Source organism: Cannabis sativa, chromosome 6 (genome assembly GCF_029168945.1).
Source record: "Cannabis sativa cultivar Pink pepper isolate KNU-18-1 chromosome 6, ASM2916894v1, whole genome shotgun sequence".
Classification (NCBI taxonomy): Eukaryota; Viridiplantae; Streptophyta; class Magnoliopsida; order Rosales; family Cannabaceae; genus Cannabis; species Cannabis sativa.
This window is the reverse complement of record NC_083606.1, coordinates 11,054,902-11,126,990: the sequence shown is the minus strand read 5'-3', so window position 1 is coordinate 11,126,990 and position 72,089 is coordinate 11,054,902. Positions and strand designations below refer to the sequence as shown.

Genomic DNA, 72,089 nt, shown 5'->3' with positions numbered 1-72,089 from the left:
TAGCATTTGCTTAGGGCATAGGAAGGCTTTTCTCTTTTCTTTTCCTTTTTGCAAAACCACTTTTCTGCGATTTTACTGCACCCGACACTTGTTCAGGGATTCTCTCTGAGTTTCCTGTGTGACACGTGTCCGGAGGGGGCCTCTTTCCGGCGGTTAGGGGACCCCCACTCCCTTTTTCCCGATTTAGGGTTTGGTATGGGGCCTAACTCGCTGGGTTTTTTCTTTTTGTTTTTCTCGTAACATAAAATGTACGCTTCGGCTCGAAATCTTCGAAGAAGAAAGGGAAAAACATAGCCACCTGGAGGAGGTTTCTCCGGGACCCGTTGCCCGGGAAGGGTACAAGTCCCGCGCCACCGGGTTGGGAAGCGGCCGAGCTTCGATCGACCCCGACTTGCCCTCACCACCGGAGAACATCATTAATGTGGCTGGGATCAAACCCTCTACCTCAGGGACCTTCCACCGGCCTCCTCGTGACTCGGAGACGCCTAATCACAACTATGACGGCTTCGGGGCTTGGAGTCAGACCCATTTGATGGCCGGTGCCATGCTCCCGCTCCAAGATTACTTTGTGAATTTTCTTGTATTTGTCGGCCTTGCGCCATACCAACTTATTCCTCGAAGCTTACCGCCCGCTCTCGGGCTTATTTATTTTTACACGCCCGCGGCTGGGGGTCTCCCGGCCGGCGGAAATTTTATATTTTTATGAACTTGTATCCGTCCCCAAGAAAGGGGACAAACTTAAGGATGGTTTTTATGGGTTCGGATCCACCACCGCTAACGAGGGGATGGTTCCATATAATAGGCGGACTCATGTTAAGGAGTACCGCCACCGATTTTTCTTCTCGTCCGGTTCGTGGCCGTGGACCACCGGAGCTTCTCACGGAGTGGGTGCGGATCCCACCTTACCAGCGGACGCTCCCCACTCAGGCTTTCCTTCGAAGGGCCCAAGCCTTCGCCTCCTACGACCATGCCGATCTTGATGTCGGGGGCCTGGTCACCACGGAGAATTGCAGGAAGGCTAAACTTATCCTTTCTCATTAATCCGTGGATGACTCCAACCTCTCAAAGGTCATCTGCCCCAATGTGAGGGCGCCGGTTGCGGAGAAGGCCTTCCGGGATGAGCTCATTGCTACGGCAGAGAAGAAGTACCAAGATTATCTCTACGGAAGGCCCAGGAGAAGGCGTATTCTAAGGCCCGGGCGCCTGCGGGAGAGGGCTTCGCGTGGGGAGTCGGTGGTGCGAAGGAGCCAAGCCATTGGCGGGAAGTCCGAAGCTAAATTTTTTGACAAGATACTTCAAGAAGAGATTGGGGGTCCTTCCGCCGGAGGCCCCTTCGTCTTGAAGGTTATTCGAGAACCGAGACTTCCCGGCCTCGGCCTTCGGCCCCCGAACCAAACTCGGGTGCTCCCGTGCTAGCACTTCGGTGCGGTGGTAAGTCTCCCTTGATAATTCGCTATGTTCCTTCCGTTGATGAATATACCAGTCATAGGCCCATAGGGTTTGACGAGCGTCTCCGTAGGTTTAAGATGCCGTCGACCGGTGGGGGGATCATTTGAAGGAATTTTATTTTACGAACTTAGGAGTTTACCTAGGTCGGTCCCGGATGGGCTCCGGCCCTCCGGAACCTATTCCCTTAGGCCCGGCGGCTTACATAGCGTCCGGTGGTTTCGGCCCTCGGACGGTTATCTTGGAGATGATGTCGCCGGCATTAAAGTTCGGGACTTTGCTAGGGCCGAATTAGGAAGTTCGGGTAGGAGTAGTTTATTTGCCGCACCTTTTATAAGCGAGTTTCTCACGAACTTCTAACACTTGCTTATTTTATTGGAACAGTACCTCCATGGATGCCATCCCGGAACGGCTTGCGGGGTTCATACTCCCGTGGCTCCTCCGGCCACCCCTCTCCCCCGGCTCCTTCCTTGAAGGTTCCTTCCGGGCGCTCCTCCCGAAACCATTGACTTAGTGGATGACGAGGAGGTGCTTCCGGGAGAAGGCCAAGGGAAAGGGTGGGACTTCTCGGAGGAAGCCGCCGAGGGTACTGGAGAGCCTCAAGCCCTTCCAGTGGTAGCAGAGGAGGACGAGGAGGAGCCTGAAGTGGCTCTGATTTGCAAGCGTAAGGGCAAGATGATTGCCCAGGACGAGCCGAAGAGGCCTCGGAGGGCCGACACTCCTGCTCATGGCCTAGACGGCGGGGTTTCCCCAATGGAGGAAAATCCTGCTCCTCCTCACATTGATCTTACCCCGATTCCGGGGGATGAGGTGAGGCAGGAGCTTCGCATAGCCAAACACAACTACGCTATGGACGAGTACTCCCGGGGGTATGCCGAGGTGGAGGCCCTTAGGAGGATTCTGCGAGCTGAGGTTGAGGCGAGCATCAACCATCCGGACTATCATGATCCGTGGAACCTCAACCTGGACCCCTTAACGGACTGGTTCCGTCCCCTCCTAGGGCCCACTTTGGCTCCCTTTGCCGCGGAAATGACCGGTGAGTTCGCTTCTCAGCTTACACGCTGCGCGTCCAAGCGGTTTGCCACTTGTGCCTCCTTGAACTCTATCTTCCAGGTCCAGGACCTCAGCCATTCCCTCACAGTAGTAAGTACTTTGCAATTTTTTGCGTTTCCTTTTTGTTGTTTGTATTTTGTTTTCTTCCTTTGAGAAATTTTTCCTTATACCCCGTTATGGTTCAGCTTGCTGCTGAGGCTGGTCGCCTCTCCAGGAACATCATAAACCATGGCTTCGCTCTGTCCAACTTTGGGGACATGAACGACGTCAGGAAGGTCCTCCAAGACCTCACAGCGGAGAGGCAGATCTACCAGGAGGCTGCCGAGCGCCAGGAAGCAGCGTCCAAGGCCAAAGAAGAGAAGGCCAAGGCCAAGGAAGAGGAGGCCACCCGGAGGGAGGCTCAGGCGGAGGCCATGATCCAGGCCGAGGCCCAGCGGAGAGGCAGGATGGAGGCCCATCATCAGGAGGAACTAAGGGCTCAAACCGAGGCTGCCGAGAAGGCCAGGCGAGATCTTCGGGAGGCCAGGGAGGCTTTGGATGAAATGGCCGCCAAGGTGAGGTCTCTAGAGGAGACTCACCAGTCGAATATCGAATCCAAGGCCGCTCTAGCTGCGGAGTTGAAGGAGCTTCGGGACTACAAAGATCAGTCTACCAGGAAGGCCAAGAGGGCCGAGCTCCTTTCTCCTGTCTCCTGCGCCCGGTGCCCGAAGCGCTTTGATGATGGTGTCTACATGGCTTGGGCCACCAATGATCAGAGTATCAAGCTTACTTTTTATCCCAAACCCGAGGACATGATTGCCAAATTTCGGGAAAAGAAGAAGAGGCTTGATGCTGAGCTTGAGGCACGGATTGGACCTCGTCTTCCACCGCGGCCGACCGAGCCGCCGTATTATTGACCCGCATTCTACCCGTTCTTCTTATAACTTTTTTTTTGTTTGTACATATTTGCTGCTGCCTTAGAACAATTTACATATAGGCGGCAGCTTTTATTTGAAGGGGAGACAATTATATCTTAAGGCCTGTCCCCGGGCCATTTACATGTGTATGACCTACCCTTCGGGCTAGGATATTTTTTTTATTTATATATATATGCGATCTTTTTTTTTTTCATACTTATATATTTCAACCTGTCCTTTGGCTCAGGGTTTTTATACTTACGCTCTTTATTTTTGCGCATATTTTTTGACCTGCCCTTTGGGTCAGGATATTTTACTTAGATTGACCTGCCCTTTGGGTCAGGATATTTTACTTAGATTGACCTGCCCTTTGGGTCAGGATATTTTACTTAGATTGTTTTTGTTTGTCCGTGCGGTATGCCCTAGTACCCCCCTGAGTGGCATAGAAACTTTGTTTTTAAGGCACTCGGTTTTATTTAATATAGAGGAGGCATACATTTGGACGGTACAAACCCTTTGAACAAAATCTAAGTTTAATTCGCTACTGGTAATATTTTACGAGGTGATCGGCATTCCAGGCTCTTGGGACAGTAGTTCCGTCCATTCTTTTCAGTTTGTAAGTGCCAGAACTGATTTCGTCCTCGATTTCATATGGTCCTTCCCAATTTGGTCCAAGTACCCCCACTCCGGGTTCTTGGGTGGCTGGGAAAACCCTTCTTAGGACCATATCCCCAATAGCGAATTTTTCTATTTTTAACCTTGGAGTTAAAATACTTGGTCACCTTCTTTTGATAAGCGGCCATCCGTATTTGGGACTCATCCCGGAGTTCTTCGACTTGATCCGCAGCTTCTTGGAGCGGGGCACGATTGGTGGCCGGATCGTAAGTCGTCCTCCTGTGGGATGGGAATAATGTTTCCACCGGGACCATTGCTTCACAACCGTACGCCATTGAGAACGGCGAGTGACCGGTTGTGGTTCTGGGGGTCGTCCGGTAGGCCCACAATACCCTTGGCAATTCTTCGAGCCGATTATTTTTACGGACGGCGGCTTCTTTTTCAAGGTGACCTTTAGGATTTTATCGATCGCTTCGCCCGGCCGTTTGTACGAGGCCGGCTACCGCGGAGAAGCTTTTTACCACTCCGTGTTGGTTGCAAAAGTCGGTAAATTCCTCGCAATCAAATTGCTTTCCATTGTCTGAGACTATCTTGTGAGGCAAGCCGTATCGACACACTATGTTTTTGATAACAAAGTCCAACGCCTTCTTAGCAGTTATTGTCTTCATAGGCTCAGCCTCTGTCCACTTGGTGAAGTAGTCCACTGCTACTATTGCATACTTTACCCCTCCTTTTCCCGTAGGTAGAGACCCGATAAGATCTATGCCCCAGACCGCGAAGGGTCAGGGGCTGGTCATCAAAGTGATCTCATTTGGAGGAGCTCTCGGTATGTTCGCGTACCTTTGGCACGAGTCACACTTTTGGACATAGTCTATACAATCTTTTTTCATTGTTGGCCAGAAGTATCCCTGCCTCAATATTTTCTTTGAGAGGCTGGGTCCTCCCGTATGATCTCCACAGAACCCTTCATAGACCTCCAGCATGATTTGTCTAGCTTCAGGGTCCGATACACACCTTAAATAAGGCATGCTGAGTCCTCTCCGGTAGAGAATTTGATCCATCATTACATAACGATGAGCCCGATATCGAATCTTTCGAGACGGTGCCCTCTCTTGGGGCAACTCACCCGTGGTTATGTATTTTATGATGGGGACCATCCGGTGGGTTCTTGCCCAACCGTTTGTGTGGTCTCTTTTATTTTGATGCTTGGCTCGCCAAGCGTTCCACTCGGTACTACCCCCGGCTCTTCGATTTCGCCGTCCGAGGCTAACTTAGCCGGACGGTCCGCGTGAGCGTTCTTTTCTCGGGGGATTCTTTCTATTTTATAGTCCGTGAACTCGTGGAGCAGTTCTCGGACTATTGTTACGTACGCGGCCATCCTTTCGCCGCGAGTTTGGTATTCTCCGGAAACTTGGTTTACGACCAGCTGAGAATCGCTGTAGACTTCCACCCTCTTGGCTCCTACAGCTTTGGCCAATTTTAGCCCTGCTATCAGGGCCTCATATTCGGCTTCATTATTCGAAGCTGTGAAGTTGAATCGGAGTCCGCTGGAGCCGCAACCCGCAGGTGATATCATAGCCACTCCGCTCCCGAACCATTCTCATTAGAAGCTCCATCCACAAATACTCTCCAAGTGGGGATGGGTGGCTCCGTGTATTGGTCGTTGCCTCGGCTTCATTACATTCGGTGATGAAGTCCGCCAAGGCTTGGCCCTTTATGGAAATCCGGGGCACATAATGTAAGTCGAACCGACTCGGCTCCATTGCCCACTTGAGGAGTCTTCGGATGCTTCGGGCTTACGGAGAACTTGCGGAGTGGATGATTGGTCAGAATTCTGATTGGATGGGCTTGGAAGTATGGTCTCAACTTCCTTGATGCCATCAGGAGGCAGAATACTAATTTTTCAATAACCGGGTACCTTGTCTCGGCCCCTACCATGCGTTTACTAACATAGTACACGGGGTGCTGAATTTTTCTTCCTCCGGACCGGTGCGACGCGACCGCATGCTCGGAGACGGCCAAGTAAAGGAACAAGTTTTCTCCAAGGACGGGTTTTGATAGGATAGGAGGTTTGGCCATGTGGTCTTTTAACCTTTTGAATGCTTCCTCGCATTCATCCGTCCATTCGAACTTTTGGCATTTCTTCAGTATGTTGAAGAAGGGTATGCACTTGTCCGTGGACCGTGAGATAAAGCGGCTCAGTGCGGCTACCTTTCGGTCAAACTCGCACGTCCTTATGTTTCTTGGGGGATGGCATGTCCGGGAGAGCTTGGATTTTCTCCGGTTCGCCTCGATCCCCCTTTGGTCGACTATGAAGCCCGGGAATTTTCCCGACTTGACCCCGAAGGTGCATTTTTCGGATTGAGTTTCATGCCGTATCTCCGGACGACTTCGAAACATTCCTCTAAGTCGCTTGCATGGCCGTTGCATGCTTTGGATTTGACGAGCATGTCGTCTACATATACTTCCATGTTTCGTCCCGGGAGGCTTTTAAACATCCGGTTAACCATTCTTTGATAGGTTGCTCGGCGTTTTTCGATCCGAAAGGCATGACTAGGTAACTTATACCCCCTTATCGGTCCTTAAGCTAGTGCACTCTGGTCCGCCGTATGCATTTTTATTTGGTTGTACCCGCATAGGCATCCATGAAAGACGAGCGGCTTAAATCCGGACGTGGCGTCCACCATCCGGTCGATCTGGGCGGCGGAAAGCGGTCCTTTGGGCGAGGCTTTGTTTAGATCCGTGAAATCTATACAAACCCGCCAAGTCCCGTTTGGCTTGGGCACCGGGACCGGATTGGCCAGCCATTCGGATAGTATACGTCGCGGATCATGCTATTGGACAAAAGTTTATCCACCTCTTTCTCTAAGGCCTCGGCTTTCACCGAGTCGAGCGGGCGTCTCTTTTCTTGTACGGGGGCATGTCCGGGTTGACATTGAGTACATGGGTGATGACATGAGGGGCTGATGCGGTCATGTCTTCTTGGCGCCATGCAAAAATGTCGATGGCGCCCTTCAGTGTTTTTATTATTTTATCTTTTTCCTCCGGATCTAGGCTTCTCCCTATCCGGAGTACTTTGGTGGAGTCGTCGTCGCACACTGGTATTTCTTCGACGTCCTCCATTGGTTCTACGACCCTTTCGGATCCTATGCGAGGATCCGGCTCGTCTTCTTCGGCCTTCTCTATCTCGGGGGCCCCGGACCATGAGTACCGGCAAGTGGGTGGCAACATTGTAACATTGCACGGCCTCTCCTTGATTTCCCCTCACCGTTCCGACTCCGGCTTCCTGGGTAGGGAATTTTAGGCATAGGTGTCGGATTGAAGTTATTGCACCAAAGTCGACGAGGGTCGGTCGGCCTAAGATTGCGTTGTAGGTCTGTTGGACGGTCTACTACCACGAAGGTGCAATACTTGAATGTGCTTTGGGGGTATCCGGCACGGGGTAGCCGGGAGCTCGACTTTTCCCATCGGGATTAGCGTTGTCCCGTTAAACCCCGTGAGCCGCGATCCACTAGGAGAGAGGTCCGGTCGGTCAACCCTATCGCAGTGAAGGCTTCTTTGAAGAGCAAGTTCACGGAACTTCCATTGTCAATCGGGACCCTAGCCACCACTTTATTTGCGATGGGGGTCTCTATGACCCGGCGGGTCGTGATGAGGAAAACGCACCGTCTTGGCGTCTTCTTCCGTGAACGTTATGGGTTGGTCCATTAGCCGAGGCCTTTGAGCTGGGAGTTGAGTGACCTCCCACACCTCACTGTGTCTTGCGGCCTCGGCATATCTCTTTCGCTCCTTTCGAGTGTTTCCTCCGATATGGGGACCTCCGGAGATCATGGCTACCCGCCCATTAGGCCGGGGCGGTAGTCCGGGTATATGCTGGGTGTCACCTGCGGGAGCTTGGAGGCAATACTCTGCCGTACCCCCGGTGTTCCGGAGGCATACCCCCTGCCACCGGCCCCGGGTTAAGGTGGGGCAACCTATTTTTGATCCACTCATAGAGGTGGCCCAAACGAATCAGATTCTCAATCTCATCTTTGAGATTTTTACACTCATTGGTGCTGTGGCCAATGTCGTTGTGGTACTCGCACCTTTTACTCGGATCTCTCCGGGAGCTGTCTCTGTACAATGGTTGGGGTCTCCGTAGTGCGTATTACCGCCTTGTGGCAAAATATACACGTTCCCGAGAGTCCGTGAGCTCGTGTCTTGGGTGTATTGGGGTGTGTACCCCTTCTTTTGGCGCTTCTCTCCCGTTCGGGTGTCGCCCTTGGAAGACCTTTGCTTCTCGACCCACAGGTAGGGCACTCGTTAAGCTAGCGGTCGGGGCAGCCTGTGAAGGGGTCCGTCCATTCATCCCGGACGGGTTGCCGTAATGGGAAGATGCCGGGGGCAAAGCTTGGCCCTGGCTGTATCCGGGAGTAGCAGAAAACTGTATGCCACTTACCGGAGGGGTCGCGGTCGGGACAGTACCCGAGGGCGATACTCCTGGCATGTATCCTGCTATCCCGGTGGGATAATAGCCTCCGTAAGCCACGATCTGGGCTTCTTCGAGGTTAATATATTTTTGGACTCGCTTCTGGAAGTCCTGAAGGCTAGCGGCGCCTTCTTGCCGTAATTCGTTCCGGAAGGGAGTCCCGGTGCGGATTCACCTTGGAGAAGCGCAAGCTGTTGTCCGTCGTCGACCTTCTTGGTCTTCGAGGATTCCTCTCGGAACCTCTTGATGTAATTCTTCAAGGTCTCGGTGGGCAGTTGCTTGATGTTGGTCAAGGCACTAACCTCCAAGTTGACCTTCCTGGCGGCGACAAATTGTCTCCGGAAGTTGGTTTGGAGTTTGTTCCAACATCCCACCGATCCTGGTTCCAATTTCTTGAACCATTCCTCTGCCGATCCGCTCAGAGTGAGGGGGAAGCATAAGCATTTGGCGTCATTGCTGACCCGCATGACTGTCATGACTCGGTTGAATCGTGACAAGTGATCACTGGGGTCGGAGTTCCCAGTATATGTCGCCATCTCGGGCATCTTGAAGTTTTTAGGGAGCTCCGCCTCCAGGATATGTTTGGCACAAGGCTCCCGATCCTCACTGTCCGAGTCGGAGTCATCTCCCTTCTGCCTCCGGGAGACTCGGGCAATATCTTTTCGAAGTATGGCAAGCTCTGCCATAATCCCTTAGTTTACAGTACCCGAGGAGACTACGGGTCTGTATCTTTTTTGGTCAAGGTGATCCCGGAGGTCACCTTGATTCCCATTAATTTGATTTCTCAGATCAATGGGTGGACATCTCTGTCCTCCTCTTCCTCTACCCCCTGGTTCCTGGTGCACGGAAACGCTTTTTCGGTCCCCTCGATCCTGAGGGCCAAGACTCCCTCTTAGGGGCTTGCCCCTCTGCGGACCTTTCCCTTTAGGGAAATCCGAGCGGACCTTTCGCGGATCCTGCGCCTTTTTCTTTCGACCAGGGGCAGAAGTAGGGTTTTTTGTTTGGTTTTCCTCAGCAGGGTGCCTTATAGGGCTAGGTTCCCTAGGCCTTTGCTGCTTGGAATTAGGCAAAGACGTCGCTGGTTCCCCGTCGAGTCCAGCGGCCATCGCCTTGGGATGCACGTGAATACCAGCTGCCTCCATGGCTTTCTGCATGGCTAGCATCACTTCATGCATTTTTTGATTTTGCACTTTCTGAGCTTCGATCTCAGCTTCATGATCGATAGCTTTTTGTCTGAGGAGCACCAGCTCTTGGTAGCTTCCATCATCATAAGCATACTCGTCGAGGTGTTCCTCGTGGTTTTCATCGGGAACTATTCCTTCTTCTTCTTCCTCGGACTCCTCTGCTGCCCTTGAGGCTACATCTTCCTCATTGGGATCTTGAGCGTCTTCTAGAGGGCGAGGATGACGTGTAGCTCTTGTCTCCACCATTATCGTGAAGTTAAATGCTTTTTGTGAAGCAGCTTTCCTCAGCTCTCAATGAAAGCACCAAAATGTTGACCGAGGTTTTCGGCAACTATTAAAATATAATTATAATAATGAGCTGAAAGAAAGTGAGATGAAGACTTTTTACGTGGTTGGGGCGTTAATGAGCCTTAGTCCACGAGCCACTGCTATTAATGGATGTATTTAATACAGATTCTACACTTGAGAGAATGTTTTTCTCTTAAATACAGAGAATGTTCTTGGTGAGTTTTTTCTCTTCTTGCTCTTTTGCAACCAAGATTCTCCGACCCCATTAAATGAGCTTTGAGGGGGTATTTATAGTGTTTTGGTGGGGTAATCCCTAGAATTGTTCTTACACATGTGTCTGTAAGTATCCATAAAGTTGGGCATTTCCGATGAATATACCATGGGTGATGCATGGTCAAATCCCTAGGTGCTGTAGGGTTTTTATGGAGAATGTCCTTTTTGTCTTATGATTGACGTGACTCTTCGCAGAGTAGCCGTCGCTAGACTTAAATGATCATTACTGTAGCGCTGCTGTTCGGGGGTTGTGCCGTCAGACTTTATTGCGTGTTACAGTCCCAACACGCTTCCTCCCATGCAGCATTAAATGCGACTTGATTTCTCGGGAGAGACCTGACACATCCCGGAGGGCCTTCACGCTATACTAGCTTCCAGGAGTAACTTGTACTCCGGGTGTCTCCTCCGGGACCCATGCTAATAGCGCTTCCTGGTGGCATAAAAAGACTTAGCAAATCTTTCCAAGTTATCTGATCCACGTGTCCCCTCTTGACTGGTCCACGTATTTTGGGCGAATTTCGGAGCAACACACCTGCCTTCATCTATTGCGACAATCAATCTGCAATACACATCGCCAACAATCTAATATTTCACGAAAGAACCAAGCACATTGAACTCGACAGCCACTTCATTCGCGAAAAGATTAAGCAATCTACAATTCGCCTCATTCATGTTAGCACCAACCTCCAATTGCCAGATGTCTTCACCAAGCCTCTACCCTCTACAACACTTCATTCACACATCAACAAGATGGCTGTTTATGACATATACATTCCACCTTGAGGGGGGTAACAGATTTTGTATATTGTTCAGTGTTGTCTATGTTGGTGTTAGTTAGGAATATTGTTTATACAGTTACAAGTTAGTTAGATTCTTTCTATTTCAGTAAAGTGTTAGTTACTCTAACACTAGTTGGTTCATATCTTGGTTCTTGATTGGCTAACTAACTATGGTTAGTTCTGTTTGATATGTATATATACATGGTCATTGTACTGATCTCATATCAACGAGATCTTTTTATTTTTCTTCAATAATGAAATCTTGTTCATTTCTACTTTCTCTGTTTGTCTCATTCTGCAATAATAAAAAAATCTAAAGTAATTATGAAAAAATTAAATGCAGTCATTACAAACAGAAAATAAGATGAAAAAAACAAGGTTACCACTGTTAGAGTGAAGAGAGAGCTTAATTTCTCGCCTTTTCTTGACACATAACTATCAAAGTTTGTCATAATGGAGTGTGTATAATGAGATTTTTTAGTTGTTAGTTTTTACTTTTTCAAGATTGAGAGCTAAGGACTAGGGGTGTTCATCAAACCGTTCAAACCGCTCGCACTACAAAAAAATGCGATTTGAAATTTTTTGCGTTAGCAGTTTGAATTTTTCTTAAATCGTGCGGTGCGGTGCGGTTTGCAATTTTGAATTGTTAATATGTGGTTCAAACCGCACCGCACCGCACATTATAAAAATACTAATTTTTCTATTTATTTGTTGCGATATTTTGCACACGCAAGTGTACGTATCGTTTCAAGTAGTAGACTCACTAAGAGTGAGGTCGATCCCACAGGGAGTGTAGTTAAGTACGTTAAAATTAAATTTTTACTTCTATTTGATTAAATAAAAGATAGGAAAAAAAAATAATGAAGTATAAGAAAAATAGTTGGAAGCAACGATTCAAGAAAATTGATAGTTAATAAACTAGGGTGTCGATTTCAATTGTTTTTATTGAATATGGCCTAATATGATTATTTTCCTAATATTAATTCCTATGCAATAGCAGGTTTACTAAGGTAATTTATAGTCTTCTCAGATATATAAACCTCAATTACATGCAAACTTTCTACTCTCGTGATAAATTTAACGTGCAACAGGCATTAAGCATAAAAATCCTATAAGCTATCTAAACCATATAGGTACTCTCGTCCTATATCGAAATTCAGTTCTATTTTACTATAGCATATTTGACACTCACTTCTCAGATCTCGCATCAAAATCATAGACAGATAATTGGTGATCAAGCAATTAAAAGTAATTAAGCACAAATAAAATAGAATACATAAAAATTAGGGGGAAAATAACTCATATTAAAACCATAAACAATGTCAAACAATATCCATCTAACCATAATAAAGTGTTTAGTTACTCATGTTCATTGAAGCACAATTACACATATTAACTTTAAGAAAAAAAGATGAAAATAGAGAAGAGAAGAAGAGAAGAATGCTGAAAACCCTGAGAAGTATGCCTCCAATTTTGTAGCAATTTTGTAGTTGATCTCTTCACTCTGTATCTGAACTCTCACTTTTTTTTCTCTCTGAGATTGCTTGCTGAAATAAACTCTATTCTTCCCTTTATATAGGCATTGAAGGCCTAAAAATATGGAAAAAAAACGCAATATTTAAATTCCCATTCGGATTTAAATTTTTGGGAAACCTCAAACGAGATATTTTTTTTTCTACTGCGTTGACTGATAGTATTTTGGCCATAACTCTCTCAATATTACTCGGAATTGGACGATTCAACATGTTCTGGAAAGATAAAAGAGAGATCTAGAACTGTCATGTTTTGACTTTTTCCAAAATCTGAACAGAACATTGTCGAATTAAGGCTTGAAGTTTCGGCTTCCACAATTTTCTCTATTTTAAATATCATGATATTTTTTATCTTTTTCCCATCTTTTTCTCTGATATTTTTCTAATCTTCTTCTATTTTAAATCTGTAAGAATAAAAGATAACAAGCGTAAAAATGCTCCAAACACGATTAAAACTTAATTAAAAATATACTAAACTTAATCTAAAATTAATACTAAAAATAACCTAACAAATTCCCCCAAACTAAGCTTTTACTCGTCCTCGAGTAAAACACTAAATAAACATTAAACAAGTCAATCTCCAAAACATGAGTAATTTTCAAGTAGCTTCAATAACATGATTATGAAAAAAAATTCACTTATGCATATAATCCAGAATTTCAGTTCAATTACACCCTTGACATTTATTTTCATTTAGCTCATGAAACCATAGAATGCAATTAACTAACAATTAAACCACTTTATGCATGCCAATTAAAATCATCAATCCACTAACCCAAAATTCCATATGCTTGTAATACTTACTATTCTCCACTAATATAGATTAATGCACAACCAAGAATCAGAAGGTCTTTCTAGGCTTGTATTGTTAGGCTTAGGTAAGGGTAGATGAGATGGTCATTTACGCTTGTCTATACCATAAGCTTCTCCAATCATGTCACCCACAATATTGTTCACACAATCTCAATACCCCTTTTTCTAATTGCATGAGAGATATATTTTTTTTTCTTTTTTCAATAAGAAAGCAACAACTTTGTATATCTTTTCTGAATTTGACACTGGTTGTCAGATTTTTCTATCTTTTTTTTTTTTCTAAAGTTGCTGTCAATCTAAATGTTTTTCACATTCTCTCAATTTTCACTTATTCCCACACATACAACAACTTCCCATCCAAATTCCCCCAAACTAAAGATCTACTTATGGTATGATTAGGTTTGAAATTTTGGATATTCATGGGGTTTATCTTTTTAGGCTTAATATGTGTAGAACAAAGAATAGATTAAGGCTCAAAAAAGGGTAACTAAGATAAAAATTACAAGGATGGCTTGAAAGGCATAATCGATCCAAAAATTACCTAAATCACTTTCCTAGTCATGCATAATTTATTATTTCGCCTCAAATAGCAAGCAAGCAAGTTCTAGAATTTATTTCAAACAATTTTCCACATTCCACAATCAGCATACATAAAATAATTCAATTAGTAGCAAATTACCTAATATGATTCCATGCTCAAAATTGAAATTAGTCAAGAATGTAATATCACCAAGCACACGGATTTTTCGAAAATAAGTGAACTTTTCAAATCATGCTATCTACCTACTTTTAAATTGGCTCACATTAAGAAAATTGACTCAAAACAATAAAAACTAAAAACTAAAAATTAAAAGACATAAAACTCTAAGAAAAAAATTGAAGTCACCCCCCCCCCCTAAACTAAAGTGACACATTGTCCCCAATGTGACATTAAAGAAAAAGGAAAGAAAACTTACCTGAGCGCCACATCAGTATGGCGGTGGAGGTGGTGGCGGGTAGAATCCACCTCTCGCATCCATGAGGGCCTTTGTGCCAAACGAAGAAAACTGACCTCCAATGTTGCAAATTTTAAAGCTTTCCTTAGATTGAGAGTCACCTTCATATTTCCCACACAACAGTCTTTTCATACGTCGTCGAACAGTTCGAAATCGTTCTTTAGACTTCCCTTTCGTCTTGTTGGTAGTGACTTCTCGACCATCCTTTACAACTTCCAGTCGACAACAAGTAGGAATTTCAGTTGCAGCAAATACTTTGAAAGTCTCTTCTTCTTTTTGAACACGCAACTTTAACTCCCCCTTCTGTACATCAATTAATGCTCTTCCCGTTGCTAGGAATGGTCTTCCCAAGATGATAGGAATATTCTCATCTTCTTCCATATCAAGTATTAAGAAATCAGCAGGGAAGATGAACTTACCAACCTTTACCAAGACATCTTCAATTATACCCCGAGGATGAGTCAAAGACCGATCTGCCATTTGTAAAGTAACTGTTGTGGGTTTGGCTTCCCCTAATTTTAATCTTTTGAACATTGATAGGGGCATTAAGTTGATACTGGCTCCCAGATCACATAAAGCTTTTGTTTGTATAGAACCCCCTATTGAGCATGGGATGTTGAAACTACCCGGATCTTTTAGCTTGGGTGGTAGTTTCTTTTGCAGGACCGCACTGCACTCTTCAGTAAGTGCCACCATCTCAAATTCTTCCAACTTTCTTTTCTTAGATAGGATATCTTTCATGAACTTTAGATAAGTTGGCATCTGTTCCAAAGCCTCTATGAATGGGATGTTGATATGCAGTTTCTTGAATATTTCAAGGAATTTTGAAAGCGCTTATCTATCTTATTCTTACGAAGTCTTTGAGGATAAGGAATTTTGATGTGATGGTCAATGCCGATGGGTGGTGGAGTTTCTTTTTGTTGAAGGCTTGTCGGTAGTCTTCTTCTTTGTTGTTGTTGGTCTTTGGATGTTCATCTTCTTCATTCTCTGGCTTAGCTTGGCTCGGGCCATCATAACTCTTTCCACTCCTCAAGGAGATTGCTTTACATTGCTCTTGTCCTTTTACCTCACTAGTGCTAGGTGAATTTTCTTGAGCTTGTTTTGCCACTTGAGTAGCCAATTGTTCCATCTGAGTTTCTAGAGTTTTAATAGAGGATCTAGTCTCCATCATGAATTGGAGCAATAAATCAGCTTGGATATTGGATCCTCCACTAGGACTTTGTTGTTGCAGCTGTTGTTGGTTTTGTTGGGGCTGATTTCTCTGCTGGTAGAACGCCTGCTGGTTGCGCCCATAATTATTATTTTGGGCATAGTTTCCAATGGCTTTTGCTTGATCCATTGGTAAACTATTCACATCCACCGGACATTCCTCATAGGGGTGAGGACCTCCACATAGCTCACAAACCACCTGAGCTTGTTTTACTTGAACAGTTATCAGTTTTGTTAGGGCCTCTACCTGAGCTGTCAACTTGGTAATAGCATCCACTTCATACATACATGCAACTTTTTTAGATGGACCTCTTTCTGTTGACCATTGTTGGTTAGTCATGGCCATCTCTTCAAGTAATTCAAAGGCCTCATTAGCACTTTTCCTCATGAAAACTCCACCAGCAGCGGCATCTATGAGTGTTCGGGTTTCATTCATCAACCCATTGTAAAAGTTGTGGACTTGCAGCCACTTCTCAATCCCATGATTAGGGCACTTTCTCAGTAAGTCCTTGAACCTCTCCCATGCTTCATAAAGAGATTCACTGTCCTGTTGGGTGAAGTTATTGATATCAACTCTCAGCTTGGCAATCTTTGCAGGAGGAAAGAACTTGGATAGGAATTTCAGGGCCAATTCCTCCCAAGTGTTGATAGAATGAGTTGGTAAAGAAATAAACCAACTTTTGGCCCGTTCCCTTAGTGAGAATGGGAACAGCCTTAGTCTGATGGCGTCATCGCTAACTCCGTTCATCTTGAATGTCTGGCACAATTCTTCGAAGTTGGCGAGGTGCATGTTTGGGTCTTTTGACGGCAGTCCCCCAAACTGGACTGAAGATTGGACCATCTGCAGTATGGCTGGCTTGATTTCAAAATTGTTTGCGTCAACAGCAGGTGGCCTTATGCAGGATCGGGCCCCTGTTAAGTTAGGAAGTAAGTAGTCCCTCAGGCTACGGTCATTATTGTTATGTCCATTAGCCTGGTCTTCTACACCTCCTCCGTTGTGTCCATTGTTGCCATTATTGGCGTTGTCAGCCATGACTTCTTCTTGTTCAATCTCTAGTGCCGCTCTTTCCAATTTCCTCCTCCTTCTGTTTCTTCTACAGGTCTTTTCTATCTCAGGATCAACAGGTAATCTGGCAATTGGACCTTGACTTCTCATAAACTATTGAACCTGAAAGCAGAATAAGATCTTGAGACAACAGAGTTAGTACTTAAATTAGAAAGAAAAATCAAATTAGAACAAAATTTAATTTTTAATAATATTAACTATCACTCCCCGGCAACGGCGCCAAAAACTTGTTGCGATATTTTGCACACGCAAGTGTACGTATCGTTTCAAGTAGTAGACTCACTAGGAGTGAGGTCGATCCCACAGGGAGTGTAGTTAAGTACGTTAAAATTAAATTTTTACTTCTATTTGATTAAATAAAAGATAGGAAAAAAAAATAATGAAGTATAAGAAAAATAGTTGGAAGCAACGATTCAAGAAAATTGATAGTTAATAAACTAGGGTGTCGATTTCAATTGTTTTTATTGAATATGGCCTAATATGATTATTTTCCTAATATTAATTCCTATGCAATAGCAGGTTTACTAAGGTAATTTATAGTCTTCTCAGATATATAAACCTCAATTACATGCAAACTTTCTACTCTCGTGATAAATTTAACATGCAACAGGCATTAAGCATAAAAATCCTATAAGCTATCTAAACCATATAGGTACTCTCGTCCTATATCGAAATTCAGTTCTATTTTACTATAGCATATTTGACACTCACTTCTCAGATCTCGCATCAAAATCATAGACAGATAATTGGTGATCAAGCAATTAAAAGTAATTAAGCACAAATAAAATAGAATACATAAAAATTAGGGGGAAAATAACTCATATTAAAACCATAAACAATGTCAAACAATATCCATCTAACCCTAATAAAGTGTTTAGTTACTCATGTTCATTGAAGCACAATTACACATATTAACTTTAAGAAAAAAAGATGAAAATAGAGAAGAGAAGAAGAGAAGAATGCTGAAAATCCTGAGAAGTATGCCTCCAATTTTGCAGTTGATCTCTCCACTCTGTATCTGAACTCTCACTTTTTTTTCTCTCTGAGATTGCTTGCTGAAATAAACTCTATTCTTCCCTTTATATAGGCATTGAAGGCCTAAAAATATGGAAAAAAACGCAATATTTAAATTCCCATTCGGATTTAAATTTTTGGGAAACCTCAAACGAGATATTTTTTTTTTCTACTGCGTTGACTGATAGTATTTTGGCCATAACTCTCTCAATATTACTCGGAATTGGACGATTCAACATGTTCTGGAAAGATAAAAGAGAGATCTAGAACTTTCATGTTTTGACTTTTTCCAAAATCTGAACAGAACATTGTCGAATTAAGGCTTGAAGTTTCGGCTTCCACAATTTTCTCTATTTTAAATATCATGATATTTTTTATCTTTTTCCCATCTTTTTCTCTGATATTTTTCTAATCTTCTTCTATTTTAAATCTGTAAGAATAAAAGATAACAAGCGTAAAAATGCTCCAAACACGATTAAAACTTAATTAAAAATATACTAAACTTAATCTAAAATTAATACTAAAAATAACCTAACATTATTTAGGTCCAATATGTGAATGTTCAACTTAAAGCCCACTAATTATTGTAATGTTGAAACTTAACTTTTTTTTTTAATATTTATTTTCAAGTCTTATGGTATTTTTGACAAGTGTGGCTCAAGTTTTGTTGTATTTGTGATAGTTTAATTAATTGGTGATAGTCCAAACTGTAGAAATTGCAAAAACTACGCGCACCATTTTTTGCGGTGCGGTTTCTGTAGTTTTTTAGTTTTGCAGTGCGGGTGTGGTTTGAGAAATTAGAAAAACTACATGTACAGGTTGGTTTGAAAAAATAGTCAAAAACTGCACCATCCGCACCGCGAACACACCTACTAAAGACAATAAAATGAGTGAAATTTCTAGTACATATAAACATACATTTATGTATGTATGTATGTATATATAACAAAAATAATTATCTAATTCAACAAATAATAGTAAAGATCAGTCGATATAGATTGAAAATTAGAATTAAATTCAATGTTATTACCAAGTGTAGTCTAGGAAAGGAAATTGATTTTGTTTTTAATAATTTTTATGGTATTTTCTATTAAATAATTAGTATTTTTGCCTCCTGAATTTTTGACACTACCTGATCTTGCTCTCTACAATATACGGTTTGTTAAAAATATCCTCTAAAATATAATAATTACATAATTATGCCCCTTATGTTAGGTTCTATTTCTTTTACCGTTAATTATTAGCATTTTTACCACCTTAACTTTGAGAAATATAAAATTTTACCCTTTTTTATTAAAAAAAATTAATTTTAAAAATTATAATGTTCTATTAATTTTTTCAAAATTAATAGAATTATTAAAAAAAACCTAATAAAAATATTAAGTTTACTTAAAAAATCTAAATTATTCTTAAAAAAATATTTTCAAACTTTATTTTATTAATAAACACGTATCTTAAAAAATTAAATCAAAATTATTGAAAATCCAATAAATAATTTAATCAAACTAAGATTTTTTGAAGAAAAACTCAAGTTTATTTATATTTATAAATAAAAAATAAATAAAATCATTAAAAATTCAATAAAAATATAAAAAAAAAATTAAAAAAAAAAGTTAGAAATTAAACTAAAAAATGTTGTGTTTATTTAAACATATCTAGAATTTTAGAGAAAAAAAATTACTAAAACTTGTTCTGGTAAAATTTAGTTTTTATAAATATTAGATTTTAATATATTTTTTTATATCTAAATAGATTTTGTAATAAAAAATAAATAATTTTTTAAATCGCTAAATAAGGTTTAAAATTTTAATTTCTTTTTTAATTTTCTTAATCATTCAAAATGACTTTTTTTAACATCTAAATTAATTTGTTAAGATTTATTGAAAAAATGTTTTTTCATTTTTATAAGGAGGGTACGATTTGATAGTTGTCAAAGTTTATAGAGAAAAGTTACAAATTTACAAAGACATCTCAGCATTTAAACGGAATAATGGACGGAACCTAACAGAAAGACTAAATTTCTGGAAATATAAAAATTCAAGAAAAATTTTTAACAAGTCGTATATTTTAAGGGGCGGAATCAGTATTACTGAAAGTTCAAGAAAAAAAATTAATAATTATTCTTTTCTATTTGTATATCCATATATTTAGTTTATTTTGTTAAGAAATGTCATATTTAGGGGCATTAAGTTTAATGTCATATTTATGTAAAAAAAAATTATAGTTTTTTAAATAGCCATTTTATAATTGTGTACTAAAGCACAATATCAAAAAGGAATAATTACATAAGGCACCAAATATTTATATTTTTATGTTCAAAGAATATTTTTTTACATTTTTACGATTTTTCAAAAAATAACACGAAAATAACATAAAATCAACAAGAAAACAACATAAAAATAACAACAAAATAACAACAAAAAATAACATACATATAACAAAAAACTAACAACAAATGAATAAAATTTCAACATAAAAAGACCGTATTTTATGTAAATAAAATAAAAAAAATCGTAAAAATATTTAAAATTCCGTAAAACCGTACTTTTATTGTTTTTTTGTTGTTTTTGTGCATTTGTGAAATTAACCCTATCAAAAATTGATGCAAATACATCACAAATTCTTTTTTTGTGCTAAATATACTAATCCAACACAATTTTTATTGGTCTAAGACGTGCTATCTTAAAATAATATCAAACACTCTTAGAATACTCTCAACTTGTGTTTTATAATAACTAAAATATAAAAATTTGGAGAAAGATACTAAATATTGGCTCCATGAGATGAGTTAAACTTATTTTTATTTTACCTCACAAGTTTTTGAGCTAAAATTTTCTCCATATTTAGTTAGATGAATATTCTTTAAAAGTTTTTTAATAGTAATTTGACTTTTCTAATCACATTACTTATTATATAATAATTTATTTAAATGAAATAGAGAAGAAAAATAAAAAAATTGTGTATGATGTAATGTAAAAATTGAAGGTAAAACATTAAAAATAAAATTTATTTAGTAATATATTTTAAATAATAGAATAAAAAAAGGTAACAATTAGATTCTAAAAACTTTTTGTGAATGTGACGTTAGGTGATATCATAGAGAACAAAGTAAGCTTATGTTGTTAATTACAAAACTAAAGTCTCTCATTCATTGAGAAATACGGTGTGTATTATATCATGCTCAATTGAAATGAATTTCATGTTGAAAAAATAAATAAAAATAAAATAAACAAGCCAGCTAGAATTGTGACTACATTGTATCACATTGCCTTAATTTCTTTAAATTAGAGCTAGCTGAGTAGGGTTAAAAAAAAATTACATTGTTAAATTTCTTAAATAATCAACTCTATGGAAGCATGAATCAAAAGTTGTCGTGTTGTGGTTAGAACAATGATGAGTGTTGAATCTTACAACATATAATAAATTATGAGTAGAACCTAACTTTGTGAGTCCTAACTCCTTACACCACCGATTATTTCTATGCAATTATATTTATATGTCTTTAAAAGGAAGAGTCTTTCATGAATTCATGTGTGTTACTCACAATTAAGACAAAATGTAGATTTAAAATCTTACAAGACAAAAGACTACAATTTATGTATATATAGATTAACTGAGAAAACAAGGAGAACTTTACTCTTTCTCCTTTGTGAAAGTAATAAAATATTATATAGAAGTGAGAGCCTAGTGATTTTCACACCAAAACAGAGTAGAAAAAAATCACAAGTTTATTTGTTTGTTTGTGTTTTTTTTTTTAATTTTATAATGTTGTCAAAAAGAGTAAAAAAAAACACTATTGTAATTTGTAAGTGAAATGTGGTTCATAAAGAAAATGTAGCACTTAAAATGAGAATTTACATAAAAATGATGAGAAGAATAAGAAGAAAATTGCTCAAATTTTTTTAATTGAGGTATCAAGAAGTGTAAAAGTGACAAGAGAAAGGAAAAAAAAAATGTTTCATAATTTCTAAACCTTTTTTCTTTTTCCTTTTACATAATTCATCATTACTAAGCCTCTTAACATGAAAAGATCAAAATAAAAATATTTACCTATCACATATCTACATGGCAATGTGCCATTCATTGATGTCTTCTGCAGTCATGGTTGACATGAAAGTTACTAATAAGACTAGAGTTTTGAGAAGAGAATTTGGAAGAAGAAGAAGAAGTTGATGACAATGTCAATAATGAAGAGTTGATGGATGGATTTCTCTTGGGGAAGGATATGTTCCGATGATGAGTACAAGCAACGGTGGAGCTATCCTTTGTGTTGTGTAGCGCACAGCCACAACTGCGGTGGTAGGGCCGTCTCTCGATCTCTATGTCATGCATTGAAAGGCTTCCTTCAAAGACAGGCCTATGCAATATCACCTCTATAGCTTCACAGGCCATACTTCTCTTCTCTTCTCTTCTCTTCCTATAGTGAAATGTTATGCTCTCTTCTCTTCTCTTCCTTTAGTGAAATATTATGCTCTCTTCTCTTCTCTTCCTATAGTGAAATGTTATGTGCTCTTTCGAAGTGTAAAGTGTTTGAATGTTGACATGTATGTAAAGACATTTATATAGAAGTAAGAATCAATATACGATGAAAAATGTTTGTGGAGAATTCTAAGGTTAAAGTGTTGAACTCGAGGGCTCTCTCATGGGTGATGGCAAGTTTTTTCATAGTTAGCATAGTTATGGGAGTAAAGAATAAGGACAAAACGTTCTGCTCTAGGAAAGTGCTCTTAATGTGAGATTTAGAGAGAGAGAGAGAGAGAGAGAGCTCTTGCTTATTTGTCTTGTAATCTAGCTTATTTGGTGTGCAATTTACAAGAGGGGCTATGATGCTTTTAGCATAAGTTATATCGGTGAGGTGTTATTTTATTCATTTCTACTTTAAGTAAATATGAAAGATTATGTGTTTTATGTGTTTGGTCAAATAGAATATCATAGAGAAACTGAAAACTTAATTGTAAGTTACAAGTATTTCTCTTGGATTCCTAGGAGATTTTTGTATTGTGAATTCTCAATGATCCATTAGGGGTTGACTTCACTAGTCCACTGTAACAACTTTTGAAGCTAATCGTGGGATAAATAATTTCAAGAAATGGAAGCAAACTAAACTTTGGTTAATAACTAGAATCATTTAACAAAGTATATGTAAAATCCATATTCTTAAATAATTTAAAATCAATAGAAAGAACATACATTTTATCCAAGTTACAATAAAAGGGTATCAATTTTTCTTTTACACTCTTTGAAAGAAATGGTATATCAAGGAATGTTCAAAAAATTCATTAACTTTTGAACCCCAAATAGTGAGCATTGGTGTTAATAAAACAAATTAGGCTAATTAGAATTTTTACTCGCTAAACTTTGACATGTACCAAATCATGCCCCTGAACTTTTTTGACCGTTAAAAATTCCCCCTAAACTATTGAAATTATCGAATTTAAGGACTTTTGTCCAATTACATTCAATTTTACTAATTTAGTGATTGTTTATGTACTAAATCATGCTCCTCGAACTTTAATATCTACTAAATCATATCCCTCGTACTTTGACATGTGTCAAATCATGCCCCCTGAACTTTCATTCATATTAGACTTTCCTTACTAAAATTGAACAAAAGTCCTTAAATCCAACAATTTCAATAGTTCAGGGAGAATATTTAACGACTAGAAAAGTTCAAGAGGCATAATTTGGTACACGTTAAAATTCGGAAGACAAAAATCCTAATGAAAATGAAAATGAAATCACATAAAATTTATGGGGTGAAAATGAAAATGTAACCATCACACAAACACAAGAATCCGGATGACATAAAATTTATGGGAAAACATAGATGCATAAAATATGAATGCTTCAATAACTACATGTGTTGGTATCTTTACCAATAAAATTATAGCTTTTAGTAAATTCATCAAGAGAATCAGATAAAAACATGGATCTCACATACTCATTAATCACATTACTTGCTCCTGTAGGATCCAATTAAGTACAGATATTGCTTTTGCTTTGGGTTTTCTAATTTTTCTATTATCATTTGGCAGCCCTATGATATTTTCTTTCTAGCCAGTTCCATCAATTTGTCCAAGAGAGAGAATGTGTGCCATGTATTGCTGCAAAAAGATAAATAGAAAAGAACAAGAAGGTCATGCAAACAGTAAAGACATCTTAAATGGTCAGCTTAATTAAAAAGAAAAGCCAGGCAATTTAGTCATTAAATTATTCTCACACATATGGTGAACATTTTCTAATGAAATGACTTGGGAAATGTTTTGGAAATGAATGACAGTGACTAATTTAAAGATGCATTTTTTCTTTTCAATTTCACAAATTATGTTAGGTCCATCATATTTTATTTCCTTTCCAATAAGAAAATGAAATAGTAACATCTTGTATGAAGACTGTTTTAAAAATTTTAACCTACACATGTTAAAATATTACAATCTACACAAAAGTGACAAAAATAAATAAATAAAAGAAGAATTTGGTTGGTGGGGTTGTTTGTAATGTTGGGTTATCTTGTTTCCTTGTCTCAGAGGCTTGGTCTGGTCCTTGAAGTTTTTTCTATCCTAATGCTTTTTCAATGCTTCAAAAGAAAAAGGCCTAGAAGAGTTACTACATCATGTAGCATACCAAGAAATTGCTTAGTAAACCACTCAAAACCAAACCTTGAGACTAAAAAATATGCTTAGAGTTAGACAACCAGAGCTATCTGATTTTCATGTTCTTACAGATATGCTGACAACCTATATTCACCGAACTCCTATTCCACAATCATGTACAGAAACTCTCTCAAAAAAAGGGCCATGGAATGGATTTCCCTGTAAAGAATTTGCTTTATAAAAACGTCTTATTACCTACCATCTTTATATGATGCATTCATCTCACAAGAGATAGTTACTTTACTAAGATATCCAAGGTTCAAACTTTGGTCTCATCCAATTCCCAGCCCCTCACCACTAGTCCAAACCTAGTGCCTTCACAGGAGAGAGTTACTTAATTTCCTATGAATGCCTTGCAATTAGTAAGGTGAAGGGAATGTCAATTTTGATAAACCAAACTACTTTAATTAATTTTCTTATACCCTAAAAGCCTTCCAACTTCATTTTAAGAATTCAAGTTCACAATTGACTTTCTTTGTTGAACCTCTATGAACCCTCCAAAAAAGTGCCCTGAACTTGTTGGTATACCAGCAAACCTACCTCTAGTACCTAATCCATTTTATAAACAAATGAAGGTTCACCATTCTCATGAAAGTAACAGAAATTTCCAGTATTGAAATACCGCTTAATTACAGTTCACAGCTATGAACGACCACATGTAAGTTCAAATGTCATCTTTTGTGGTTCTAAATCTTCTGGATAACTCTAGTAGTCACAACAAATCAACTACTATTAAGAAAGTACAACTTTTTCATGAAAATATATGCATGAGAAAATGGCTTATGTAGCCAAAGTGGAATTGAGTAACTTACAGAATGATACTCATATGCCGAATTGCCCTGACGATTAAAGTGTTTTGCCATGATGGAGTACTCAATAGGTCCCCATTCTTCTATCTCAAAGCAATTACCAAGCGCAGCCTTATACAACTAAAGAAAAACAAAATGCAGCAAAAATAAATAATGAATCAAAATACCCAATTCCCAGAAAATATATGAATTAATCAAATGCAAGAAGATTCGATCGATTTTCTCAAACCTTTGTGGTATCCACTAAAAGCTCAGTTCCCGCTGGGTAAGACGCATAGAATTGATCACCGCGAGAATACCCAGCTCTAGTTCTGAAACCCCAAAACCCCATCATCATGACAATCAAAAATGTTCAAAAAGTTTAATAAGATTATGAACAATTTTTAGGTTGGGAGAAGTGAAAAAAGGACTCACGTATTACTTGTGTAAGCGTAGGTCAATCCCGCTGTGAAGCAAAAGAATCCAGTATAGGAGACAAGTCTCCGAAGCATCTGAATGTGTAGAAGGTCGGCAAACACATGGTACAGCCTCATGGTGGATGAAGTGAGAAACAACGATTGAGTCAGGTGGACGTTTAATCAAACAGTTGGTGTGCTTACTTGTCTCCAAGAGGAGACAACTGATGAAGTTTGGAATTGGGATGGCAAAATGAGCAAAACTTTTCTAACCAACTATTTACAAGAGCACTCACATCACCTCTAAAATAGAGATTCTTTACTTAACATAAAAAAAAAAAAAAAAATCTTATAAATATTAATAATTATGTGGATGTCCAAATCTTTTATTTATTAGCATTAATTGTAATCAACTTTTTTCTTTTTCTTAGTTTCCCTTTTTCTTAGTTTCTTTACTATTTCACTCTTGTATTTGTATAAATAGGGGTTTACCCTATTGGAATAAACAACTCAGAAATTCTCACACTTTCTCTTTCTCTCTTCATCTTCTTCTTTCTTCTCATCTACTTTATATTATTTTATATTATTTTATAACACGTTATCAGCACGAGTCTCTGTCCAAGCTTCAAGCATGAGTCTCTGCCTAAGACCCAATGTAAGTATTTTGTTAAAGTTCTTGAATTGTTTCAAACTCACGATACACTAAATATATATTTATATATATACTCATCTGACTGAAACAATTTCAAGAATCATTTGGTTTCCTTTTTCTTTTTATCTATATATCTATATATTATATATGTATGTATATGTTTTTATATATTTATTATTAATTTCATATATATATATTATGTTCTTATCATTCATAATATTTACAATATATGTGTGCCTATGATATGATAGAGAAAATCTATATAAATTATACATATATCCAAAAGATTATGTATTATCGATAAAATATTGCATATATCCTAAAGATTATGCATCATCGATAAAATATTGCATATATCCTGAAGATTATGCATCATCGATAAAAAATTGTATATATCCTAAAGATTATGCATACTCGATAAAATATTGCATATATCCTGATGATTATGCGTCCTCAATAAAATCTTGCATATATCCTGAAGATTATGCAAACGTAATATACATTATATAGTTGATGGATATATAATGAAAGAGATGAATACATATTTATATATGTTCTTGTATTCTTTGAGGAGAATGAAAAGTAATCTAATATCGATATAGATTTTGACAAACATTTCCTGAAGTAAATGTTTTATATTTGTCAAAAAAAAAAATGATTGTATTTATGTGAATACAACTAAAGAATCATTAAAAATGATTATTATTGATGCAATTTTATAGTGGGTTTTGAATATCCAAAAAGAATGTTAAGAAAATTGCATTGAAACATCAAAGTATAAGAATAACAATGAGCATGACTAATGTTATTTAAATACATGAGGCATGTATTTATTGTTCATCATTCCTATGAGAGAATGATACGAATTGAAGTCAATTACTTTTAAAGATTCCTCGTATTAGTCATGTTATTATACATTGTTATTACTTGCAATGTTGGAAATTATTGAATCTGACATATATTAAAGATTAAATTTTGTATACATCTTGGAGACTATGCAAAAATTGCATTCATATATTCTTTGAAATATCGTAAAAGAAATTGTTGAATAATTTCTTATATTTTTATGGATGAATAAGTAATAAATTTTTAAGAAATTTATAATAATGTTCTACTTGTTCAACGTCATTCCCCGAAGTGAATGTAATGATTTTAAATAATCAATGACATTATTTACTACTCAAATATTTCCAGAAAAAAGTGGAAACAACCAAAAGATGAGATATCACACACAATCAAAGTGCATGCAATCTATATATCATGTGTGAAATTGAATAATAGTGGTCGCGTACCTGTAGTACGGACACACTTATAATCAAGATAAAAGTATACTTGATTATTTAATAGAATATGAATTGTACAAACTTATTGTACATTTAGAATATTTAAATATCATTACCTAAAGAGAATGAATAGGCATGAAATTCTATTTCAAAGAATATAGATTTCACATATATTGGTAATGCCAGAAGCAAATTAATATATACATATTTTATTATTTCTTGAAATCAATAGTTTCAAACTATTGTTGGTACATGATATGTAAATATAGTTACTATATAATTCAGTTTGTATATTCCCAAAAGTGGATATATAATTTACTAATATTTATTAGTGATCCAATATAATCAAAGTGATAAAGAATCACAAAATGATTAGTTGAAAAGCTTCCTGAAGAAGTCTTACATACAATTACTACTTTGAGTAGTAAAATGTCTTTGTATGTACCTAGATGTGTAACTTTTATCTAGTTATGAAAGTGATAATAAATAACTTATTATATGTACTTGTTGTACATTTAAATATATAATATATCAAGTCATGATAATTAGACTGATGAATAGTTTATTAATAAATTAGACGACTTGTTAAAAAGATATCAGTAAAAATGAATGATATGTTATGGTTAAATCTATTTGACCATTACAATAACATGATGAAGTTGTCATGTATCTTTTAAATTATACACATCATTGAATTGATGATAGTGATTCTTGAAGAGTGTATATGTTTTGGAGAATAATATAATTATATTATTCGTGTATATAAAAATGAAACTTGTAATGATTATGTTGTAATGAATTTACATTACATTTTGAAAGTTTCATTGAAATACAAATTATAGTGAACCTGAAGTTCATGAATTGAATTATTTTAACATGATCAATCATATGCAATAAATTGTCAAAGAATTTGATTAATTTTTGTTGAAGAACCAGAAGATTCTTCTCATTGTTAATTTATAAGGCTCAAAAGAAGAATGTGCATATATTTGTACATAGAAAATATTTAAATTATATTTCCTTAACAATCTTGAGCTATTGTTAGATTTTATTGCATAGTTTCTTATCGATGTGATAAGATTATATAATCATGCATTTACAAAATGTGTAAATTTATGTATTTCTAATTATACACGTATGACTCATTCTTAAAAATGAATTAAGTTCATAAGGATTGAACTTGAAACTGAAGTTTATTGAACCTGAAGTTCAATGTCATATAGTATATATGAGTTTAAACAAATATTGATTCATTGTGATATACTGAAATCCCTACAGGTATATTAATATTATTAGATATCACAATTTTTAAAAATTCTCTCGATCAGGGGGAGAGAAGCAGTTGGGATCGATGATAATTTTTGAAAAATGATCCTTGCACAAAGTATATAAGAACACTATAGTTCAAAATGATATATACCAACTGCAAATCAATATTATTCAAAGTTGAGATAGAATGAGTTGAAAACGCCTGAAGCGTAAATGAACAATGTAGAAATTATTAATAAATGTTCATTTGATTTGCCCTGAAGTTGTTAAATCTAGAGGTACTCATGGAGATACCTTAATGTTATAAAGTATTAAAATGATAACCGTGATGAAAACGGTACTCGAAAAGACTCCCAAGAGAAGTTAGACATAACACATTTGATCATAATTGAATCTCTGAAGTGATTCTATATAGGTACCTATAAATGATAAAGATATTTGAAAAATATGTAATTTAAAGAGATCTCTATAAGTTATGTCAATATGGGAGGAAATTATCATTTATTGAAATTTTTGTCGACAATAAATATTGAATGTTTGCATATGCAATAAACTAACATGAGATAGCAAGGATCATGGTATTAGATTTGTCGAGAATCATCGACATACATTTTGATTTTTGGCCAAAATATTATGAAGCAATCCAGGTAAATTTACTCACATAAAGTGAAGTAAGACCTGTAGGGTGTGCAAATAAATATTTCTAATGAGAAATTTGTATATATGTATTTGTACATAATGAATTGTTGTACAAAGTTTGCATAGACATGAGATTGATTGAAGTAAGGCTTAAATATTGAGAAAATATAATCATGATTTGATTATAGCCTGGAATATTTTTTATGAGGATTTATAAGTGTCACATAAATGTTGCAACAAAAGATTATTTATTTGGAGCTCCTAATATAGTGAGAATTTGAAATAAGCCTTATCTAAAAATTCTAGAAGAATTTAATACATGTCTTAAGTGATATAAATTCAAAGTCGCGCGCACTATATGACAAAGATCTTTGTATGAAATAAAGACATGTAAGTAAATTATTATTTGAAAAATACCTATGGTTGTCTATGCAATATAAATACGTAAATTATACGTTGTGATAGACTCTTGAAGAGTTTTTGATTAATTGAAGAACAAACTTTTATTTCTCTTGTATTTCGAGAAATATTAATGTATAAAGTTTGTTCATTAGTATTGAAGTCCTGAAGTACTTCATATGTATCAAGAATTATAGATATATGATCATTTGATATGGAAATTAAGATCATAAAACAAGATGGAATAAATATATGGTCTTGGAGTACCATCATTGTCACAAATGAAAATTTATAGTACCATTAATGTGTTATGTTCATATCTACTTGAAATTTTAAAATTTCGTATGAACAAAATTTTGTACACACATTAGTTGGATAAAGACTAATGTTCCACGAACCCCTCATCTATAATTTAGAAAGTCCATACATACTCTGGAAGAGTTATAGAAAATATATGATCAAAGATTATATATGATGATATTTTAAAAGTGATAACAATAATCTTATGAGATATATTATCACCAAAAGAATTATGGATCATATGTCCATGAGGGGGAGACATATTCATGTTGCACTCTTTTTTCCTTAGTTCAGGTTTTGTCCCAATGGGTTTTCCTGGCAAGGTTTTTAACGAGGCAACTTGCAAATAATTATGAATATGAAATATATATTGTACTCTTTTCCCTAGCTCAGATTTTGTCCCACTGAGTTTTTCTGGCAAGGTTTTTAACGAGGCAATTATAAATCATGTTAACATACTTGCATTTTATGAAGCAAGTAGAGAATGTGTGTGAGAAAGATCATTGACATAGCATATTCGGGAAACATATGGATTACACTCAATAAAGAAGTATCAACCCAAGCAATTCTCTATGGATAATACTGCTTGCATCGTTCAACTAAAAGGAGGTACATTGAAGGAGATAGAGTTAGAACACATTTCACGAAATTCTTCTTTATACGCTTCAAGAAAATGCATATTGGTGTTCAACATATTCAATCAAGTGTCAATCTTGCAAACTTATTCACAAAGTTATTACCAACATCAACATTTGAGAAGACGGCAGACAAGATCGAAATTCGTCGATTAGAAGATCTCCACAAATGCCTAAATGAGAGGGAGTTAGTTTACACTATACTCTTTTTCCTTTGATCAAGCTTTCAGTAAGATTTTTAATAAGACAGTTATTATGGACATCCAAGGGGGAGTGTTATAAATATTAATAATTATGTGGATGTCCAAATCTTTTATTTATTACCATTAATTGTAATCAACATTCCTCTTTTTCTTAGTTTCCCTTTTTCTTAGTTTCTTTACTATTTCACTCTTGTATTTGTATAAATAGGGGTTCACCCTATTGGAATAAACAACTCAGAAATTCTCACACTTTCTCTTTCTCTCTTCATCTTCTTCTTTCTTCTCATCTACTTTATATTATTTTATATTATTTTATAACAATTTTTATACTTTAAAATATTTTTTTTTCGCCTATTGTAACTAGTGTTGCAACCACCTTAGAAAAACAAACCGTAAATTTGAAAAAAAAAATAAAAAAACAGGAATAATTCTCCTAAAAAAATAGAGATTTTTTAAAATATTTATGGCATGTTTACTTAAAGGGAATGTGAATGAATGGTATGGTATTGATTCCCATACAATTGGTTACTAAATTTTGAAAAGGGAGAAAGTAGTAGGACCCACACAAATTTAGGAGAAAACAAAGGGAAAGGTTCTCCCCCCATTTTTATAGGGAATACCTTTCCCTTTCCTAGCTTAATTCATTCTAATTTTAATTTTATTAATTAAAAATAAAAAAGATAAATATGCCCTTTAAAAATCTATAAACAAAAAAAATAATTACATATTCTAATAATGGCAATTTTGTCAAATTAAAGCATTCCGATTACCTTTCCTAGTTATGTAAACAAAATAATATGATTCTGGTTTTCTTTCCGGACAGTTTAGTAAACAGCATAATAAAATATTGATTCCGATTATTTTCTATTTTAAACCGATACATTTCTCCCATTGATTATTCTGATTCCAATTACAGTTTAGTAAACGCGCCATTAAAGAAGTAAACTAAGAGTAGGATGTTATTCATGCTTTATATTATAGAACACTATTTATTACTCTAAATATATTTTATTAATTGTATAAAGTTTTAATTTTTTTTATATGAAGATATATGTAAATATTAATATTATATATTTAAAATGAATAAAATATATTAAAATTTGAAAAATTAGATTTTTGATCTAATGTATCATGTAAAGTAAAGTAAAAATTTGAGATAAAATAAAAAAGGGAAATTATCCCATATACTATTTTTTTAACCTTTTTTTTTTCAAATTTACGGTTTGGTTTCTAAAGTGGTTGCAGCGCTAGTTGCAATAGGAGTTTCTATACGATTTTTTGTTGCAATTCAGGTTGCAGAGCTAGTTGTAATATGAGTTTCTATGTAGAATTTAGTAAAAATACAAAAAAAAAAAAAAAAAAAAAAAAAAACTATTTTTAAGTGTAAAAATAAAAAGTCCCCTATAAAAAAAGTGTTATTTTAAGGGTAAATACTATTTTGGACCCTGTGTTTTGCAAAAGTTACAGATTGGACCCTGTGTTTTGTTAAATGACAAAATGGACCCTATATTTTCTAAAATGGTAAAAATAGGACACTGAGCTTAATTTTAGACAACTTTTTTTTAATACAACCAACTTGAAGATAATTTCTAATACGAACAGATACAAAAAATGTAAACAGTTTTGTCATAGCACTTTTACATCGAATTATAATTAAACTTTAAAAATCAATTCAGGGTCCTATTTGTATTATTTTAGAAAATACAGGGTCCATTTTGTCATTTAACAAAACACAGGGTCCAATTAGTAACTTTTGCGAAACACATGATCCAAAATGGTATTTATCCTTATTTTAATAATGTATTTTGAATTGATACAGTAGAGCTAATAAGAGTGCTCTGAGAGTTGTTGTTGTTTTTTTTTTTTTTTTTTTTTTTTTTTAACTTAAAAAGCCATTTTTTTTTGTAGTATTTAGATATTTTATTATTTATTTATTTATTTATTGTATAAGTGATATGAATTATTTTAAGAATTTTCAATGTAAATATTAACCAATGACAAAGAATCACCATTTGTTTAACTAAAGGACATGCTTATTCAAATAATAACCTACTCTCGAAAATTTACATAAACCTACTAAACTTCTACATATTTTCTAAAAATAAAATACCTACAAAATTAATAATGTTAACAAATAAATTAGTAAAATAATTAACAATATTAATAAAATATTAATATACATATATTTTGATATTTTTTTTTTTTAAAAAAAACATTTTTCAAAATGACTTATCTCTTTCGTGAATCAAAACTCAGCTAAAGAACCAAAACTTCCTCCAATCAAGATAATTGATCGTCGTTATCTTTTTTTAATTTTATTAGAAGATCTAAAATTTGTGTTAAATTTAACACAAAAAGTGAGTTTGTGCTATATTTGGCCTATTATTTATAATTGTGCTCTGAAATTCGATGTTTTGCAAAATATAATATACTTCTACAATAATAATAAATAAATCGTAACAGTAGCGACTTGTAGTAATAGGTTGAAAACTTGCTACTGCAAAATACGGACTTACAGTATCAAGTCAAAAACAAAATAAATTGTGCAGAATTTAAAACTTGACACAAGAGAATTATATGTGGTAGCAGTACTAGTCCACGGAGCCATACTCAGAGAATGAAATCAAGTAGTAAAGTATTAAAGATTACAAATGCAATTTACTTAAACATATTTAGACTCCCTCTAGTGATTTTTCGCAACTATTTGTAATTTACCTTACTAATCTGATCTCTGAAACACAACAAGTAGTGAACTCCCTTCAGCTAGTGATGCGTGATCACTTCCTCCCGAACTGAGACTTAGAAAAATCTTCTCTCAAAGATATGTATTCACTTCCTCCCAAAATGAGACTTACAAAATTCTTCTCCCAAAGACCCACACTTGTTCAAAGCTTATTTTAAACCTATTCTATCAACAACAAGAGAATAATAGCAAAGATACAAAAACCTAGCAAAACACTTTAGGATTTTACAAAAGAAACACTCTTTTAGTTGTTCTCTAGGTTCTATTTATAGATCATAGAAACACTAGAGACAACTACAAATACGTTTTTACAGTTGTAAGATACTTTCTTAAAATAAACTCCAATTTGTAATGACAGAATCACAATCTGCAATGATTGAATCGCAATCTACAATGACAGAATCACAATCTACAGTGACAAGTCAGATAGAATCTTCAAAACTTTCCATATAAAGCCAAGATCAAGATTTTTTTCCTTAATTCCTATCATAAAAAGATCACACAATCTGTTATACAAATAGTAATACCAAAAGTATCAACCAAGGAATCAATCAAATTCAATTTTACCATAAAAAAACATAATATTCAATATTTTTTATAAAGATAATTATTTCTCTTCTATGGAAAACATTTCTAATAAAAATCACTCAGCCATAAACATTGATTGACAAATTAAAATCAATATTTAATTTCCATTAAATATGCAAAATAAGTAAAATAATATTTTGGCAATTAAATTATCAAAAAAAAAAAACTTACAATCTCTCCATTTAGCAATTTAGATAATCAAAATATTTTTTAATTTAAAAAATAACCCCTAAACAAAGTTAGTAAGAACACAAATTCAAGAAGAGAACTCCTCCTAAGAAGCACATCAAAAACATAACAAAACATTGCTAACTTTTAATTAAATAATAACAACACAAAACAAATTCAACTCCCTAGAAAAAAAAGAGCCTAGAGTTGAACACACATACCAAAAATTAAAACTTTATACTCTCCCTTTTTATTTATCTCAAGGGCTAAATAACTCAAAGATGAAAGAAAATAAGACATGTTTGACCAACCTCTGTGATCGACCTAAGCTCTTTGTCTTAGCCACGGTGATTTAAAAACTCAAAGAACACAACACAAGTAGAAGAGTAGAGAGAAAGACATCTCGAGAAGAAGAAGAGAATTAGTCTTAGAAAGAAAGAAACAACTAAACAATGGATAGACTATCGGTAAAAGAGAAGGAAATAAAATAAATAACTAAATTAAAATGAAAAGTTAGCATTGTAGACCAAATAACCACCCAATATCATAACACAAAAAACCACTTCCCCCTTTTGAAATTCAAAATTGAACATAAGAAAACAAAGAGAAGGAAAGCAAAAATTGCAGTCAACACTCCAACAAATCATAATTAATATGGAATAATTTTTATAAGAAAATTTACCACAATTATTTCAAGATTTGCAATAATTAACACTTACCAAACAAAAAGACATTTATTATCCAAGCCACCGATTTTTTTTTATACATGTATATATATAAATTAAAATTTTATATAAAGTTAAAATTACTCTAAAATACATCTATCTATCTTACATAAAAAGTGACAAAAATCATGCTATGCTTTCAAAAAGTGATAAAAAAAAATGTATTTTTAGAATATATTTTATATTTAATAGATGTTGAGAAAAAAATAAACAAGTTTCAAGACATAATGTGTGTATTAGGATATTTTTTTTATTTTAAGAAGATGAAACTTACATACTTGTACACGTAAGATCATTGTCCTCGGCATGATTTTTATTTTTTACTTTTTTCAATTTGATCCAACAACTGAATGTTGTCACCCTATACTAATACGTTCGAAATTTAATAGAATTTAAATATCAAACATAGAATCACATCAAACAAAATGTGTGAACCAAGCAATTGACACAGTCATAAAAGATTTTATATTTTTATTGAATAAATAATGAGATTACATAGAAATATTTTCTTTTAGGCATAAAAATCAATAAACTCTCACTGGTACTAATATAAAACAAATAATGGATTTCTATTAATATCATGTTCTTGATATGTCACTCAAAATAAGTTCAAAAGAAGAAACACACAACTATTCAAACTGTTCTTGGGATTCAAAGTGAAATCCTACATGCATGTGAGAGCATTCAAAGTGTTGTCTACACAGTACAAAGTAATCACGATTTTGTGATTAAATTAAGTCCCACGATTTATCAGTACACAGGATTTCTACTGATATGATAATCAACAATGTAGTTTACTTACACCTTGGATAAGTGTTATGTTATTTTCAGGGCATTGGTAAAGTCATCTTGGATTGGATCTATTGTTATACATCAGACTGGACCGATATTAAACTTTGATAAGATATCATAAACTTACCGTAATATCTATCTAAGCCAATATCACTTAGTTGATTTTATATCAATGATCTCAATCCTGAGATGGTTAGGTTCTACTTCAATTGTATTATTTGTGTTCTTTGATTTGTTCGTTAAAGTGGACCAATTGGATCTTCCTGATACTTACAGATTGAGAACACAGTAGTTCAATTGAGTGGGAACGCTAATCATAGATACAGAATCTATAGCTTCTATAAATGCATAGAAGTGAAATGATGATTTCCTTCGAGCTTAGCTTAATAGAGATAAATAGTGGAGTACTCATTTCAGTAATTATATTAGTTTACTAAAATATTATTTATAGGTAGCTAAGTGTTTTAGGGATAAAATATATTGAATGGTAGAACGATAAATTTATCTTTACTCGATCTAGATCATCTATAGAGAATCAATGATTATTTGGATTATAACAATAGATAATTAATGATGTATCTATATCTTGGAACATATAGAGCATTCTATATAATTAAGAGTGCAATTATGAATTTATAGTGGACTCAGGAGAAATTAATAAGTTAGAAGGTTTAGTTGGTAAATTCTAAAACTACGTATTGGAAGCTTGATTATATAAGCTCATAGTCCCCACACTAGTTGAGATAATACTGCTTGTAGACTCAGTTAATTAGTTTTAATTAATCAATTATAATTCTAAATTAGACTATGTCTTATTTATGAATTTTCACAAAGCAATAGTTTAATTGTGAAGAAAAGTAGTTTTAGGATTTATTTATTAATTAAGAGACTTTGTAAGGTCTAATTAATAAATAAGTTAAATAAAAATTTATTTGATAATTAATTATAATTATTAGATAAATAATTTTGACATTTGTAGGATTGAAATTGAAAAATATAACATTAGTGAAATAAAAGATAAAATGTTGAATAAAATAGTAAAATTCTAACTAATGGGGTCCACTATGTATGGTCAGACACTTAAGCCCTTGCTGATTTCATTCTCAAATTTCCAAATGAACAGGTGGCTTTCATCACTGAAGACCGAGTTAATCTGAAGGTGCCACCAGACGCAGATTGGACCTCATACGTAGACGGGGCATCAAATAGTGAAGGCTCAGGTGGCGGGATTATATTGATAAGTCCATGCACTTTAAGGTTTGAATTTAGCGCCTCCAATAATAAAGCTGAATACGAAGCCCTAATCGTTGGATTAAAACTCGCTCTAGAGATGAAAGTTGAGTACCTTGAAGCTTTTAGCGATTCTCAAATCGTGGTTTATCAAGTCAATAGCGAATATTTGGCTCGAGGAGGACGATTGGCCAAATATTTCTCTTACACCGATGAGTTGTTGTCTAAATTTAAAAAAGTTATTGTCAGTAGAATAATTCGTGCTTATAACTCTCATGCAAATGCCTTGGTCCGACTGGCCTCAACCAGAGAAGCAAAATTACTCGATGTAATTCTTGTAGACCTATTAGCCCCTCCAATAATTGATCGCAAAGAAGTTATGCAAATTGATGTTATGGAGCAAACCACTTGGATGACCTAAATCGTTACTTACTTAAAAACTGGCAAACTCCCTGGTGATAAGCTCGAAGCCAAAAGATTACGTTATCGAGTTGCTCGATATGTGATCTATGATGATAAGCTATATCGCAGGAGTTTCAATCAGCCTCTTCTCAAGTGTATCAATGGGGATGAATGCAATTATATCCTTCGAGAAGTACATGGAGGCATATGCGGCAACCATACTGGTAAAAATTCCTTGAATCTAAAGATTATGTGACAAGGTTATTGTTGGCCAACTTTACGAGCAGATGCGATTAATTTTGCCAAAAAATACGACAAATGTCAGTGAATTGCCACGTATGTGAATAGGCCACTAAGCCATTAAAATTCTATCACTAGCTCGTGGCCATTCGCAGTCCGGGGCATAGATTTAATTGGTGATTTACTAAAGGAAAAAGGAAGAGTTAAATATGCAGTGGTCGCAGTAGACTACTTTACCAAGTGGGTTGAGGCTGAAGCCTTAGCCACAATAACACCAGTAAAACTACGTGAGTTTGTCTATCGAGCAATCATTTGTAGGTTTGGTATTCCTTACAAGTTAATTTTTGATAATGGAAAAAAAATTTGATTATAAAGATATGCGGAAATTGTGCAACGATTTGGGGATACAAAAGGCTTTTTCAGCAGTCACATATCCTCAAAGTAACGGGCAAACTAAAGCGGTCAACAAAATCATTAAGCATACCATAAAAGGAAAACTCGAGGAGTGGAAAGGTGTTTAGCGAGAAGAACTACCATATATTTTATGGTCATACAACACAACTCCTCGCTCCACGATTGGCGAAACCCCCTTTTCACTTTCTTATGGGTGTGAAGCCATGGTCCCAGTCGAGGTAGGAGTTAGATCCTTGAGAAGAGATGTTTTTAACATTGAGAGCAACGAGGAGAATCAGTTACTCCAACTTGATCTACTAGAAGAAAAGCGTGATCAGGCTCAGATGAAAAACGCGGCCTATCAACAGCACACAACACGTTATTTTAACTCTAAGGTTAAAGAAAAGAGTTTGCGAGTAGGAGATTTGGTGTTGCGAAAAGTCATGCCCAATACACGTAATTCTACGCATGGGATTTTTGGCGACAATTGGGAAGGTCCTTACCTAATCATTGAAAAGATTAGAAACACAATGTAGCGGTCATCCGATCTCAATGACTCAGTCTTCGATAGAGCCTAGAACGAAGAATATTTGAAGTATTATTATTAATAGTACCTATATGTATATACTTAGTCAATTTATCTATGCTCTAAATTATCTAAGTATAGGGGTATATGCATATCTTGCCATTGTACTATTGATTATCCAATGAATTGTTAATTTTTGAAACATTAAAATTTTTCATTTTCTTCGCAATTGTATACTTAGAAATTTTGTAAATTTTTTCACTTTAAATATGAACATCGAAATGTTCATATATCGTCACATCAAGCTGTGAAGGATGGTTACATAGATAAAACAACAACCATATGAATATGCGTTTAAAGGCATCAAGTTGTAATTATAAATGCATAAAAAATTCACAAGGAATATAAAAATACTTAGAAGCAAAAGAGTATTCCTGAAGAATACATTGTTCTTACAAAGCAACATAAAAAGATAAATATAAATGTCTTAAAAACCAAGTACAAAGCGTGAATACCCTTGTATTGCTCAAAAAAAGTTTGAAGAAAGGAAAAAAGATTAAGTAGCAGGGGCATTGAGTTCTTCTGCGACTTTATTAGTGACATCCGTGACTTCAGCAGTATTTGTGACCTCAGCCTCCTCAGGGAAAAGGCTCCCTCCTAGTCCTTGAGTCTTAGTAGGAGATATGGTGTGAAAAGCATTAGCCATCTAAACAGCCTCTGGACTAAAAAATACGAATCGAAGTCTGGCAACTTGGTCAGGGTGGTATAGATGTAATCAAAAACAGCCTGATCATAAGCTTTCTTCGCATTTTCCTTTTCAGCCTCAAGATTGTGAATAAGATTAACGATCTCTTCCTCTAACTTCTTAGTCTTCTCCTCTGACTTCTTGGCCTTCTCCTCTGCCTGATTTTTGGCCCTGTTGAGATCCTCGACTTCTTTGTCTTTGGCAACAATGTCTAGCTTTGCCTTCTTGAAGAGTTCGGTTTTATTTCTTCAGAAATTTAAAGTCCTTGAGACCCACAACGGAAGCCCGCGAGTATACATTCATGAACTGTGAGGCAAGTTTGATAGAGCGAGACATGAGATCTTTGAAAGGAGCCCCCTTAACTTTCGCGACAAAATTACCACTTGCGAACCTTTCCTACAAAGTAATGAAGTCGTGAGCTTTGGTTGTGGGCTCTATCATGACCTTTTTCCCTTTGTCCTGGGTGACTTTCTGGTGTTTCTTTGACAAATCAACCTCGAGAGTGGTGGTGACTTTGCTCTTCCTCTTTTGAGGTGTCGCGGCAGAGGGAGTCACAATGTTGACCTTCATTTGCAGTTAAAAGAGGGAGCTTGCTTCAGGAAAGTCATATCTACGAGGAGGTACAAAGAAGAGCAAGAATTTGAGGAGTTAAAAGAGCATTATCAATAATCATTAAGTTGCATTACCTGATACTTGTCTTGAAGTCTGTTTGGAAGGCACTTGTCTATCTTTTTCTTTTGTTTCTCAGAAGGCTCCTTGTATATTGGTTCTTGCTGGAGTTTAGCGTCGACTGGAATCAACTTGTGTTCTTGCAACTTTGCAGAAGTACACAGTAGACGCCAGTCATATTCTTGAACTGGAAGGCTGCTCAACACTTAGTGATTTCCACACTATTTTTGTCTAACACATATTGAGTTGTTCTATCTGCATACATAGATAAATGTTAGCATTTACAAAATAATAAAAATAATAGTCGTGTAAAAATACGCAACGTACGAGGTCAGCAATTGAAGTTTATCCTAACCCCTAGCATCTCAAATGTGCAAACCCACTTCGACTTCTAATCTCCCATAATAGAAACCGTGCCTTCTACCCCATTAACCTTAGAACTGTCCCTTTTTCTAAAGCAGTAGAAGCCATTATCATGACCAACATTTTTCATATCATAAAAATAACTAAAATCATTGACTGTGGGTTCTCCTTGTGTGTATTCCATATACATCGCGTAGAATCCAAGAATTATGCAATAGCTGTTGGGTGTAAGTTGGAAAGGAGAAACGTCGTAGTGCGTCAAGATAGCCTTTACAAAATGATGGAAAGGAAGTATCACACCACAACGAAGAATGGGAATTGAAACCACTACATTTTGAGTTGGGATAATCGCGGAATTAGTGAATGGAAGATGAGATCGCTGCATTGACATAGGTTTTGAGGTGGCGATATGAATTAAATCCAGTCTTTTAATTATTGTTAGATCAGACTTTTTAACCCGCGAGACTAGGTCCTCGCAAGAAAAAGGTTTTTCTAACGGAGCATTATCTACTGAATCTATTTCATTCCCTTCATCGCCCACACTGTCCTCGACCTCGCGATCGGGTAGTTTAAAATCCTCGCCCATCTCCTCAACTTCCACGTCTGGGGCAATTTGTAGATAAGCAAAACTACCTTGGGCGAACACTGTGGATTCACTATCTTGCACCTCTAAGGTGACTAATTCTACTAACTCATGTACCATGCGATCTATCTTGCTTGTAGATAGTGAGCCTTCTCGAGCCCTACCCACAGGAATCTCATCGTCTAACAATAAGGTGGGTATGAAGTTATCGCTTTTATAGGATTCATCGGCAAAGGCCCCCTCTCTAGAATCATACCTATGACTGTCCGATAGGTCGCTTATTTGAAAGATAAAAGATCTTTTCAACGTGGTGCAAGTGTAATTTGAACAAAAAGTGTTCTCACCCGAATAATAAGATTGCAAACCAAAGTGCAACAAAAAACTAACTGCTGTCTCAAGAAATGGTTGGGTGTTTCCCAGCATCCTAAGGGGCATGCAACTGCATGAACATTAAGTTAGAGGGAAACACCCACCATTTCGAGAACTCATGTAGTTTTCATATCAACCAAAATTCAATGAACTAAAACCCTGAAGTTAAGTAAAAGTGGTTACATGTGACCTAAGGGTTGTCAAGAAAAGTTAAAACTCTGAGATAAGGTCAACCTTTACCGATATTCAAACTCCGGGTTAAATGGGTTCAAAAATGCGAGTATGCAAAAGTGCATTATCATAGAGATGCGAGTATTCAAGAGTTCGCCATGAAAACTCGCTAGTATTCAAGTGTCAAGCAATCATTTTCAAGAGAAAATACCATATTCTGTCTAAATTTTTGATTATCTCTATAAACCTTATTCATTTCGTAAAATCCAGAATGCATGAGAACATTCAAAAAAAATTATTATAGAGAAGGAAAACACTAATCTTCAATGTAATTATTTCTGAGATTGCTCTTGCAGATGATCGAGTCTTAAAAATTATTTTCAATTAGCAGAAATTTGAAATTTTGAAGAAATTCTCAAAGTTATTTTGGGTAAAGAAGAGAAAGTAAGAAATGAGAGGGAAAATGAGTAAGGATCAGTTTATATCTGTGGTGATTAAATACAAATACTCCTCATTCATTGGGATACAGATACGTGGCAAGAGAATGCCTAAGGTCTCCCAATCCAACGGTCTCCAAAGAACAAGTCTGCACATACCCCAAAGGGTCTTGATAACGTGGCATCTTAGAGGAATAAAGTAATAATTACAATCTTCTTTCTGAGAACCTCGACAAGACAACCAAAAGTCACCATCTCATGACAACAACTCGCCTGCCTCTCTCGAATAGTTTCCCTAATGACACGGTTTTCAGTCGCGAAACTAGGGGCATGTGTTATAGTGCGAATTTCTTGCCTAGAAACTTGAGATCAATCCCCTATAAAATTGACACGTGGATCCAATCCTCAAGGATGGATGAGCTGTTAATTAATGACTCACCAAGATTTGATCTCGCTTGAACCAAACTCACGAGATGATGCGGCCTTGATAGGGTCTAGTCGCATACTATGCCTCACATAGAATAAGATAAGTAGGACCGAGAGAGATTTATATAAGTCCCGCATATACTGACACATATGCGATGACTATGCAGCCTTCTTTTGGGACTAAGTAAAGATCATTTATTTATGTAATGACTAGTCCAAATGACAAAGCGTGTTCAATAACTCGATAGGGACTCGTGTGTCTCATGTTGTCGACACATATGAGATGTCCATATATACAATTCTTAATAGAATGCAAACATCCTAGTACGAGGCTCGTTAGCCTTTTAGAACGCACCCAAAAATTGCGAGGTTGTGTAGGAATATGAACATGCAACTTGCACCCTACAGGTCACATAACACTTATTAGAATAGATTAAATTGTTCTCCATTTATTCTTTTACGTTTATTCTAATTTAATATTGTTATTAATTGTAAAACGATCTTATAATCGGTCAATTATGTGTAACTAAAATGACATTTACTTTGTATATAAAGGGGCGATCCAAGATGAATAAACTAAGCAGAAATTATTTTGCAATAATGGACTAAGTAGACCGTGATCTGACTGAACGAATATATTCTCTTGTGTTCATTTTACTTTTCTATTTGTTCTATCGTTTGGGCAGTCTCTTTTGAATACTCGCTATTCTAAGCAGGGTATTTGTTATTTTTCTTTTAATCATTTATTATTTATTTACTTTTTGGTGTTGTCCAAATTCCTCCGACAACAAAGACGTTATAGCTTTATTGTCTAAATTCGAGGAGCAGTTTTGTCCCATGTGGTTCACGTTGAGAATTTAGCAGCTCATTGTTAACATATTTTTTGGTTAGACAATGAGCTATCCTAGATCGAGAAAATATCCTGCGCTGATTGTGAATATCTGAATTGTAAATTCATGAGTGATTCTAATCATAATGTCAAAAAAGAAAAAATTGATACAATTTTATTACTTAGTTATCATCAAATAAAATACATAATTTATTTCATATAATATAATTATGAGTTTTTTTTTATTATTTTTACACATCAAAATAGTTTTTTTTTTTGTATTTTTATGGAATTCTACATAGAAAATCTTATTGCAACTAACGGAGCAACCTAAATTGCAACCAAAATCAACCCACATAGAAAGGGAAATTTGAATTTCTATGCTTACATTAGGGGATAATTTTTTCCCTAAACTTAAAATAGGGAATATTGGTAAAATGGGATAACATTTTCTTAATTCCCACAATACCCCCTCATTTGAAACTTGATGCCCTCTCTCTCTTTCGCCTTTCTTTCTCTCTCGCTCGGTGCCGCACCCACACACGCAGACCACCCACCCACGGCAGACCACCCACCCACGGCAGACCACCCACGGCCGACCGGACCATGTGACCCACGGCCGATGGCCTGATATTGGGGTCCGATGGCTCGGTCCGATTCCTTGGGCCCGATGAGGCCGATGGACCCGATGGCCCGATGGCCCTGTCCGATGGAGCCCGATTCCTTGGGCCCGATGGGCCCGACGGGTCCAATTCTTTGGGCCCGATGGGTCCGATTCTTTGGGCCCGATGGGTCCGATGGGTCCGATTCTTTGGGCCTGATGGGTTCATTTTACGTTTAGGGGAAAAGATGGGAAGAGAGGAGTTGATGTAATTGGGGGAGGGTATTTTGGGAAAAACAATAAAGTTGTCATATATTAAAAATATTGGTAAGTATAAGTTTAGGAAAAAATTTTAAGGTAATGTAAGCATAGAAATTCAAATTTCCCTATAGAAACCATTAGAGAAACTACTTTAGAAACTCAAATAGTAAATTTTTTTAAAAAAAGTTAAAAATAATATATGGTAATTTTTTTATAATTTAAAATTTTTTAAACATTCGCCTCAAAATACAGGTTATTTACTAGTAACAAAATGTGACGAAATAGGAAAATTTGTAGTTACTTTGATAATTTGAGATAATTTTTTTACTAAAAAAATAATTATGGATAAATATTCTATTTATTTTATAAAATATATACATCTAATTTTTTATTATCTAAGAGTGGCTAATTTTCAATTATTATATGAAATGGTTTCATAAAAAAATGGAAGAAAAATGTGGATTAGGTTTTAGTAGGGTTTATTAGGGTTTCAAATTCATTCGAAGTCGTAAGACAACTCCTTGTCTCTCTCTCTCCGTTACTCCATCTCTATCAGCGGTGCCCTAGATAGATTATCAAACTCCTTCACCAACTGATCGGAAGAGGAGGAATTCCGTTTGAGTATAGGCCATTGGGTTGTCGAACTCGGCTTCATTACCACAATTACCTCACTCTCAGACTCACAGGTACGGTTTCGACCAGCTTTGTTCAATGGCTGGAGTTGCTCTTCTTAATAAGAAAAAAGGTGGTAAGGCCAAGGCCAATGCCCAAAAAGCTTCTCTAAAAAAGAAGCAAAGTGATGATCTTTTCACTGCTAAGAAGTCCCAGAAAGAAGACCATTCTGATGTCTCCTCTGATGAAGAGGAAAACGAAGAAGAAATAAAGGGTTTTGAAGAGTCTGATGGAGATGATGAAGATGACTCTGATTTGGGTTCCAACATCTCTTCTGATGATGATAATCCTGAGACTGATGATTTCCTCCAAGGTACGTTGTATTATTGCTTATGTTGTTGTTGCTGATAAATTAAGAAAGACTCACTGCACTGGATTATTAACGATTTTTCTCATTTATTGTTATTGTAGAAGATGGTTCAGGGGCTGATTCAGGTTTGGATTCGGATTCTGATTCGGATGGAGATATTGAGGCCAAGTCAAGAGCTATCGATGAAGAAAAGCAAAGGGAAGAGGAAGAAGCAATGGAAGAAATGCAGTTGAATATTAAAGATGAATCCGACGAGTTTAGGTTACCTACTAGGAAGGTTAGTGTATTTTTGAATTTGTTGTATAATTTAATTATGTTGGTTTAATTAATTAACATTCAGTACCTTCATGCTGAGACTTTGTTACTAATGATTTAGGAACTTGAAGAAGAGTCTCAAGGACCTCCTGATCTTCAGAATCTCCAGAGGAGAATCAAAGAGAGTGAGTTCTTTCGTTGTTTAATACAATTTTGTATGACAAACTTGATAATTCTAACCAAGTTTAATTTTTTTATTAGTTGTTCGAGTGCTCTCAAATTTTAAGGCTTTGAGGCAAGAAGGGGCAACAAGGAAAGATTACGTTGATCAACTTAAGAAAGATTTAAGCACTTCCTATGGATATAATGAATTTTTAATTGGAGCTCTAGTTGAGGTATTAACTATATTTTTTTAACTATTGCTATTACTTTTGCTTACCCTAATGAGACTTGCTGCTGTGGGTGGGAATCAGCCATGAACCTTACTAATCATTAACTGAAAAATGAACAAAGAAATGTTTCTCTTTCTTAAGCATGTGTTACTTATCCATTTGACTGAGAAAATATGGCGAATTCCTTTGCACAATTAGTTTAAAATCAAGAAGGGCTGTCTCAATTTTGTTTCATGTCTCTATCCTCGTATCTTTTTGTTATTTTATAATGGACTAATAAGCATGCCTAGGGTGTAAATTGAGAGCCTTGTTTACTTGAGTCCCATTGATAGAAGTTTGTAGATATTAAGCCATTAGAGGAAGTATGTAGATATTTCTATTTATTTTTTTTCTGATTCTAATTAACAATTGTACTCTGTTTTTTTAGATGTTTCCTGTTGTTGAATTGATGGAACTTCTAGAAGCTTTTGAAAAGCCTCGACCAACTTGTCTCCGAACTAACACTTTGAAGGTGTGTGGAAGCATTATTATTATTATTATTATAATTTTGATTACTATATCTCTATTACTTATGCCTTGTTCTAAAATTGACAAATGTTGTCTTTGAATTTATTTTTAGACTCGAAGACGGGATTTGGCAGATGTTCTAATTAATAGAGGAGTAAATTTGGATCCCTTAAGCAAGTGGTCTAAAGTAAGTTACTTTTTATTTTGTTTTTTCCTTTCTCTGCTTTCATTTTTTGCCTTGTTATTTAGGATTTGAGAACCTTCACAGGTTGGACTGGTTGTGTATGATTCACAAGTTCCTATTGGTGCAACTCCAGAGTATATGGCAGGTTATTACATGGTATGTATTTTCTTCTCATTCAATTTTTTTTCGGCAATCTTGTTTTTTGAATACTTGGTCATTTATGTTTTATATATGTTTGTTTAGCTCCAAAGTGCAAGTTCCTTTTTGCCTGTCATGGCCCTAGCACCACAAGAAAAGGAAAGGATTGTTGATATGGCGTAAGTGCTGAACTTTTATTTACTTATTCATAATATATCTTTGCTTGTAGTTAATCAGAATACGCCTATTCTCTCTGTTCGGATGAGAACATGCTTGTTGTGCTGTAAATATTTGCGTATTTTTCATATTTCACTTGTACTTTTTACAAATTTACACAATGTTGTGATTATTGTCATTGGCTATACTATCTGATTACAATTCTATCTTGTTGCAGTGCTGCACCTGGTGGTAAAACAACTTACATTGCCGCTCTAATGAAAAATAGTGGTATTTTATTTGAACTTTTTTCCATTTTCATTTATTTACTCTGTATTTATAACGTTGTTTTGACCTAATTGCATTGTATAAAACTAAACTAGAATAGGTTGGTTACACAGCCAAAAAGTGATCATAAATATGCTATTAAGTTCTGAACTTTTTTTGCTTCTGTTTCTCTACTTAGTATCCTATATTTAGTTCTCTTTGCTTGAAGTGCTCTTTTTTTTTTATTTTTTATTATTATTTCTAAGTTGCGGAAGATTCCAATTATCGTGGTTCCTCTTTATCTCAAGTACTCTGTTATAAATTTATCAGGAATGATTTTTGCAAATGAGATGAAGGTGCCAAGGCTCAAGTCACTCACTGCAAATCTGAATCGCATGGGTGTGACCAATACTGTCGTCTGCAACTATGATGGAAAGGAGGTTAATTTTTGTCTTTGTATTTTTTTTAATTCACTTTCTATTTTATTCTGTCTAATTGTTGACATTGAGAACTGCTGGATTCTTTTCTATATTCTGCAGATTGTACTCATTTAATTCACAGAAATTAATGTTATTCTGAAAATCCTTTTTTTATTTCATGTCTAATCATCACAAAATCATGTTGTGCTGGAGTCAATGTGATTAAAATTCAATTATAACACCTTCTGTTTGCTTCGCCTCCTTTTCATTTTCTTCCAGCTACCTAAAGTTTTGGGTATCAACTCTGTTGATAGAGTGTTATTGGATGCTCCTTGTAGTGGGACAGGGGTAAGTAGCTGCATTATGTGACAATAGATTTCTCTGTTTAGCCAATTACCTTGTTTTTCTCTTGAGTAAACTAAATCAGTTGTATTTTGCAGGTTATATCAAAAGATGAGTCTGTTAAAATTACTAAAAGCTTAGATGAAATCCAGAAATGTGCACATTTGCAGAAGGTACAAGGAAATGCTTTGCTATAAATAGTGCTCTTATGAATACTAAAATCAATGCAAGTAGTGTGTATGAAATTCACCTAAAAGCTGTATTCAAGACCCACTAATCTTGACCAGAGTGTCACAGAACTCATTAATTTTTTTTTCCTTCCAACAGTTTATTTCTTGTTTGTTTTATTTATTTAAACCTGCGTTACAATTTTGTGTATCATTTTCCTGTAGCAATTGCTACTCGCCGCAATTGATATGGTTGATGCCAATTCAAAATCTGGAGGGTACATTGTTTACTCCACCTGCTCCATAATGGTTGCTGAGGTTTGTTAATGATGCATCTTGCAGATTTCTTGTCGTGCTGTTGCTGTCTTTCGTTTTCCTTCTCTAGTTTACTGCTAACTATTTTGCTGTCGTTGCAGAATGAGGCAGTTGTTGACTACGCACTCAAGAGAAGAAATGTTAAGCTCGTGCCATGTGGGCTTGACTTTGGGGTTCCAGGGTAAAAAGATGACTCTCTCCTTACTGCATACAAGAGGGTTACTGCTCAATTGGTTTATGTTTCTAATGTTTCTTCTTAACAGGTTTATTCGGTTTAGAGAACAGCGATTCCACACATCTTTAGAGAAGACAAGGCGTTTCTATCCTCATGTTCACAATATGGATGGATTTTTTGTTGCAAAGGTATATATATTTGATTTATAAACTCAACATTTTTTAGGTTTCAGTTGTCACCTGATTATGTCCCAAGGCCAAGTCCCTATAAATTTATGTTTAAGTTGCTGATGTTCTCTTTTGTGGTATCTTGCAGCTCCAAAAGATGGGCAATGTAAAACCAGCCAGTGAATCATCAGAAGCAACGGAAACAGTGGAGCAAGATGTTGAACCTAACGAAAATGGCGATGATGAAGAAGCAGCAACAGAAAAAGATGTTAAAGAGAATTCGAAGGATATCAAGATCGCCCGAAAAGAGAAAAAGGACAGTGTAAAAGAAAACAAGGTTATCAAGAAAGATATTACTGAAAATGGGAAGAAAGATGTCACTCAAAATGGGAAGAAAGAATACCCTCCCCGAGGCAGGAAAAGAAAATTTCCTTCAAGAGAGGAACTCTCGAGAATCAGGTGAAATATTACTCCTAATGCTTTCTATTAAAAACTCCATTGTTAGAATATTAACTCTGGAATCTTGTTGATGAAAAATTATTTATCTTATCATGGTGAGACTGACATAGATTTCTTTGGGTTGTCTTTTTAGGGAAGAGAAAAGAAGTGCTTTGAGGCATAAAAAGTCTACCCACTGACCACTCTTTGCTGTTGTTGGCCTTCTACAAAGTCCAAAAAGTTTTGTTTTATCTTTTTCCTTTTTTCTCTCAACCAAGAAAAAACTGTTACAAAAATTTATAATTTATTACAACAACGAACAACAGTAATGTAGTTTTTTTGGGTCTCTCTTTAGTGGCAGAAATGTACAAGATTTTGGTACCCGAGTTCGTTGTACTGTTATTAGGTTTGTATAATAATCATTATTATTTTTCTTTATTTGATATGCATTTTAGTTCAAAAACTTGTCTTTAGTTTATTAAAACAAGTGATTACGTGTATCCACTATCCACAGGTACACATAATTTATGTACTTGAAGTGGGTTTCGGGAAGAGGGGTGTTAGACACGCCTTCTTCGAGACAAGGCCAATCTCCAGCCGTTTCCAGCAATTTCATTCAACACATAAAAACCATACAAATTGTTCTAAGGGTTTATATACCCCTGCTACCGAAATTACAATTGAAAAAAAGAAAGCAAATAATTGTAACAGAATTCTCCAGCAGCTGCCTCTCATCTTTGCTCCATCCTAACAAACTCTTTGAGCCATCGGGGTCGTACACGCACCCGTGCTTCACGCGCTTGCACTCTCTGTCCATCAACTTCTGGCTGGTTCTCTATCTTCTTCGCGTTGTTCACCTCTTCACAGAACTGAGTTGGTTCTTCCTTGCCATTTGCTTGTTCAATCCACCCTTCTAGCCTTTCTCGTATTTCCTTTGGGTTAAGTGCTATTGGGCTCTCGAATTGGGCTGGGCTAACACTACTCCCCTGCTCGAAAATAACCTTGTCCTCAAGGTTGGAAAACCCGTATATCTGACAGAATTGCTGAAAGTCTTCCCAAGTGGCATCCTCCGGGGCACATGAAGACCACTGAACAAGCACTTGTCTTTGGCCAGCATTGAGTCTTGTGGCGAGAATGGCTTGTGGAATTACCACTGGTTTGTTGTTGACAGCATGCTCTGGTAGTGGAAAACAAGGAACGTTGGAGTTGCCATGGAACGGTTTCAGCTGAGAAACATGAAAAGTGGGGTGAATTCGACTGCCCGCGGGTAATCCCAGAGTGTACGCCACTGCTCCTACACGAGCTACAATGGGAAAAGGACCAAAATACCTTCTACACAGCTTGTTGTTAAGACGCTTGGCCACCGTTCCTTGCCTATATGGTTGTAACTTCACCAAAACTAGTTCACCCGGCTGAAATTCAATATCTCTTCTGTGCTTGTTTGCTTGCTGCCGCATACGGTTTTGAGCTTGGAGTAAGTTGTCTTTTAGTTGCTGCAAAATAGTGTCTCGGGTGAGCAGATCGTTTTCAACCGCCTGAATAGTAGTGGAGCCTCTAGTATAGGCCGGAATGGTTGGGGGACTTCGACCATAAACTGCCTGAAAAGGTGTCATACCAATAGCAGAATGGTGGCTTGTATTATAGTGATATTCTGCCCAGGAAAGGAACTTGCTCCATTGTTTTGGATTGTCTGCTGTGAACGCCCTCAGATATTGTTCCAAGTATCGGTTGGTGACTTCAGTTTGCCCATCGGTTTGTGGATGATATGCGGAACTCATTTTCAACTTTGTGCCCATAAACTCAAACAATTTCTTCCAGAAAGTACTAGTAAAAATGGGGTCTCTATCGGAAACAATAGATCTTGGCAAACCATGTAGACGAATGACCATATGGGAGAAGAGATCAGCTACCTTGGTGGCTGAATAATGAGTCGGTAATGCACCAAAATGAGCATATTTGGTGAAGCGATCAACCACAACCAAAATATTAGTGACCCCAAATGAATTAGGCAAACCAACAATGAAATCCATGGATAAATCCTCCCATACCCGTTCCGGCAATTCCAACGGCTGTAAAAGTCCATAAGGGGCAGCGGGTGAATATTTGACTGTTTGGCAAACAAGGCACGCTTGTATAAAGCTACGCACTTCCGACTTCATCCCGGGCCAAAAGAAATTCGCACTTAATCGTAAAAATGTGCGTTCGATACCTGCGTGTCCACCCATCTTCGTCTCATGAAATTCTCGAATAAGTTGCTGTTTAAAATTGGAGTGAGAGCTGACTCGTATTCGCTGCTTGTAGTACAGTAACCCTTCGCGAACTGAATAGTCGGTTGCCGGTAAGGAACCAGCAGCAAGTTGTTCGTGGATGTGCCGAAGTTCAGGACATGTGGTGTTTTCACGCCTCAGTTCATCCAGAAAATCAAAATTAACAGAGGAGATAGCAGCTGTAAGAAGTGATGGCGCAGTATCATAACGCCTAGAGAGTGCATCTGCCGCTGAGTTCGTTTTGCCAGCCTTATATTCGATGGAGAAACTGAACCCAATGAGTTTCCGTAGAAAATGCTGCTGTTCAGGTGTTTGTATCACTTGGGTGAGCAATTCTTTTAAGCTTCGATGATCTGTGCGGATGATAAAGTGGCGGCCTAGTAAGTATTGTCGCCACTTAGTTACAGCTTCGACAATTGCCCTTAGTTCCCGTAAATAAGCTGACGTACCCACAAATTTGGGACCTAATTTCTTGCTGAAAAAAGCAATTGGGTGATTTTCTTGCATTAGGACTGCTCCTATACCGACATTTGAAGCATCAGACTCAATGACAAACACTTTGGAGAAATCTGGTAAAATAAGAACGGGAGTTTCTGTCATGGCTGCCTTGAGCTGAGTAAAAGCTAACTCAGCGGGTGTCGTCCATACAAAATTATCTTTCTTCAAAAGCTCCGTTAAAGGGGCGGCTATGGTTGCATAATGTGCTACAAAGCGACGGTAGTAACCCGTTAAACCCAGAAATCCCCTCAACTGTTTGATAGTGCGCGGTTTAGGCCACTCTATCATGGCTGTGATTTTGGAAGGGTCGGCCCGCACTCCTTCAGCTGAAACTAAATGCCCCAAGTAATCGATTTCCGACTGGAAGAACTTGCACTTGCTGCCTTTAGCAAAAAACTGGTGTTCCCGTAACTTCTGTAAAACTAGGCGCAGATGGCAGCGATGTTCTTCGCCAGTCTTGCTGTAAACCAAAATATCGTCAAAGAAAACTATAACACAATGACGAAGTAGTGGTTTGAATACCTGATTCATGGTGGCCTGGAATGTCGAAGGGGCATTAGTAAGACCAAATGGCATAACCCGAAACTCGTAGTGGCCTTCATGAGTGCGAAATGCCGTTTTATGAATATCCCTTGAGTCCATACGGATTTGGTGATACCCAGCCCGCAAATCCAGCTTCGAAAATACAGTTGCTCCACCCAATTCATCCAACAATTCGTCAATGGTCGGAATAGGAAATCGATCCTTGATAGTAATGTCATTTAGTGCTCGATAATCAATGCAAAAGCGCCACGATCCGTCCTTTTTCTTTACTAATAAGACCGGTGAGGAATAAGGACTGTTGCTTGGTTGGACGAATCCATATTGTTCCATCTCGCGAACCAATTTTTCAATGATATCCTTCTGAAAGTAGGGGTAGCGATAAGGCCGTACATTCACTGGTTTTGACCCTGGTTGTAAGAAAATACGGTGATTCGTCAATCGGTGGGGCGGTAGCTGTGTAGGTTCAACAAACACATCTTGAAACTCAAAAAGAACACCACGTCCGTGCACAGGGAGTTGGGTTTCCATAGCTGTAATCTCCTTATTGATCACAGGTTCCTCTTGTGTAACTGTTGCTAGCATGAACACATCCTGTATATCCCCTTCTCTACACATAACTCGCAGTTGCGCGGATGATAGTTGGTGATCTCCCGAAGGCATCATACCAGCCAGTTTAATCACGTTGCCCTTCCACTGAAATTCCATCGTCAAAGCTCGGTGGTCATGTATACAAGGTCCCAAGGTTTGGAGCCATTGCATACCCAAAACAACATCCAATCCCCAAATAGGAAGCACATACAGGTCAACCAAAAACTTGTGCCCTTGGAGAATTAATTCCACACCCTTACACAGTTGAGAACACCACAGGGAGTTGCCATTTCCCATATACACCTTAAATTTCTTTGTATCTTCACATGCTAATCCCAATCGAGCCGCCAAGGCTTCCTGGATAAAGTTATTGTTGCTGCCCGTGTCAATTAACACTTCCAAAGTCTCAGTGCCCTGTTGCGCCGTAATACGAAAGATGCGCGGATTGGACGAATTGGCCAATGAATTCAGACTCACTTCCTCGGTGGACTCATCATCTACTTCTTCAAGACCATCAAGATCCTGAGGAAGCATTGTTGTATCTGAATCTTCATCACCGTGAGTGCAGAGAATAAGAACACGGTTTTTGCATTTATGTCCGAAACTGTACTTCTCATCACAAGTAAAACAAAGCCCCTTATCCTGTTTCTCCTTGATCTCAGTAGGTGACAACCGCTTAACTGGTAGTCCCGAAGAACTTGGTTTGTGTAATTTTGGTGGCACTGCAACAGTAGAGTTAGGAGAAGTTATAACAGATCCAGTCGGGCTCTGACCTGTTGGTGGTGAAATCGGAAACCTCGGAGACCACCCTGTACGATTGCTCGCCGTCTTACCGCGCCCCAGTAAATCGTCATGCCTATCTTCAAATAGTTGAGCCTTAGCCATGGCATCAGCTAAGTCCACCGGTTTTGATAACAACAGTTCCCTCCTAATCTCATTCTTCAGACCCCATACAAAGAAATTCAGGAAAAATTGCTCGGATACGCCAGAAATCCGAGTCATAAGCTCTTCAAATTCTGCTCGAAACTCAGCCACACGTCCCGTCTGAGTCAATTTTGCTATTCTGCCCAAAGGATCTTCATACACCGAGACACCAAATCGCAATCGCAATGCTCGTAAAAAAGAATCCCAATCAGAAAACCCACCTCCCTTCTCCATCCACTGAAACCAGGTAGATGGCGGTCCTTCCAGGTGAAAGGCAATCAAAGACAATCGAGTACTTGGGGGAACTCCATGTAAGTCGAAAAACTTACTGATCTTATACACCCAATCTTCAACGTTATTACCATCAAACCGATGCACTTTCACACGCATATTCTTCAAAATGTTGTTCATCTCTCTGTTTTCCGATACTCCCTCTGAATGTTGCTTCGATGGTGAATGTAGATCCTGAATTACGCTCTCATGCCCACCCTGAGATGTTCCCGACGGTGTTTGCAGCTGGTTGACACGGTCGTCCAGTCTGGTCACTTGTTCCTCCAATTTGGCATTAAACTGATCAAACTGTTCTTCAGAGTGTTTCTGAAAGTTAAGTTCCAACGCATGAATCATAGCAGCGAGTTCCTCGTTCTTCATTGTGAAAATGAAGGATCAATGAGAGCACCAATTGTTAGACACGCCTTCTTCGAGACAAGGCCAATCTCCAGCCGTTTCCAGCAATTTCATTCAACACATAAAAACCATACAAATTGTTCTAAGGGTTTATATACCCCTGCTACCGAAATTACAATTGAAAAAAAGAAAGCAAATAATTGTAACAGAATTCTCCAGCAGCTGCCTCTCATCTTTGCTCCATCCTAACAAACTCTTTGAGCCATCGGGGTCGTACACGCACCCGTGCTTCACGCGCTTGCACTCTCTGTCCATCAACTTCTGGCTGGTTCTCTATCTTCTTCGCGTTGTTCACCTCTTCACAGAACTGAGTTGGTTCTTCCTTGCCATTTGCTTGTTCAATCCACCCTTCTAGCCTTTCTCGTATTTCCTTTGGGTTAAGTGCTATTGGGCTCTCGAATTGGGCTGGGCTAACAAGGGGGGTGATACTATCCACCTTTTCTTCTAATTCTTAATAGATAGGTAAATGTCTCTTTTTTTTTAAAAGAATTTTTTAACAAAACGACCAAATATAATAAATAAGATAGTAAATATAATAAAACTACTTTTATTTCACGTTAATATTTTTAAAAAATTTATATAATGATAAAATTATGTTATCTAAATTTACTAGCATTTTATATTAATTTATTTTAACTACGAATAAATATATTATATTATTAAATATATACATTACATATACAACAATATTTAATATATTGTATACTGTAGTGTACTAGTGTTGTAGTGTACTAGTGTTGACTGAAATTTTTGTCAACAATTAATTGAGTATTTTTACGTGGTTGGGGCATTAAAGAATCTTAGTCCACGAGTTATTTTTATTTATTTATTGTCTTACAGAGAATGATTATTTCGATCCCCTTTTTTTTTATATTCTTAGATTATTTATAGGTTCATAATGGTGGTTCAAAGGCTACTTTCGTCTTGCTAGTTTGATTCTACTTCACACAATTTCCCATGCATGGCCTTAGGGCATGATTTCTTATTCTAGAAGAATGCGCCTGGGCCCAACGTAAGTGTTCGGTGAGACAAGGCTTTTTTCTCATACTAATGACTTGACAGTTCGCAAGGCAACTGTCAAGTGATGCAATATGTCGTGAAGTTAGAGAACTATAGGTTTAAACTCTTAAACACACTTTCCCTAAAGAGTAGGTTGACCTTCCCCATGCCACATTAATTATGTATAGTTTCCCAATCTTGGGCAAAGTGCCAAGGCCATACCGTTGAAGAAGTGACACAAGATTAGGTCCAAGAGCAAGTCTAGGGACAAGTTCTCAAGGTGGCTCGTGACCAAGTCAAAGAATAACTCTTCTATCTGAACTTTTTTTTTTTTTTAATATTTCATTTAAGTTCAAGTGTGATCAGACGTCACTTTTATTTAAAGAGAGAATTTTTTTATATAAACTTGCCCCATGTCTATGGTTTGTAACTCTAAACCTCGCTTGAATAATATATTTAATTGCTTATAATATGCTTATTTACTTTTTCAATTGTTTATTTTTTTTTCTTTGCTCTTTTTATGCTTAGCTTGGGAGATTTTATTGCCTTTATGAAAATATAGTTCCAACGATTAACTACTTTCACTTTTCCAATTTCTTTTCAGCACAAGTTAAAACTAATCCTGGTGATCACTTTGATTTGCTAAGTGTTAAATTTTAAAAAATTTTGAGCATGAAAATAATTTTTGATTGATAAGGACAATTCATTTGGATCCTTATGATTTCAGTGCCCATGCTGGCCTATTTTGTTTGCACCTAAGACTAGGGTAACTTTTAAAATAGGCACTTGGGCTCAGCTACCCCCAAGTGATTGGAGCATTAAGATGATTTGGTCACTTGCTGTGCTACAATTATTTGCGAATAAAAATTTATAAGACCTTATGCTCCGAAAATTCCTATGACATTTTAAGTATGCCATTTTCATTGATAATCGCCTTTAAGGCTTACATTGAGAATTTAAAGGCAATTTTATGTACATTCTCCCCAGACTATTGATAGTACTTGTGAAGGTGTTTAATGTTCCATGCACATGAAACTTTTGTGCCATCGAGGTATTTTAAATTGTAGGTCCTAAGGAATACTGTTCCGTCAATCTCATAAAAATCTTTTCAGTTTGGACCTATCACTCTCACTCTAGGATCTTGTTTGGCTGGAAAGACCCATCTCAAGACTAAGTCTCCAAGACCAAATTTGTGATCTTTCACTTTGGAATTAAAGTATCAAGCGACATTCTGTTGATATACTTCCGACTGCACTTGAGATGAGTCCTGGAGCCCTTCGATTAGATCAAGAGATTCCTAGAGAAATGTATAATTTGTAGTTGGATCATAAGTGTTATGCTGATGCGAAGAGACTAGGGTCTCAACCAAGATTATGAATTCACACCCATATGTCATAGAAAAAGGTGAATGCTCGGTCGTGGATTGGAATATTATTTTGTAAGCACAAAGTATTTGTAGTAACTTTTCAGACCAATTGTTTTTGCAAGCATGGGGCTTCTTTCTAAGGGTTACCTTGAGATCTTGTTAACTGCCTCCACTTGTCTGTTGGCCTGGGGCCTAGTGACAACAAAAAGAGTTTTGATCACTCTTGTTCACAGAATTCAATGAGCTAAACATTACCAAATTGCTTCTTATTATGTGAGACAATGTTTTGAGATATGCCATAATGAAAAGCGATGTTTTTTGACAATGAAATCTAGGGCCTTGTTGGTTGTGATGGTAGCCATTGGCTCGACCTCCACCTATTTAGTAAAGTAGTCAATAGTGACTATTACGTAACTAGATCAATTCTCCACGCCACGAATGGCTAGAAACTTGTTATGAGAGTAAATTTTATTAGGGAAGCTTGGGAATTGTGGCAAACCTTTGAAAATTTATTTTTATGAGATTGAAAAGTTATTGTTAAAAAATTATATAAATATATCTATATATATTTTTTATAATTGAATCACTAAAAAGTACGTTTAGTTTATTGGTTATCTATTGTAAAAAAAAATAAATACACATTTTTTTACATATATGTATAAAAAAAAATAGCTTCCGTTTAAGCTTATCTATCTATATATATGAGTGCACTCTTAATGAGTATTACCGATGAATGAGATGTAATATTAGAAAAATTTGAGTTTTTATGGTTAATTTTCTATTTAATTAAGAAAATTTCTCATTTTTATATTATATGGACTGGGGTTGTTCCATCAGCTGAAAAAAAAAACAATAAAAAAAAAAAATTTCGACAAAAAAATGATAAAAAAAAATGTTGAGTTTCACTTGAATATTTTTTTATATAAATATCTCTTTGATATAGTGTAAAAAGAGGTATTTTTTTATATTTTTTTAAAATTAAGTAGCTAAATTAAGCATAAAAAATCAAAATTTTCTTTTATTTTCGGTATCGAACCAAAATCTAATGGTTTAATATTTTTAAAATTAATATTTATAATTAAATTTGTTTAGTACCCATCAATAGGTAATACCTATTAAAAAGTGTTCCATATTAGAATATTTTATATATGGAAGTTATTTTCTAATTAAGGAAATGATTTTCTATTTAAGGAAATAAATAAATAATTGATTTTCTGATAAATGAATATTTTATATTCATTGAATCTGGACAAAATCAATTATGTAATATTCTATATATGGTCAGATTTCTATATTCATTACCTGATTTGATTTCCTGAATTAATTGTCAAAATATTCTGACAATTAATGTGGCGCAGTTACTGATGGAGTATCTCACCTATAAATATAGGGTCTCGGTCCCCGAGCTCCTCACTTATTCTGAATTCATTCAGCAAATTCCATCTAAAGAGAGTTGAGAGAGCGAGGAAGCCCGAACTCCAATACCGAAGCTATCGCAGGGATTGAAGCTCAAAGATCAATGGCTGGAGGTACATCGATCCTTTCATTGCATATATTATTGATATGATTACAGTTTATTTTCCACATTTCATATCATTTGTATATGCTATATTACATACACTATATATATAGTCTAACAGTTGGTATCAGAGCGAATTTATCTCTGCCTTGATTTTATTTGAGTTTCATATATATATATATATATATACATACATATACTGTTCATATATATACATATTTGTTTGCGGTTCTGTATATATATATTTATATTCATACTATTTATATTATATATACATTTTCATCAGTATATACATATATATATCTTTATTCATACTGTTCATATATATATAGTATATACTCATACAAATTTATACACGTACTGCATATATATATTTTCATTTTTTTTCACGTGTATATATATTTATATATATTGTATATTATATGTATAATTTATCGCATAATACATTCATAATATTTATTTTCATTTATGTGATATATACATGCATATATATATATATACGTGCATATATATATAATCACGATCGGTCCATTGTTTTTTTTTTCTATTTTTCATTTTTTCGGTGTTTATTTCGAATTCTAAATATATTACTATATTCGTATAGTATTATAGATCGATTTAAGCATTGAAAATCTATTGAAAAACTTAAGGATGGAAATTTTTCCGGTTAAAACTTTTTCGGACCCGATTAATTTCGTGATATTAAAGTATATATTTTTTCGTGTTTTCGTGCATAAAATCTATGTGGATCTCTTAATTATTTGATTTAGAACATTTTATATTTGAAAACACGCAATTTGGTCGTCGGAAACGCAATTTTCGATCGGGTTTGGGTCGGGTTCGACGGACCCGCGTGCAGAAAAACGGGTCAAAATTGACCCGGTTTGGCTGAAGAAGACGACGCAAACGACATGTCGTTTGCCAAAAAACGACGTGTCGTTTGCCCAAAAACGACGTGTCGTTTGAAAGCCTTCATTTCAGCTGTCGTTTATAGTAAACGACATGTCGTTTTTCACACTGTGAAAAACGACATGTCGTTTTTCGTCTTCTGAGGCAGCCTTTTGGTGAATGAAACGACGTGTCGTTTTTCCCTTAGGGAAAACGACGTGTCGTTTTTGTGTGTGTTCTGCACCCTTTAGATTGATAAAAACGACTTGTCGTTTTTGCCTTTTGCAAAAACCACATGTCGTTTACAGGCAGTGTGTTTTTTCAAAAAAAAAAAAAAAAAAAAAGGAAAAATTCTAAAGTTTTTTATAAATTTTTATTTATTTGGAATATTAATTATTTTCCTATTTTTTGTGTTAACTTAGTCAATAAATTGCATTTAGTTAATTTTCTATTTTTGTTTAATACATATATATAGTATAAATTGAAAATGGAAATTTGTTTAAATTTGGTAATTTATTACATGATTTGTTCAGGCATGTAAAAATTGTGCTAATTTGTGCATTTAATTATATATTACCAAATTTCTGCAATTTATTGTCTAAATTAATTTTGAAAAATCTGTCATTAATTTCATATTAAGGAATTTGCATTTAATTAATGATCATACATTAATTGTATTATTTTGTATTTATTTGACAAATTTATGTTTAATGCAATTAATTTAGATTTGTATGATTTAAATGCTATACATAAATTCCTTTTATAGTGCTAGATATATTTAAAAATATTCAAACATTAAGATAGGTTGAATATTTTATTTAGCAATTAAGTTTCATAAAACTTCATAAAATTATTCATAAAATATTCATAAAACTTTATAAAATGAATAAAATATGAATAAAACGTAAGTAGTTTTGTGGTTTGACATAAGAAAACATGAACCTGGGACAAATGCTCATATCTAGAACGGTTTTTAATGATCTTCGGACGACCACACTAGGAGCACTAATCTCAGTGATTGTCTATTATGTTAATAACGAAATTACTTTTAGGTAGAGCCCAATACCTAATGTCTAAAGTGAAAATATAATTTTTTATAATTAGGGAGTAGCCACAGCATCTTTAATTATATAAAATTATATATTAATTAAAATTCACCTTAATGGACAAAACTTGTAATTAATTATTTGGATATAATAATTTTACCCCACAGGGATTTTATTATATTTTTATAATTAATTAGGATAATATATTAAGTTAAATTCTCTTAATTTACCCCACAGGGAGTTATGAGGATTTGATTTAATAGTGTTATCACAAATTTTAATTAAAGATAGATTTCATTCCTCCATTAATCTAAATTAAATATTTCATTAAATCTATCATAAAGTTCATACAATTTTATTAGATTTAAAATTTAGCCCACAGGCAATTTTAGATTTAATAAAATTTTCATCTTCATCATGTTTCTACATTGCTAAAACATGAATTCATTAAAGCCTCAATTCTTTTAACATCTAAATTTTTTGTAATCCTATTCTTGCAGCTATTTCATCCACCTCTAAATATGCTGAAATCACTAGTGAAATCCCTGAGCTTAGGAGTGACAACTTCAAAATCTGGAAGGAACGGGTTCTTCTCCACCTAGCTTGCACTGACATGGATTATGCAATAAGAAAAGATGAACCAGCTGCTATCACTGATACTAGCACTGCTGCTGAGATTGCACTATGTGAAAAGTGGGAGCAATCTAATCGTCTTTGCATCATGTTCATTATGTCCAGAATTCCTATGGGAATGCGTGGATCGGTGGAGCCACCTGAGAAGGTGAAAGACTTTATCAAAGTTATGGATGAGCAGTTTGACACTTCAGATAAATCTTTGTTCATCAACCTCATCCAAGAGTTCTCGTCCACAAAACTCACCGGTGTTAAAGGAGTTCGAGAACATATTTCTAAAATGAGGGACATCACTGCTCATTTGAAGAAACTCGACGTTATCATTCCTGATACCTTCCTGGTTCATTACATCCTTCACAATCTTCCTTCACAGTATGGGCCTTTCAAAATTTCCTACAACACACATAAAGAAAAATGGACTATCAATGAATTGATGACCATGTGTGTTCAAGAGGAAGCCAGGCTCCTACAGGAGCAAGGAGAAAGTGTTCACCTGACCACTCAACCTAAGAAACGCAAGCCATTCAAGAAGAACAAAGGGAAAAAGCCCATGGCTCCCAAGGCTGCCATAAAGAAAGATTCCATCAAATGTTTCTTTTGTAAACAAAAGGGACATGCGAAAAAGGAGTGCAGCCAGTTCAAGAAATGGATGGATGACAAAGGTAATCCAATTTCCTTAGTATGTTATGAATCTAATATGGCTAATGTTAATCTTAACACATGGTGGATTGATTCTGGTTCAACAATTCACATAACAAATTCATTGCAGGATATTCAAAATCTAAGGAAGCCAGTGGCAAGTGAGCAAAGCATCTTATCTTGAAACAAGATGGGCTCACATGTGGAAGCTATTGGAACATGCAATTTAGTTTTAAGTAATGGTTTTATTTTAAAGTTAGAAAAGACCTTTTATGTACCAAGTTTCTCTAGAAACTTGATTTCAGTTTCAAGACTTATACCTTTTGGTTTTTCCTTTACATTTTCAGACAAATATTTCAATTTATATTATAAATCTGAATGTGTTGGAAATGGTATTTTGTCTGATGGTCTTTACTGCCTTAATTTACAAAATAATACCACTAATAATGTTATGCATGTTCGCGCTGGCACTAAAAGATGTGTTATGAAAGAGGATTCCTGTACATTGTGGCACCGGAGATTGGGACATATCTCCATTGATATAATTAAAAGGTTGGTAAAAGATGGGGTACTCAATACCTTAGATTTTACTGACTTTGATACTTGTGTGGATTGCATTAAGGGAAAGCAAACCTCCAAGTCTGTCAAAACTGGTGTCCATAGGAGTTCTGAAATATTAGAAATCATACATACTGATATATGTAGTCCAGATATGGAGTCACATGGTCAGAAATACTTTATCTCATTCATAGATGATTACTCACGCTACATGTATATCTACTTACTTCATAATAAAAGTGAAGCATTAGATGTCTTTAAGATATTTAAAGCTGAAGTAGAGATACAATGCAACAAGCAAATTAAGATAGTGAGATCAGATAGAGGAGGTGAGTATTATGGTAGATACACAGAAGATGGACAAGCACCTGGTGCATTTGCGAAGTTTCTTGAAGAAAATGGGATTGTTGCCCATTACACCTTGCCCGGTACACCCGAGCAAAATGGTGTTGCAGAAAGAAGAAACCGAACATTAATGGACATGGTGCGGAGTATGCTTAGTAGCAACTCTAACCTTCCTAAATCCTTGTGGACTGAAGAATTAAAGACATCCGTGTACATATTAAACCGAGTTCCAACAAAGGCAGTCTCAAAAACTCCTTTTGAATTATGGAAAGGTTGGAAACCAAGTTTGAATCATGTACGCATTTGGGGATGTCCATCTGAAGTCAGAATATATAATCCACAAGAGAAGAAATTGGACCCAAGGACCATAAGCGGATTCTTTATAGGGTACGCTGAAAAGTCTAAAGGGTACAAGTTTTATTGTCCATCTCATAGCACAAGAATTGTGGAATCAAGGAATGCAAAATTTCTTGAGAATGCCTTGATCAGTGGGAGTGATCAATCAAAGGACTTAGGTCCTGAGAAAGATCCTTCAGAACCTTCCACTTCAAAAGCAAGATTGATAATGGTTAACACTCCTGTAGTTCAAACGAATGTTGAACAACCATTACCAATCACTGAAGATCCACAAGTTGGTAATGATAATCCAGTAGATCAAAATGTTCAAGAGTTGCTCGCAATCCGTTGAACAACCCGTCGAACTCCGCCGAACCACCGCCTTGCTTCCCAAGAGCCTGTTTGGTGAAGTCTTAAGAAGATCTACTAGACCTATCAAACCAAAGATTTACAAAGACTATGTTGTGTATTTATTAGAATCTGATATTGGAATTGGAAATGATCCAGAAACGTTTTTACAAGCTATGAACAGTAGAGAATCAAAATTGTGGTACAATGCTATGGATGATGAAATGAATTCTATGAGGTGCAACGTAGTACGGGAACTTGTAAAGTTGCCTAATGGGGCGAGAGCCATTGGCTGTAAATGGGTCTATAAAACTAAGAAAGACTCATTAGGCAACACTGAGAGGTACAAAGCGAGACTTGTTGCTAAAGGATTCACTCAAGAGGAAGGAATTGACTATACAGAGACTTTTTCTCCTGTATCAAGAAAGATTCCCTCAGAGTCATCTTGGCATTAGTTGCTCATTTTGATTTAGAGCTGGAGCAGATGGATGTAAAAATTGCTTTTCTGAATGGTGATCTAGAGGAGGAGGTATACATGAAACAACCAGAAGGATTCTCCTCTAGTGAAGGTCAGGATTTGGTATGCAAGCTCAAGAAGTCCATCTATGGATTAAAACAAGCATCCCGCCAATGGTATTTAAAATTTCATGATGTCATCTCTTCCTTTGGATTTGAAGAGAATGTCATGGACCAATGCATATACCTGAAGGAAAGTGGGAGTAAAATTTGTTTTCTTGTTTTATATGTGGACGATATTCTTCTTGCATCCAATGATAAAGGGTTGCTACGTGAAGTGAAACAATTTCTTTCAAAGAACTTTGAGATGAAAGACATGGGTGAAGCATCCTATGTCATAGGCATTAAGATTCATAGAGATAGATACCGAGGTATCTTAGGTTTATCTCAAGAAGCCTACATCAACAGAGTTTTAGAAAGATTTCATATGAAAGATTGTTCACCGAGCGTTGCTCCAATTGTGAAGGGTGATAAATTAAATTTGAGCCAGTGCCCAAAGAATGATTTTGAAAGAGAACAAATGAAGAACATTCCTTATGCTTCTGCTGTCGGAAGCCTAATGTATGCTCAGGTGTGCACAAGACCCGACATTGCTTATTCTGTCGGAATGTTAGGAAGATTTCAGAGTAACCCGGGGATAGACCACTGGAAAGCTGCAAAGAAAGTAATGAGGTATCTTCAGGGTACTAAGGATTACAAACTGATGTTCAAACGAACTGACAATCTAGAAGTAGTTGGCTACTCAGACTCAGATTTCGCTGGTTGCACTGATTCACGTAAATCTACATCTGGTTACATGTTTATGTTTGCTGGTGGAGCTGTGTCCTGGAGGAGTAACAAACAAACTTTGACTGCTACTTCTACTACGGAGGCTGAGTTCGTTTCTTGTTTTGAGGCTACATCACATGGTGTATGGCTAAAGAGTTTCATTTCAGGCCTTAGAGTGGTTGATTCCATTGCAAGGCCGCTAAAGATGTTCTGTGACAATTCAGCTGCTGTTTTCATGGCTAAGAACAACAAAAGTGGAAGTCGAAGCAAGCACATCGACATTAAGTACTTAGCTATTAGAGAACGTGTTAAGGAAAATAAAGTGGTCATTCAACACATTAGCACTGAATTGATGATTGCCGATCCTATGACAAAAGGCTTGCCACCTCATAAATTTAAGGATCATGTAGAGAACATGGGACTTGGTTCCCTTATGTAATTCGTACAAATAAAGTTATTATTAATGAAACTCTTATTTTGATTTTTCTCATATTTATGCGCATCTTAATTTTACATTTGAGAAAAATTTCAGAGGACCTGAATAAACATAAGGTTTAGGGTTTATTCACTTAAGTACATTGCCACATAAAGTACATTGTTATATAATAAATGTATTGTAATACATGGAAGATACTACTCGATTCATAATGAGGACATGTCGCTATGATTCGTATGTTTATTATATAATGAGGAATGTTGGTTTTGAATATTTTAGTTTAAATGCTGACCAAGTGGGAGAATATTAGAATATTTTATATATGGAAGTTATTTTCTAATTAAGGAAATGATTTTCTATTTAAGGAAACAAATAAATAATTGATTTTATGATAAATGAATATTTATATTCATTGAATCTGGACAAAATCAATTATGTAATATTCTATATATGGTCAGATTTCTATATTCATTACCTGATTTGATTTCCTGAATTAATTGTCAAAATATTCTGACAATTAATGTGGCGCAGATACTGGTGGAGTATCTCACCTATAAATATAGGGTCTCGGTCCCCGAGCTCCTCACTTATTCTGAATTCATTCAGCAAATTCCATCTAAAGAGAGTTGAGAGAGCGAGGAAGCCCGAACTCCAATACCGAAGCTATCGCAGGGATTGAAGCTCAAAGATCAATGGCTGGAGGTACATCGATCCTTTCATTGCATATATTATTGATATGATTACAGTTTATTTTCCGCATTTCATATCATTTGTATATGCTATATTACATACACTATATATATAGTCTAACATTCCATACATATATATACTTGCAAAAAGTTACGTGCGAGGCACGTATACTAAAATTTATGCAAAGTATTTTTTACTTTATTTAAAAGTGATACCATTAAAAATTAAAGAAAAAATATTATTAGTTATTAGGTGAGATTATTATTATGTATATCTAAATAATATAATTTATAATTTTAACAATTATAAGCTAATCTTAATATATTCATACTCATATAGTAAGTTAACTGAAACTATAAGATGAACATTATTTAACTGAAACTATTATAGGGAAGATGTATCTACCTTTCTTATCACTTTTAGACACAAATAAAAAGAATAAAATGTAATATCTTACCAATTTTGTGTTGTTATAAGGATGTCTAAAAATACAATTAAAACTTTTAACTTTTTATAGAATGACAAAAGTAATTAAAATTCACGATACAATCAACTTGTTTTGGAATAATTTAGTGCTCAAATAATTTAGAACTATAAACTGATGAACTTAGAGCAGTCAGTATTATTAAATACAAGAATACTCATCGTTCTTTGAAGAGCTTTGCGAGGTGAAAAAGACAAGTAGGTGTTTATGTCTAGTATATTATATACTGAAATCATTATTCAGTGATATAGAAGAATAAAGCAAAAAAAATTATACCTTATGGATTATAATTATCTCATTTCTTCCAAACACAATCTTGACTTTCTTATTCTTTGTTTATTTTACTTTTCAGGATCTATTAGGTTCTCCTTGGTCCACGAAGAGGCATTCAATGGAAGGTCCAGCTCCTGCGACTGTTATACAATTAATTTAGAAGGGCTTATACATCTTTTCATGGCATATCATATATAATTAAATGTATTACATAAGACCCTTGTATCTATCAAAGCTAGAAATATGTAGATAAGAACAAGAAACACCCATACAAAGGGATGAAAAAATTGATAAACGCATAAAAATGCATGCAGGAGAGGGACTTATTTATGTATTGTAAAAGGAAAAAGAAAAAGACACTAACACTAACATTGAGACAAACTTGCAAAACAAAAATAAATATAGGGCTCAAAGTACAGTTAGCATTTCATGAGACAGTTTTCTAATTAAATTACATTGACCATCACATAATATAACTTTATCAATGGCTAGAAGAATATCACAGAATTAGTTTTTGTGCTCCTAACAAATAATTCTTAGATTGTGAATGAAAGATAGTTGAAAACAACCTTAACCTATTTCTAGGCTTAGTGACATTCCAATGATACAGAACAAAAAAATTGATAGTCAACCAAATACAAAACATGTCAGCTTTGAACTGATTCCTTCCTAGACAAGCTGTGATTAGCCTATATTATTTTACACTTTTTTAGCCATCTTAAAATTCTTATGTAATCACCAAGTACAATAGGTCACTAACCACAACCCCCAAAAGAAAAAAAAAATAGCAGAGTATTTATGATGTATATTTTCAACAAAATTGACAGACTAAAGCCTGTGGAAATGTTGAAAACAAGACATATCAAAACAATAAGGAATACAGACTGCTTACCCCATAACATGATCTTCTTGACTATGTAGTATGGAACATTTTTCACTATAACATGATCTTCCCTGGCACGAGCGGGATCTATGGAGATTAAGGCATAGATAAATTTATGAATTTGTTATTTATTTTCACAAAACTGACTATCAAATTTATATGCACATAGACAGAGGAGTTGGCAATGGGAGGAAAAATTTACACAACATCTTCAAATAACTCACCTTTAATATATTACTGTGCAATTGAGCAACACCATTGACCTACAAAAAATTGGGGTATCAACGAATCCATATTAATATGAAATGTAGTTAAATAAACAGCTAATAAATGAAGAGTTAAATGACTGAACATGGCCGGTAAAAATGAACAGAGACGCCAGAGAAAAACATAATTATTTTACAGAAATTGTATTCAGTTGGTTATGTTTGGTTTGGCGCAAGGGTAATCGAATTGGAATCACCATTACAATTGTATTATTTGGTTTTGAAAGTTTACATGTATACGAGAATACCCAACTGTTAGGATTTATTAAAACACTTAAGAAATATATATCACAGATCTAATCATATTCCTAAAAGTACTTTAATATAGAAAACCCTAAATCATAAATCTATACGGCCTTTGCTAAATTAAAGAAGAAGATGATGATAAAAGATCAGCGGAAGCACTAACCTGAAGCCATTGTTGGAGATTGCAGAGAAGGTTTTGATCTTCCAAGAATACACTATTTTCTTAGGTATTTTCTCTGATGGGGAAGGAGAGAATACAGTGGGGACCACTACCTATTTATAGACTCATCTTAGAATGAGTTTTGGGTATTTATAATTTGGCCCCTCAACAAATTATAAATTAACTTATGGTATCTACACATTATTTCCATGACAATTAAAAACCCTTTTGATACTCATAACATAATTGGTCACTTAATTTTGTATCACACTTTATAATAGCATATACATTATACATATGTGCCCACATAAGATTTTTTTAATCCAACACCAACAACATAAAAAGTTTACACACTAATTTTACATGAAATATTGCAATATAAAAAGGGTTTAAATATTTTAGAATCAATGTTGTTTAGAGTTTAAAAATAGAGAGGAAAAAAGTTCTTTTCAATTTACCTGCATTTAGAACACATCTTGATTACAGCTATCAATTCTTCAGATACAATATTCTTAAACACATCTCGATATCTTGGGAGGAGGAACTTGTCATGCATCGTTGGAATAGAGTTAGGGTCTCTGCCAACAACATCTCTTCCAGAAGAGTCGGAACTCTCTTCACCAGGTTTATCATTATTTTGCCTTCTAGGTACCAAATTAATAATTCGAGTTTAAAAAAAATAAATAATATCAGTTCAAATATTTATAGGATTTGTTTTATTATTATTATTTTATTATAATATTTAATATCAGTTCAAATATTAATAGAATTTGTTTTATTATTATTTTATTATATATAAATAATATTTTATTATTTTATTAAATAAAAATAAAAAGTTACCCATGAATTTCTCATAAACCAAAAATTTTAGTTATATAGGCACACTTTATATAGAATAGATTCTATATAAAATGTGGTTATGTAACACAATTCTTAGTTTAACGGTATTTTTTATGTTTTCTGGTTAACTTTAATAGAATATCTCAATTACTTAACAAATATTTTTTATTAATTTTATAATATTATTATATATATTTAAAAATAAAATTTATGTACATATTTTATATAAAAAAATTTAATATTATTATATATATTTAATCATAAAAATTACATCTATGTATAAAATATATATTTAAATCTTAATTTCACGGTAAATATTTTATTTTAAAAATAATTAATAATATTGTTAAAAAAATTGATTAATAATATTTATATTTCTAATAATTTGTACATTTTATTATAACTACTCTCCTAACTACAAATTATAAGAATGTATCTATGACTATCATTATTTTTTTAAAATATATGTTTGGACATAATATATAAAATGTATTAGTAAAGTAATTAATTCTCTAATCAAACTTAAATTTTGTCAAAATATTTTCTAATATAATCCTTATATATAGAAAGTAAAGATATTATATAAAATACGTATAACAATAAATTTTATTTTTTTTACTGTACATATAAAATATGTATATATATAATCACATCTAAAGAACACATCAATGTAAATAGAGTTTGAGCAGTGGTTATTTTTCTCTCTAGGAGAGTGCCCTCGACGGGATTTACCAACATTGCATTCTGCAATATTGGACTGATACCTACTAAAGTTTAGTGTGTCTTCAACTTCGCATCTTCTGCAAACTGGACTGAATCACTCTGAAGTTTAGTGTATTTTTTTCTTTCCTCTCTTTGAGAAGCAAGAGCAACATGGCTGATAACTGTTGGAAATTATTTTACCAGGATCTTAGATCTACTCACAAGTATGTTTATTAACACCCTAAATATGAACTTTCTAAAACGATAAATTAAACACATATAAAGTTAAAGAAACCTTACATTGGGTGCAGCGGAATAATATGACTCCTTCCGTTCAGATATCTAGCCCTTGATTCCTTTACGTAGCGAGCATTATCAATATCTGAACCTGGATCTCTTTCTCTGAATCTTTGATGCTGAAACTCCTTTGCTGATGATCTTTCTTCACGATCTTCCTCACTATGATTGAGGTATCACTTGATGTGTGTGGGCACTACTCATACACTAAGGATTTCGAAATTATCAAGGAAGAAGAGAAGAAGTGACAGCTAAAGATAGGGAGAGAGAAGGCTCAGGTTTTTCTCTGAAGGAAAAATAGAAAATTTAAGTGTAAATTTCCTGAAGCCTTCACTATCTATTTATAGCATTCCACTAGGGTTAGGTTTGAATTATTTGGCATTAAAATAATGAAAAAATCAGTTTAAATTTCCTACAAAAGTGGCTGGCCCTACACTTAGTGGATTGGGCCTTGCTTTTTGCAATTTTGCAATTTTAACACCTTTTGTATCTGATTTTCTCAAAAATACCAATTTCCTAATTCAACCATTTAAATGCCAATTCTAACTATTTAATAACTATAAATAATTATTAAATAATATTGTCATTTATCATATTTATTAATTGAACCATACAAAGTATCATAATTAACAAATATGCCCCTATAAACTCTTTCTTTACAATTTCGCCCTTACTTAGTGAAAAATTCACAAATAGACATAGTCTAATTTGAGAATTATAATTGATTAATCAAAACCAATTACATGAGTCTTACAAGCAATATTATCTCAACTAGTGGGGGGACCATGGGTCTATATAACCGAGCTTCCAATAAGTAGATCAAGAATTTAGCACTAAAATTCACTAACTTATTAATTCTTCGTTGAATCCACGCATAGAACTTAGAATTGCACTCTCAGTATATAGAATGCTCTATATGTTCCACCATATAGACACATCATTAGTTATCCATTGTTATAATCCTAATGTGATCAATGATCCTCTATATGAATGATCTACACTGTAAAGGGATTAAATTACCGTTACACCCTACAATGTATTTATTCCTTAAAACACTTGACCCCGTATAAATGATATTTCAGCTAATGTGAAATGAGTACTCCACCATTTATGTTCGTTTGGTCAAGCTCGAAGGAGATCATCCTTTGCTTACTATTCGCCAGATAGAAGCTATAGATTCCATGTTTATGCTAGCGCTCCCACTCAATTGCACTACCGTGTTCCCAAAATGTACGTATCACCCTGACCTAAAAGTAGGCTTAACTAACAAATCAAAGAACACGAATAGCCTTTCAAGATTGAGCCTAATCATATCAGGATTAAGATCATTTGATCTAGGATCAACTTGGCGATATTGACTTGAATAGATATTACGGTAAGTTTAATAAATCTAAGTCAAAGTTCAATATCGGTCCCTTCCGATGCATACTCCATGCATCCAACCTGAGCTTTACTTTAACCAATGTTCTGGAAAGAACGTAGTATTTCTCCAAATACAAGTAAACTCTTGTTGTAGATTATCATATCAGTAAAACCCTGTGTCTGATAAATCTAGGAAACTTTATTCACATAGTCATGTTTACTTTCCAATGTGTTGACGGCACAATAAACAGGATCAAGTATGTGAAAAGGGTTTCAGATGAATTTATACATTATGTACATATAATCAAGAAATAAATCATGTGAACCATGCAACATTAAATGTTATTTCTGATCTATATTAATAAGTAAATCTGATTATATTGAAATGAGTTTTATTTAGGGCATAAAACCCAACAAACTCCCACTTGCACTAATATAAAACAAAAAGTGCGTTTCAAATAATCTCAACACCTTGATATACAAATCAAGTGTAGTAGTAGTAAACTCCTCATAATAGGATCTGAAAGGTTGAATTAACCACAACCTTTTCTCCACCATTACTCTTCCTTTAATCACAAAATCATTGATAATGTGAAATTCCTCTCTATATGTCTACTCTCTTGGGATACTGGATTCTATATCTTTGGCAACTACTTTTGGTTAATCAGGAAATTAACACTAGTAGTTTAAGGCAATTTGGAATGGTGCCAAAGATGTATAGAACTTTCCTTAGACTGAATAAGTACCTTTCCCGCACTTTAACATTCGGTCTCTCTCTGGTAGACCTAGAGACTTCAGATAGGTTTTTACACTTCTCCAAAATCACTATTCCACCCCCAGAGTAACCACCATCTTATCAGAAATATTTACTAGCACATAGGCAAATTTCGAAATCTGATATGGTGTAGTCTAAGAGTTTTAAACACACCCTTATTGACTAACATATAGT

At 35.5% G+C, this 72,089-nt stretch overlaps 2 protein-coding genes and 1 non-coding gene across 4 annotated transcripts; 2 read left to right on the top strand and 1 right to left on the bottom strand.

The window, feature by feature from the left end:
- Positions 1-16,027: 16,027 nt before the first annotated feature.
- LOC115696005 (small nucleolar RNA R71) lies at positions 16,028-16,134 on the top strand. The gene has a single exon (XR_004007608.2). It is a non-coding gene; the product is annotated as a small nucleolar RNA R71 (small nucleolar RNA).
- A 7,307-nt stretch (positions 16,135-23,441) lies between these two features.
- Positions 23,442-25,765, bottom strand: LOC115724617 (uncharacterized). Its single transcript, XM_030653941.2, has 4 exons — positions 25,508-25,765; positions 25,323-25,404; positions 25,097-25,213; positions 23,442-23,735 (listed from the first exon to the last, which is right to left on the bottom strand). Exons 1-4 carry the CDS (start codon positions 25,624-25,626, stop codon positions 23,685-23,687), a joined length of 369 nt encoding a protein of 122 aa, XP_030509801.1. The 5' UTR covers positions 25,627-25,765; the 3' UTR covers positions 23,442-23,684.
- An 18,762-nt stretch (positions 25,766-44,527) lies between these two features.
- Positions 44,528-49,471, top strand: LOC115725096 (26S rRNA (cytosine-C(5))-methyltransferase NOP2B). 2 transcript variants are annotated; one of them, XM_030654520.2, is made up of 17 exons: positions 44,528-45,114; positions 45,213-45,388; positions 45,488-45,551; positions 45,628-45,761; positions 46,186-46,269; positions 46,378-46,452; positions 46,534-46,605; positions 46,693-46,766; positions 46,982-47,034; positions 47,341-47,450; positions 47,709-47,777; positions 47,870-47,944; positions 48,164-48,256; positions 48,355-48,434; positions 48,517-48,616; positions 48,744-49,054; positions 49,188-49,471. In XM_030654520.2, the coding sequence occupies exons 1-17, from the start codon at positions 44,841-44,843 to the stop codon at positions 49,231-49,233; spliced, it is 1,890 nt and encodes a 629-aa protein (XP_030510380.1). In that variant the 5' UTR covers positions 44,528-44,840; the 3' UTR covers positions 49,234-49,471. The 2 variants fall into 2 exon arrangements, with proteins under 2 accessions (XP_030510380.1, XP_060973041.1); XM_061117058.1 differs by having other exon boundaries at positions 44,581-45,114; positions 45,216-45,388.
- The last annotated feature ends 22,618 nt before the right edge of the window (positions 49,472-72,089 follow it).

Coding starts and splice junctions, on each gene's coding strand:
- LOC115725096 (XM_030654520.2), top strand. CDS start 44,841: ATGGCTGGAGTTGCTCTTCTTAATAAGAAAAAAGGTGGTAAGGCCAAG. Junction 46,767..46,981: donor GAAAGGATTGTTGATATGGC/GTAAGTGCTGAA, acceptor ATCTTGTTGCAG/TGCTGCACCTGGTGGTAAAA. Junction 47,035..47,340: donor CGCTCTAATGAAAAATAGTG/GTATTTTATTTG, acceptor TAAATTTATCAG/GAATGATTTTTGCAAATGAG.
- LOC115724617 (XM_030653941.2), bottom strand. CDS start 25,626: ATGAGGCTGTACCATGTGTTTGCCGACCTTCTACACATTCAGATGCTT. Junction 25,405..25,507: donor TACGCTTACACAAGTAATAC/GTGAGTCCTTTT, acceptor TTGGGGTTTCAG/AACTAGAGCTGGGTATTCTC. Junction 23,736..25,096: donor CGGCATATGAGTATCATTCT/GTAAGTTACTCA, acceptor ATCTTTTTGCAG/CAATACATGGCACACATTCT.